The sequence below is a fragment of the Aquarana catesbeiana genome, linkage group LG02 (genome assembly GCF_042186555.1).
Source record: "Aquarana catesbeiana isolate 2022-GZ linkage group LG02, ASM4218655v1, whole genome shotgun sequence".
NCBI lineage: Eukaryota > Metazoa > Chordata > Amphibia > Anura > Ranidae > Aquarana > Aquarana catesbeiana.
The window spans coordinates 418,765,002-418,837,090 of NC_133325.1; the positions used below are offsets into that span (position 1 = coordinate 418,765,002).

The window sequence follows — 72,089 nt, forward strand, 5'->3', positions numbered from 1 at the left end:
GTAAAAAGTAAAAAAAACTGAAAGAAATATCTGATAAAGTCAAGGGCTTTACTATGAAAGACTTCAGGGCTCTGAGAGATCTAATGATTTTATATGATGAGGGAAAGATAGAACTTGACCCCTCCACTTGAGGCAACAGATGACACTACTAATACTAATATGCACAAGGCTAGAAAATTTAAGCCTAAATCACGTCACTTTCCTGAACTACCACTATGTCCAAATGTTTGGATGTTCCATTAGGGATCTCAAGCATGCACAATGGCCATCCTGCTCTTCTTCTTCTTCTAATCTCTGGGACCAACAATTACTGGCATTACAACAACTTAAAACACAAACTTAATTGGTTATCAAACCATCAGACAAAGGTGGGAACATCATTCTGATGTCCCACCTTCAGTACCAGCGTATGTGCTATGACATACTCAACAACAGGCAATGGTATTGCCCTATTGATTCGTATGTAGTGGCTTCTTTTGAGAATAAGTTTTGGGGCTTGTGCACTCAGGCCCACATTAAAGGTTTGATTGATAAAGACACCTTGGAATTACCTCATCAATCCTTTTCCCCGTACCCCTACGTTCTATGCCTTGCCCAAGATTCATAAAAACCTAAAATGTCCGCCAGGAAGTCCTAGTCAGTCCCACCCCCCCCCCCCCCCCCACAGTTAGAACACACCTGGGTTACCCCTTGACTGCCCCTAGTGTTAACCTCTTCCCTGCCAATGACATTTATACAGTAATCAGTGGCTATTTTTAGCTCTGATCGCTGTATAAATGTCACTGGTCCCAAAAAAGTGTAAAAAGTGTCCGATCTGTCCGCCGCAATGTCACAATAAAAATTGCTGATCACCGCCATTACTGGTGAAAAAAAATAATAATAAAAATGCCATAAATCTATCCCCTATTTTGTAGACGCTATAACTTTTGCGCAAACCAATCAATACATATGCTTATTGGGGTTTTTTTACCAAAAATATGTAAAAGAATACATATCGGCCTAAACTGATGAAGAAATTTGTTTTTGTTTTTTTTTAAATTGGGCTATTTATTATAGCAAAAAAAAAGTACAAAATATTGTGTTTTTTTAAAAAATTTTTGCTCTTTTTTGTTTATAGCGCAAAAAGTAAAAACCGCAGAGGTGATCAAATACCACCAAAAAAAACTCTATTTGTGGGGAAAAAAGGACATAAATTTTGTTTGGATACAACGTTGCACGACCGCGCAATTGTCAGTTAAAGCGACGCAGTGCCGTATCGCAAAAAATGGCTTGGTCAGGAAGGGGCAAATCCTTCTGGGCCTGAAATGGTTAAAGAACGTGTCTCCCAGTTGATGGAGGAATTATGGATAGAGAACCAATGAATGCCCAGGATGATACGGAACTTGTGATCAGCTAAGTGTACTGATGGTCAGTCTCAGTTAGGAGTTTAAGCGGGACCGTCTCGTGGGTAACAGGTCCTGAAGACAAAAGTGAGCCATCCACAGTTTCCATATCAATAGGGGCAAGTTTATTTCTTATTTGAATGTTATTATTTTGGGCAAATTCAATGTCCATGAAGTTTCCCCCGACCCGAGCAGCCTCACTGTGTCCGCCATTGCAGCCTCACTGTGCCCATGAATGCAGCCTCACTGTGCCCACCATTGCAGCCTCACTGTGCCTGTGAATGCACTCTCACTGTGCCCACAATTGCACCCTCACTGTGCCCATGAATGTAGCATCACTGTGCCAATTAATACAGACTCATCATCACCTTTTAACACACAGCGGGCATCTCCTCCTGTCTTTTAGGGAGTTGGCTGGGTCTGTGTTCGGCGGCCGCGCTGTAACAAGGTCCCGCCCCCTAGACCGGCTTGTGTGATAGGCAGAACACTGACTCAATCTACTATTACACAAGCCGGTCTAGGGGGGCGGGACCTTGTTACAGCGGGGCCGCCGAACACAGACCCAGCCAGCTCCGTGATACACAGGAGGAGGAGAGAGGAAAAGAGTGGAGCACTGCAGCCGCAACTCAAAGCGGCCCCAGGGCAGGCGGCCTACCGGGAAATTTCCTAGTATCCCGGTAGGCCAGTCCTGCCCTGGCTGGGGTCGCTGGGCAGGTGGGGCCCCCCAGGCAAGTGTGCCCATGCGAAAAGACGGCCCTGTATCTGCTCTGCTGCTATAGCTACTGGCCTCTGAGCCTGACTCCAGACTGTGACAGAATATTCTGGCCCAAAACATGGAGGCCGTTGTAGCAGCTGCAGACGTTTGGTGTTAACTACCAGGAAAAATTTTCTGAATTGGCATTGAAGTGAAAGGGCTACAAAAGGACATCATTGATCTGCATAAGCATTTGCGGGACTTTCGTGCCCAAGATACTGCTTGCGTAGAAACTAATGCACAAATGCCCCTACCACTCAAATTTAACAGAAACCGCCGCCATTATAGAGGATTCCTTAATCAATGTTGTATATACTTTCAGATGCAACCTGCTGCATTTACTTCTGACAGGAAAAAAGTGTTGTTTATTATCAACCTCCTGACTGAGGAAGCCTTAGCCTGGGCCTCCCCTTATGTGGAGAAAGATGATGTCATCCTGGATGATTTCAATTATTTTGTGAATGCGCTGAACCAAGTTTTCGATGATCCTAACCGCTGCGGTAGTGCTGAGGCAAAATTGCACAATTTACGGCAGGGTAGACGCTCTGTTGCAGAGTACACAACTGAATTCCGACGTTGGATCTTAGATACCAATTGGAATCCAGCAGCACAAAAGCGTGCCATGCGAAAAGACGGCCCTGAATGACACCACACGTGGTGGTGCTTGGATATCATGCACCCTGTGGGAATTTCACATTTTTCAATATATCTATGAAGAAGGGATGTGCAGTCAGGGGAGGCAGGTGAGGCAGAGCCATGAACATAAAAAAAAAATGATCGAGCTTCAAGGGTCGTATCTTGGCGACGCCACCAATGGTCAAAATTTGGGGCTACTAGCACTTATGGTTCTGGAGATACGGGGCTCCTTGTGCTGCCTGTCAGAAGCTACATACAGCACAGACAGTTTAAATAAAAGCTGGCACACGCTATTTGCAGCAGACTGAAAGGATGAGCTCACAGTGCCTCTTCTCACTTCTTGTCAGAGGCACTGAGCTCAATGGACAGCTTGGAGCCCTGGATCAATGGTAAAGCACCATTGGAACAAGCTGTTCAATAGAAATGCTGCAGTGGAGGCTGTCCTCTCACTGCAGTGTCATAGAAGGGGCATGTGTCTAAAAGGCAATTGCTCCCTTCCAGCCCAGCCCTCTTAACTACAAGGAAAAAACAAGGGTTTATGGATATAAGGTTTACCCATAGTCCCATGTTATTTTCACACAGTTAAGAGGGAGAATCTTCTGCTGCTGAAAAGGTACTTTTTTTTTTACTCAAGCTAAATAATATATTATTATGCTATGTTATAACATAATAATTTAATGTTTATCTATTTACTGTGAAATTACTGGTTTGAAGTTATAACTTCAAACTTCAGTAATCTGTTCGTTAAACCACCTGCTTGAGTACAGTTTTGAAAATATAGTACATTACCTTAAAAACAATATATAATAATTATTTGAATATTACTTACTTATGGTAATTAACCACTTGCCACCTAGGCCAATTCTGACACTTCTCTCTTACATGTAAAAATCATACATTTTTTGGTTAGAAAATTACTCAGAACCCCCAAACATTGCATATTAAAGGGACAGCGTTTGTAAATATTTTTGTTAAATGAGTATAACTAGTAGAACTGCAATCGCCGACATAATGAGAGTCGAATATGTAACCTGTGTGTATCTGGCTCTGATACTAGCCAGTGCCTCACCAGCCACTGACCTCACTGCACATCCCTGCTATGAAGCATGCAGACATGTAGAGTCAGGTAGGTAGTCCTTGAAAAATGGCATATAGTAACCAAAACATTGGGGGTCTCGTTACATTTTTTAGTTGGTCTGATATGGGATTTAAGGAATATTGGTGAAAAAAAACATTTTACTGTACCATTTGTTCCATGTGAAAAGTTTATGCTGTTTTTTTTTGCACAGCATATTGGCAATGTACATATATGAACTTTCTAACTTTCTTTGTTTCTGAAATATTAGTTTGCTACTATATTGTGTGCCTTTGTTTACAAAAAATCCTTTGTTTTCATGTTAATTGCATAGATTTTTGGTGCTGGGATTTATGTATGTAAGTTCTTTTTTAAGAATATACAACGTGTATCACTAGAATTAAAATACACTATGTTACCAAAAGTATTGGGACACCTGCCTTTACACAACCATGAACTTTGAAGGCATCCCAGTCATATGCCCTGTACACACGGTCGGACATTGATCGGACATTCCGACAACAAAATCCATGGATTTTTTCTGACGGATGTTGGCTCAAACTTGTTTTGCATACACACGGTCATACAAAGTTGTCGGAAAATCCGATCGTTCTGAACGCGGCGACGTAAAACACGTACGTCAGGACTATAAACGGGGCAGTAGCCAATAGCTTTCGTCTCTTAATTTATTCTGAGCATGCGTGGCACTTTGTGCGTCGGATTTGTGTACACACGATCGGAAATTCCGGCAACAGATTTTGTTGTCGGAAAATTTTATAGCCTGCTCTCAAACTTTGTGTGTCGGAAAATCAGTTGGAAAATGTGTGATGGAGCCTACACATGGTCGGAATTTCCGACAACAAGGTCCTATCACACATTTTCCCTCAGAAAATCCTATCGTGTGTACAGGGCATTAGTCTGCAGGGTTAAATATTGAGTTGGCCCGCCCTTTGCAACTATAACAGCTTCAACTCTTCTGGGAATGCTGTCCACAATGTTTAGGAGTGTTTGGGAATGTTTCACCATTCTTTCAGAAGCGCATTTTTGAGGTCAGGCACTGATGTTGGACGAGAAGGCCTGGCTCACAGTCTGCACTTTATTTCATCCCAAGGGTGTTGCAGCGGGTTGAGGTCAGGACTCTGTGCAGGCCAGTCAAGTTCCTCCATCCCAGACTTGCTTATCTATGTCTTTATGGACCATGGTTTGCCTAGCGAATCACAGAACAGAGCCCTGTGTTTACTAACAACACAGGGCTCTGTACACAGAGCAGCAAATAGTAAAAGCAGCACACATTACACATTGTTAGGCACACAGTTAACCCTTTGATTGCCCCTAGATGTTAACCCCTTTCCAGCCAGTGTCATTAGTACAGTGAAAGTGTATAATATTAGCACTGATCACTGTATTGGTGTCGCTGGTGATGTAAGTGTCGGTTGCTCAATTCCCACCCAGTGTCAGTTAGTGTCAGATTTCCTGCCGCACTATTACAGTCTCACTATAAGTCACTGATCACCGCCATTAGTAGTATTTTAAAATAATTTCAGTATGTATATACTGTAGTTGTAGACGCTATAAGACATATACACACAAACCAATCAATATACACTTATTGGGATTTTTTTAACCAAAGACATGTAACAGAATACATGTGGGCATATATTTATAAAGAAATGTTATTGTTTTTATTTTTTATTGGCTATGTTTTATAGCAGAAAGAGAAAATATTGTTTTTTTTTTCAAAATGTTCTCTTTTTTCTATTATATAATTAAAAATTAAAATCTCGGTGGTGAACAAATACCACTCAAAGAACGCTCTATTTGTGTGAAAAAATTATATAAATTTTAGTTGGGTACAGTATTGCATGACTGCACAATTGCCAGTTAAAATAGCACAGGGGAGAATAGCAAAAAATGCCCTGGTCATGAAGGGGGTAAAACCTTCCGAAGCTTAAAGTTGTTGTATACCTTATTTTTAAATTTTTGCCTACAATAAGGCCTGTACGGTTTAGGAGATATTTACCTTGTATGCAGACACTGAAGGACTGGCTGAAGGTCCGGCAGATGCTGCCAGACCTTTCCAGAAAGAAGACTCCCGCGTGCATGCCACTCACAGCGCCGGACCCGCGAACCCGGAAGACACGACGAGGGGAAAATGTCAGCTCCCTCGACGGTGCCAGTGCCGACAAGTATTTCATACTCGCTCATTATGCCTTTGCCTTACAGGTTTTTATTTTTATTTTATTTTGTGCGGGTATACAACCGCTTTAAAGAAGATTTCCAGCTTTTCCTCTCCAAAACAACAGATGCATCGTGTATGTAAATAAATCACAACCCCACTGTCAGTTTATGTGTAACTTACCTCCTTTAGCTCTATACAGCAGGTTTCTGTGTCTGTGATGTCACTCCTCCTCCTGGCTGAATTTCAGAGTTTTCTAAATTCCTGTTTCCTTACTTTTCCATTCCTGATACTATATCTCCCCTGATCTTTTGAACCTCTGCAGCTTTAGGAGTCACTTGTACTAGTTCAGGGATGTGGATGGGTCGTAGGGTTACTGTGGGTGTTTCTGGGCCTTCATGTGGGTGGTGAAAGGTGTAAATGTGTCATACCTCCTCCTGTGTCATCCCTGTCTTGCAGCATGCCAAAGAATAAACTAAGAATAAAGATTGCAAGACTACAGAGGAAGGGCTATGGGAGGTTATTATGAAAGTGTTTCCTTCATATGTAAAGGAATCACTTCACACTAGTCGGCATTTTTAACTGGACAGGACCTGCATTACAGGCCTCCTCTGACCACTGGCAGCGGCATCCAGACACTGTTGATTACAAGCCATCCCTCAGACCACCATCCAGCACTGTGCAGCATTTATTTACAGGCCTACTCATCCAGAGAGCACTGTGCATACAGGCTTCCTCCTCACCATCCATCTATGTCCAAAGTATACTGGAAATGTCGGCTTCTGTGACTGTCACTGGTAGAAAGAGAAGAGATCTATGGATGTATTTTACATTTGATGTTAAGGATAAGACCCTTTGCAAACCATGTGGAGTCACACTCTCTGGAAAAAATACAACAAACTTGAAGCATCATTTGTGGACAACTCTTCCTGAAATTCATACAAGGGTAAGCACATCAGCATTTAACTCCACTTTTGTTGGGAACAGTCTTGTGTACGTTGTAGGGTTTTTTTTAACAAACTTTCTTGCAGTTAGATTTCGTACCTTTTGTTATTCTGAAGTAATAGCTGTTTGTTTGTCTGTCTATGTTGTGCACTTTAGTCACTGAATCTTAATGGGAGCGAGTGATTTGATTTCATAATAATAATCAGCTGCTGCTTTCCCCAAATTGAAGTATCTCACCAAAATATATGTAGAATGATGGGGTCAGTTGTTAATGGGAGGGGCTGGGGCACTGTCAATTTTGGCACAGCACAGGCACCTAAAGGCCTAAGGCCGGCCCTGGGAAGGGCTATACATGTAGTATATTATAGAGAGACAACTTGAAGCTGACTGTGTGGGGTGCGAGAGAATGTAAAATCAGAACAACTTTAATTTTTCCCTCTAATTCAACCCCACAGATACAGAAAACCTCAAATGATGGTTCAAGTCAAGCCAGTGCACAACCACAGCACCACAGCAAACTATTGGCAAGGCTCTTTTAGGTGCTTCAAAATACAAAAATGACTCTAAGGAACAACATGCCAGGGAGGAGGTCATAGCAAGATGGATTGAGTGCACCGGATTACCAGTCAGAACGACTGAAGATGAGGACTTTGTTAGCATGATGGAGACAGTTGATAGGAAGGTGACTGTTCCAAAGAAAATCAAAATAAGCAATTTGATTGACAAACAGTATGAAGATGAAAAAGAAAAATTCAAAAAGAAACTGGATGCTGCTTGGAGAATATCAATTTGCACTGGTTTGTGGACCAAAAAGGACTCTCAGCTTCATTCCTTGCCATAAGTGCATGTTACTTTTGTGTTGAACAACATAAACTTGAACACCTATTGTTGGCCCTTGAACAAGTAGCCCGCCCACACACTGCACAGTCAATCAAATCATGTGTGGACAAATGCTTGCAAGAGTGGGACATACCAAAGAGTAAGATCCTTACAGTGATAACAGACAACGGGAGCAATATGGCGGCAGCATTTAAACAAACAATGGCAGCAGCAGAAGAACCACCCAGCTCTAGTGAGGAAGACGCCCCCATGACGGAAAGTTACTCTGCAGCTGAGACCAAAATTGATGATCTGCGGTGAGCCATTTTTATTACTCTTTTACATGATGACATGGTTGACACCAGTCAATTATCACATAGATATGAGATGATTGATATGGGGCGCTATCTGCTCTACTCTACGGGTGCTCATTTGTTATTTTTCCACTTTATTTATAGTCTTGTGTAAAAGTATTCCCATAAGATGTTAAGTGTTAAAATAATAGAATGGAACAGAAACCTTTTCTATAGTTTATGCTTATTTGGTTGTGTGTTCCACTTGTTAGGTACCAACAGATCGACATGGACCAGACATCATGTGTGGTGCATACCTTGCAACTTGTGGTCCACATGGTGCAGAAGGAGGCAAGTGTGAAGAGAATACTGGATAAAGCAAGATCAATAGTAAACTTCTTCTGCAAGTCTTCAGTTGCAACATAGAAGCTATTGGAGCTTTGTGGCCTTATTCTTTTAAATCACTGCCTCACACGCTGGTCAAGTACATTCAACATGATCGCAAGTTTTCTCAAACTGAAAGAGTCGGTCTGCCAAACCACAAACAACATTGAATGGGACAGCTTGCTCCCTAGTGAATGGCAAAAGCTCACATCATTACATGACCTACTCCTGCCTTTTGCAGAACATACTAAAACCCTCCAGTGTGACACCATGTCCATGTCTCTGGCTGTCCCTACCCTCTTCGATCTGCTCAGCCATCTTGAAGACTTTAAACAGAACACTAGCTACCAAGACCTTGCCACAATTGCACAGATAATGAAAGGGAGTGTGAACCAGCATTTTGCTTCATTCTTAGATCCTCTCCACTTGCAGTAGCTGCTTGTTTTGTCAATGCTACCATCTGTGAAACCGTTGTTGATGAGGTGGATGAGAATATTCAGGAACTGCTTAAAAAGGTAGAAGAGTATGCCGCAAGAAAATCCACATTGGAACACACAACATGAGGAATTTTCTGAAGAAGATGATGTGGTGGAAGTGGAAGAAGCACCGCCACCGACATCCACATCTAAGCAGCCAGTCTTTTGGTTTCTTTCTAAATGCCCCAGTAGTCTTTTAGTGTGATATTTACCTTTATTATTGTCATTGCAAATGTTGAGAGAGAGAGAGAAGTTGATAAAAAGTGGTGACTGTTATAATCCACACACTAATGTCATTATTGTAGACTGTGCACTTTTTCATTGAATGTATCTGAGAATTAGAACTGTTGAAATAATAAACTGACAGTAAACTTATTCTTATTGTAGAAATGAGCATTAACCTCAAGTATTGGTTTATTATGCTGTGCCTGTGCCAGACTGGCAGTAACGGTGCCTGTGCAGTGTGCTGCTGTCTGTGTGTGCTGTACTTAGCCATGTACAGTACATGTACAGCTATGGCCAAAATGACACCAATATTAATTTTGCCAAAGTCTGCTGCTTCAGTGTTTTTAGATCTTTTTGTGTCAGATGTATCTGGTATGCATGATCTGACATTTGTGTCAGATCATTGTATCTGGTAAGTATAATTACAAGTATGTGATTCCATAAGTGTCAAATTCTTTTATTGACAATTTAATTAACTTTATGCAAAGAGTCAATATTTGCAGTGTTGAGTTGAGCCTTCTTTTTCAAGACCTCTGCTGCAATTTGCCTTGGCATGGCATGTTGTCATTGTCAATCAACTTCTGCGCCACATCCTGATTCCTGACTGATGGCACTGACAGTGGCACTGCCCATTCTTGCATAATCAGAATTCTTGTCAGAATTTGTGGGGGTTTTTTTGTCTACTCACCAGCCTCTTGAGGATTGACCACAAGTTTTCAATGGGATTAAGGTCTGGGGAGTTTCCTGGCCATGAAGCCAAAATTTCCATGTTTTGTTCCCCAAGCCACTTAGTTATCACTTTTGCCTTATGGTAAGGAGCTCCATCATGCTGGAAAAGGCATTGTTGTTCATTATCAAACTGTTCTTGGATGGTTAGGAAAAGTTGTTCTCGAAGCCTGAGGATGTTTTTGTACCATTTATTCATGGCTGTATTCTTAGGCAAAATTGTAAGTGAGCCCACCACTCCCTTGGCTGAGAAGAAACTGCACACATGAATGGTCTCAGGATGCTTTACTGTCGGGACACAGGACTGATAGTGTAATGCTCACGCGCACCTTTTCTTTTCTGGACAAGGCTTTTTCCGGATGCCCCAAACAATCAGAAAGGGGATTCATCAGAGAAAAGTCCTCAGCAGTTCAATCCCTGTACCTTTTGCAGAACATCAGTCTGTCCCAAAAATGTGTCAAGAGTGTCCGATCTGTCTGCCGCAATATCGCAGTATTGCTAAAAATCGCTGATCACCGCCATTACTAGTAAAAATAATAATAATAAAAATTGCAAAAATCTATCCCATACTTTGTAGACGCTATAACTTTTGTGCAAACCAATCAATATACGCTTATTGCGATTATTTTTACCAAAAATATGTAGAATACATATTGGCCAAAACTGATGAAGAAGTTCGATTTTTAAAAACATTTTTGGGGATATTTATTTCAGTAAAAATTGTCGCTCTTTTTTGTTTATAGCGCAAAAAAAAAAAAACGCAGAGGTGATCAAATACCACCAAAAGAAAGCTTGATTTGTGGGAAAAAATGGACGTCAATTTTTTTTTGGGTACAGTGTCGCACGACCGCGCAATTGTCAGTTAAAGCGACGCAGTGCCGTATCGCAAAAAATGGCCTGGTCATTAAGCAGGCAAATCTTCCAGTCTATAAGTGGTTAAAAACAACATTTATTAACCCATAGAAAAAGATATTTTACAAATATGTATACAGTGCTGCCAGTTTTGTCATACAGTCAACAGAACTGATGGTGGGATTGACGCATTTCACCCAAATTGGACTTCTTCAGGATCCGCTTAAGGTTCACGTAATATATTAACCCAGCAATGCAGATATAGCAAAAATGAATACAAAGGCTGGTTTGTCATTGTTAGGAGCATCTAGCGCTCCTGCTCCTCATTCCAGCATCCTGGTTTTGGCTTTGACATTCTCCTTGTCTGTCTGTTCACCTGCAAGGTGATTAATGTGGCCAGTCTCTGGGTGGAAACCAAACCTGTTATAAGCCAGCCAAACACTCACTTGCATGCTTGTGATAGAGGGTAATACGTGTGTAATTCCTGATCAAGCACCCTGTCTGTCTGCCCTGCTCTGCTAGTTTGGATTTCCCTGTGTATGACCTTGGACTGGATATTGGATTATTCCCTGAACTCAGCCTGCCTTTTACGTGGACTGTCAAAGAACCACTCTGCCAGTCTGCCAACCGCAAGTACCTGTTTGCTTTGCTCAGTTTTGTTTGCTTTGCTCACGCCTGCCCTGGCATGGTGGCCAGGCACCATAGCATTGTGTATAAGACCTGAGGGCAACCGAATATCGGTAGGCCTGCTTGCCTTATGGGAAAGGGGCTGCTATAGGCGAAGAACACAGTAGCCAGCTATAGTGTCTGACCACCTGCATTTGGGTAGGCGTGACAGTCAAAATAAGAAATTATATCAAGAGAGTGTTATTTTGATGATAAGTATGAATGGCTATAAAGAGGGCCCACATCAAGGGCTAGTAGACCAGAACAGAGTGGTAAAAAAGGAAACATGGTCAAAATCTTAGATGTAGTACCATAGGTCAGCCAATGTGGGTCAGTGACTGTGTTGACTATTTTGTATGGCCATAACAAAGACAGGGAAAGCTGCATGGACAGCCCAGACCGCTATGATGGCCTCTGACTTGCTTATTTTGGAGAAAAGAGGGTGGAACTGGTTTCAGTACCATACAGCATTCTTTTCACTCAGTTTGATGTTCATCAGAGCTCATTTTCATCACATCACTCATCTTAACTCATGGCAACCAAACTGTTTTAACGTTTTATGCATTTAGGGTTGTCAGAAAACATGAAAGATTAGTTTGGGTTACAACACTTTTTTGCTTTATTAAATAAAGGCCAATAATATGGATTGTAATCTATTCTATTTCAAACAGTTTTGTTATTACTTCACATTATCTCTTAAAATGTATATAAACCATTTTAAACAGTGTTGTATATATTAACCTAATATCTAAACATTGATAAGGCACCTTGGAGTGGGAAATGGAATGGGGATGGGAAATGACTTGCTATCTGCATGAAAGCATTCCTTTATGGAGCACAGTTTTACAGACAATGAGTTAAATTACGTCCTGCCCTATTCTCCCTGCTCCTCCTCTCAGCATCCTGCTCCCGAAAATCTTCTGCCTTTACTAAACCTGACTACCGTTAAGGACCATGTAATTTTGGAGAACTTTACAATTTACTACCTGTCCTTTCTCAATACAAGGAAAACTTTTGATGAGGTAAGTCTGTTCTAAACCTTACACTCTACTATTTTCTTACTAATGAACAATTTGTGGACAGTAGTGACATTCACTAAATAGTAGACAGAGAGAGCAACCCTAATTCAGGAAGTTAGTACCCATATAGCTGGTAAATATAACGTGTTCACATGCATGTATATAGAGGTCAGCGCTGCTACTAAAACATATACATGTTGCAACAGTTTTTAGATGTATAAAAACATAGCTATGCCTATGGATATCACATGTACTTCTCTAAAATATTGAAATATATATTGCACATATATACAGTATGTTATTGTAGAATTTGGGAAATTACTAAATGAGCAGGGCCCCTATATTCCTTCTTTATTGAACTGTATTGTAATCACACTGTCTCCCTTTAAATCCTGTATAATAATAATATTAATCATTTCTTTGTTAAAAAAAAAAACAGAACATGGGTTTACCATATAAATAGATATAAAATGTTTGCCATACACTGTCAATGCCTTTTAGATATTTCAGCACAGTATTGGATTTAAAATACTGTGCTGTTCAAAAACCTGTTGCATTATACGCCTTTCCTAAGCATGAACTCAATAAAAGTCTATAATATTGAAGTGATTTCAAGTGATATTAAATCTTCGCATTTTTAAAATTAAAATAACAAACAGGTCTACACATACCTGCTCTGGGCAATGCTTTTACAGCCCCAATCCTCTTCTTCTGGGGTCCCCCGCTGGCTCTCCAGGACCCCTCTTTGGCGGGTGTCCCCCACGAAGAGCCACTTTCCATTGGGGCACCCGTGCATGCTCACTCCTGAGCCTAGCTGCTGCGTCCATTGACACAAACAGCGAGACTTGGCCCCATCCCCCACTCCCGTGTCACAGCATTTGATTGACAGTAGCAGGATGGCTCCCGCTGCTATCAATCTGCTCAATTAGGAGGGAGACAGCAGCGGGAACTGCTGCTCTCATGAACATCGCTGGATGGTATCAGGTAAGGCTCAGGTAAGAAGGTTTTTCACCTTAAAGCGGAGCTCCTCCCAAAAGGGGAAGCTCCGCTTGTTCACCCCCCCCTGCCACATTTGGCACTTTTTGGGGGTGAGTGGGGAGTGTGTACCTGGTTTTGACAGGTATCCACTTCCACTTCCGGGTAAGATCTCTCCCCCCCCCCCGCTGCCTTCTGGGACCTGTGTGTGTCCCAGAAGACAGCAGGACCATTCAGAAAGCTCAGCACAACTCATGCATGCGCAGTAGGAAACCGGCAGTGAAGCCTGAAGGCTTCACTGCCAGTTTCCCTTACTTGCAATGTCGGCGACTGCATCCGAAGCCAATGGGACAGATCGGCTTGGGGTGCCGGCATCGTGGGCTCCCTGAACAGGTAAATGTCCTTATATTAAAAGACAGCAGCTACAGTATTTGTAGCTGCCGCCTTTAAGTTTTTTTCCTCAGACAGAACCTTAACCACTTTAATTTCATTATGCTGCTTAATATTATTATCAACAAATGTTCTCTGATTACTCTGTTTGATGCCTAGTTTTGCAGTTCATCTGTTGAAACGCCACTGTTTTCAATGGAAAACAGTGGTGAGTAAGACTAATGTGTTTAAATGATCGCAATCACATAATGATATTATCAGACAATATGTTGTGGTTTGTCCTTATGATCTAGCTGACTACTGACCAAAGTATGTACCTAAACCACAGTTTTCCTTTGTATATGAGCACCTTAAAGTAGTATTAAACCAAAATATATATATACTTTTTAAGCAGTTAGAGCAACAGTTTTTTTCTTTTCGGCTGAAGGTTTTACATAAGTAATAAAAACAAACTATTTAAGCACCCCTGAAAGTGTTAAATGGTTTTTCTAAAAACTATAACTGCCACTTTTGCTGAACAGCTTGGTCTGTTAAAGGAAATTGAAAAATAATAGACTTGCTGGCAGAATCACCAGGTGAAAATAAAGGGGAAAAAGCCAAGAAAACCTAATGCAGCCACCACATCCAAGAATTTGTAAGCTGCTAGATACCCTGTTTCCCCAAAAATAAGACCTAGCGTGATGGTCGGTGATGGCTGCAATATAAGCCCTACCTCCCCAAAGAAGCCCTAGTTAAAGTCCTTGTAGGTCTTATTTTCAGGGTAGGGCTTATTTTCGGGGAAACAGGGTAGGGCTTATTTGGGGGGTAGGGCTTATATTGCAGCCATCACCGACAATCACGCTAGGTCTTATTTTCAGGGAAACAGGGTAGTACTTTTTGTTTTAGGGTTTAATCTGCTTTAAGGTGTATCTAAACTTAGGAGCAAAAATAGAATATATTGCACCTTATCAGTCTCTACATAGCTAAGGTTTTTTTCCCTTTATTTTCACCTTGTGATTCTACTAATAATGCCCTTCTGGTCTTAGGATGACAATGCTTACTTACTGTACTGCATCTACATAGGGGCCAGGTTGTCACACAAGACTGCTCTCCAAGTTTGGACTACAAACAACTCCTCCTCATTACATAGAGGGGTAGTGCTCTGCAGTTCACATAATGTAGCTGAGTAAGTTGATAACAATGATTGATGAAAATTGACTAATACCGCGTACACACAATCGGAATTTCCGTCAGAAAACTTGGATGGTTTTTCCGACGGAATTTCGCTCAAGCTTGCCTTGCATACACACAGTCACACAAAAGTTCTCTGAACTTTCGACCGTCAAGAACGCGGTGGCGTACAACACTACGACGAGCCGAGAAAATGAAGTTCAATGCTTACGAGCATGCGTTGAATTGTTTCCGAGCATGCGTGATTTTTTGCGCGTCCGAATTGCATACAGATGAACGCCTTTTCGGATAGGAACTTTTCCCGACTAAAAATAGGGAACATGCTCTCAATCTTTTGCTGGCTGGAATTCCGCCAGCAAAAGACCGATGGAGCATACACACGATGAAGCAGAATAACCGAGGAAAGCTGGAAGCTGCACAACAGTGTAATGATGAATGCTTTTATTTGTAAAAAGCTAAATCGTAAAGGAACACAAAACACTACAGCAGAAGTGTACAGGAAACAGCTGACGCGTTTCGCACTCACAACGAGTGCTTACTCATAGCTTTCATCTCCACTGGTTTGTGCCTACCTGAGCGGTGGGACCCTTCTCTGCTTAGAGCATACACAGGGTCGCATTTTCCGACAAAAAGCTCTCATCGGAGTTTTGCTGGCGGCATTTCCGATCGTGTGTACGTGGCATTAGTCTTGATAAAAAAGATAACTAATGCATTTACTGCATCCAAGGACTGGTAAACCAATATATTACATGTTTGTAATAGCATATCCCTCTATGGTGTGTACTTGTCTCAGTTAAGAGCACTAAATGTTATTTCTGTCTGCTGTTCATTCCTCTGCTATCTGCATGAGTCACTTCTGACAAGTTTTCCTGACACCAAGATGACAGCCTCAGCTCTGTTGCTGTGTGCTGTGTTAAGGGGGTGTGTCTCCCTTTGACTTCCCTCCAATCAGCTCTCAGAGCTCCCCTCACTGAGCTCTGCAGAGTGTGATTTGAGCTCTCCACCCCCTTTTTCCTCACAGCTCAGACAAGCTTGTAAATTCTGGACTTTGTAGGGATGTAGAGAAGAATGCAGATAAACAGGTACAATTTGTGTAGGATAATTTGTTTTATCTCTATTTGTATCATCTGAGGCTAGTAACTTCAGTGGGTATATGTAAGGATTTACAACCACTTTAAGTTTAGATGTACTTTAACTGTCAGCTAAAATATAGAAGTGACAGATGCTACTTTAATTCATTGAGTCTAATTTAAAAAGAGCAGTATCCTGGTAATTATGGGTATAGTTTGTGTCTGAAAAACAGAACTAATAAAGATCACAAAGGGCTTGTCATGCTTAATTTAGTTTAGCAAGTGTTATGGTAGGGTACTTGCAGTAGTGTCAAGATAACAATGTAATAGCTGTTAATTTATTAAGATCCCTTATCAGCTGCATCGGTAATCATTAAAAAGCCTTTTGCGTGATCTAACACTAACAGTATTCCTTGTGGCACTATTTACTCAGTCAGTTTAGGTTATTATGCTTGAAGGCTTGGCTGCCTTGTTGCATTGTTCCAGGACATCTCTGGATAATGTCTCCTCCACAGAAGCAGGGAAACTGCTGCCAAGCACAAAGCCTGATAGAGACATATAGGGTACCTAGTCACCCATTTTCCATTTGTTTGTTCACCAAAGTAACTGCGAAGAATGAAGAGACAATATTAGTTACAGGAGTAGAAAATGTGCAGAAAAAAATCACAAGATAAGACAAAATTAATTTTTAAACAACAACTGAACGTGACATTAAAAGTTGAATCCTGTGTAGGATTATTAAAGGTTTCCCAGACACCAGCAGTGTAATATCACTGTCACCATCCTTCATTATGCCAAACATCCTTTTTACAGATCTGAACAGTAGTGGTGAGAAACGTCAGTAGGTCATTCATATCTGTCTGTGAATTGCTTGCTTTGAAGACATTAGAAATAATGTTAAAATGTGCCCCCTGCAGGTTCATGCCCATAATATGCTAGTATACACCGCAAATTAACACAGTGGGAGCTCTTTAGTAAAACTGGAGAGTGAAAAAATCTGGTGCAGCTCTACATAGAAACCAATTAGCTTCCATGTTTTATTGCCAAAGCTTAATTGAACAAGCTGAAGTTAGAAGCTGATTGGCTACCATGCACAGCTGCACCAGATTATGAGTGTTCCTTTTTCAGTAAATCTCCCTATTATGACAGACTACCTGTCAAATTGACCTCTGTGCTGTCTTTGTTAGTTCCAGCGCTTCTATGTTAACCCAGTCTTCCTTCCGAGTTCTGTCTCTTTGCTTGGCCACTTGACAACTTCACTCCTGCGCCATGATCACGGGAGTCACATCAATATGGCACAGAGCGGATGCCATAAACATGGTCCGAGCTGCACATATGCAGCTTAGATCACATTACTGGTGACAGACAGGGGAGACATTTATGATACAAGAGACCACGACCACTAAGGTCTGCCTGTCATCAGTTTTTTTTAATTGTCTTAAATACCAGTTTAGTATTATCCAACTTATTATCCATTACTTCCAAGTATTGGTATTACCCAACTTATTATCCATTACTTCCAAAGTATTAGCATTATCTAACTTATTATCCAATACTTCCAAAGTATTAGTATTATCCAACTTAATATCCAATACTTCCAAAGTATTAGTATTATCCAACTTAATATCCAATACTTTCAAAGTATTAGTATATCCAACTTATTATCCAATACTTTCAAAGTATTAGTATATCCAACTTATTATCCAATAATTTCAAAGTATTAGTATATCCAACTTATTATCCAATACTTTCAAAGTATTAGTATATCTAACTTATTATCCAGTACTTTCAAAGTATTCGTATTATCCAACTTATTATCCAATACTTCCAAAGTATTAGTATATCTAACTTATTATCCAATACTTCCAAAGTATTAGTATATCCAACTTATTATCCAATACTTCCAAAGTATTAGTATATCCAACTTATTATCCAGTACTTTCAAAGTATTAGTATATCTAACTTATTATCCAATACTTCCAAAGTATTAGTATATCCAACTTATTATCCAATATTTCCAAAGTATTAGTATATCCAACTTATTATCCAGTACTTTCAAAGTATTCGTATTATCCAACTTATTATCCAATACTTCCAAAGTATTCGTATTATCTAACTTATTATCCAATACTTCCAAAGTATTTGTATTATCTAACTTATTATCCAATACTTCCAAAGTATTCGTATTATCTAACTTATTATCCAATACTTCCAAAGTATTAGTATTTTCCAAGCTATTATTCATTACTTCCAAAGTATTAGTATTATCAAACTTATTATCCAATACATCCAAAGTATTAGTATTATCAAACGTATTATCCAATACATCCAAAGTATTGGTATTATCAAACGTATTATCCAATACATCCAAAGTATTAGTATTATCCATCGTATTATCCAATACTGCCAAGTATTATCCAAAGAGTATTAAAACTATTTAGTCAGCATAACATCTAATCAACATCTTTAGAAGGAGGTGAGAAATAACACCCCATATATTTTTTGCATGGCAGATTTTAGTTCAAGGCTACATTCACCGGTGATTTAGGCCGGTGCGAATTGTAGGGGCAAAACCTGTCATAGTGAACAGGGTCAGCGGCAGGGACAGCAGCAGGATTTAGAAGGCTTCTGCCGCTACAATTGACAACCGCCTAAAACACCAGTGTGAATGCAACCTTAAAGCTTCTGCACATGCACAGACGATGATTTGCAAAGCAATTACAGCCAAATAAAATTCTATATGGAATATCTTTTGGCTGTGTTTGGTCTAGCCTAATGAAAAGAAAACTTATCCTAACAGCATGTAACAAAACTTGTTGCTGAACAGAACACGATAAGAACTGAGATTTGTCTTTCCTTTCCATGCTCACAAAGTTCTCGTTCAGGAAGGATATGATGTATTTATACAGGTTTTAGAGCTGACTCGCTAAAAACAAAAGCGCAATAAATAATCAAGAGGAACTGAAACTTAGCAATACCACAAAGGTGCTTATTCTTTGCCTTTCCCAAAACAATATCCCATGGCTTCTTAAAGGAAACAACAGAATCAGCAAGACAATATTTAATATACATAGATAATAGAGTGATTTTAAATAGATACATTCTTAAGCTAGTTCTTCAATTTTATTATTGGAAAGACTGTAATGAACTTTATATCCATGGAAATAGTGCAGCTCTAAAAGTGAAATATATATATTATATATATATATATATACACAGTAGCTCACAAAAGTGAGTACACCCCTCACTTTTTTGTAAATATTTTATTCTGTCTTTTTATATAACACTGAAGAAATGACGCTTTGGGGTTGATTTACTAAAGGAAAATAGACTGTGCACTTTGCAAAGTGCAGTTGCACTCTGCATGAGGAGTTGCTCCACAGCTTAGTAAATGACAGGTCAGCCTGTCAGTGCTCAGACCATACGCTGCACACTGCATCAAATTGGTCTGCATGGCTGTGGTCCCAGAAGGAAGCCTCTTCTAAAGATGATGCACAAGAAAGCCTGCAAACAGTTTGCTGAAGACAAACAGACTAAGGACATGGATTACTGGAACCATGTCATGTGGTCTGATGAGACCAAGATAAACTTATTTGGTTCAGATGGTGTCAAGCTTGTGTGGCAGCAACCAGGTGAGGAGTACAAAAACAAGTGTGTCTTGCCTACAGTCAAGCATGGTGGTGGGATTGTCATGCTCTGGGGCTGCATGAGTGCTGCCAGCACTGGGGTGCTACAGTTCATTGAAGGAACCATGAATGCCAACATGTACTGCGACATACTGAATCAGAGCATGACCCCCTCCCTTCGGAAACTGGGCCGCAGGGCAGTATTCCAACATGATAACGACCCTAAACACACCTCCAAAATGGCCACTGCCTTGCTAAAGAAGCTGAGGGTAAAGGTGATAGACTGGCCAAGTATGTCTCCAGACCTAAACCCTATTGAGCATCTGTGGGACATCCTCAAACAGAAGGTGGAGGAGTGCAAGGTCTCTAACATCCACCAGCTCTGTGATGTCATCATGGAGGAGTGAAGGACGACTCCAGTGGCAACCTGTGAAGCTCTGGAGATCTTCATGCCCAAGAGGGTTAAGGCAGTGCTGGAAAATAATGGTGACAACACAAAATTTTGACACTTTGGGCCCAATTTGGACATTTTCACTTAGGGTTGTACTCATTTCTGTTGCCAGCGGTTTAGACATTAATGGCTGTGTGTTAAGTTATTTTGAGGGGACAACAAATTTACACTGTTATACAAGCTGTACACTCACTACTTTACATTGTAGCAAAGTGTGATTTCTTCAGTGTTGTCACATGAAAAGATAGAATTAAATATTTACAAACATGTGAGGGGTGTATATACTGTATGATCATTTTCAATTGCCATAGCTGCCACTATTGCTACATCCTAATCACAATCTAGATCGACAGTGCTGCTGAGCCTCATACAGAAGGAGAAAAAGTCATCAAGAGTCCCCAGTGCAGAAATAATATTTGGCTCCAATTGTTACTATCGCAGTTGAAAGTAGCATGTACATTATAGCTCATTGACTAATGATGAGGAATTGCTCATATGCAAAAATTCCACAAAAATGTATTTCTATTTGGGAATTGAATGTTTTTAAGAGAAAATTATTGTAAGATAAAATGAAAAATGGAGTCCTTCTTAGTGTCCTTCCACATCTCAATTCAAAGCACGCATTTTTGCCCATTGAGGAGCATTGCGGCACACTGCTGTAGGCAGCCTATTCAACATGAATAAGCTGCAATACATGAAAAAAATAGATCTTGCTGTCTTCTTTTTTTTTTGTAGCACAGAGCAACGCAATGCACCAATACACATACAGTGGTGTGAACAGGCTCTTGGTAAATTTACCCTATAATAGTCTGTCACATAACTATATCACACTGCACTGCAATACACATTATAATAGAGCATGCTATTACAGCAAATTATGTACATTTTCCCCATAATAGCAAAGTCCATCAATCAGCAACTGCACCTTTTATCATCCAGCAATAATATAGACTACCATACCATACCACATTATTTCACTCTGCGAGAGCACAGGCTTTAATATTACATTACAGTGCCTTGCAAAAGTATTCACCCCCTTGGCTTTTTAGCTGTTTTGTTACATTACAGCCTTTAGTTCAATGTTTTTTAAATCTAAATTATATGTGATGGATCAGAACAGAATAGTCTAAGTTGGTGAAGTAAAGTTAGAGAAATATATATATAAAACTATTTTTCAGAAATAAAAAAATGATAATTGGCATGTGCATATGTATTCACCCCCTTTGTTATTAAGACCATAAAATGCTCTGGTGCAACCAATTACCTTCAGAGGTCACATAAATAGTGAAATGTGGGAGACTCCTAAAATGCATGGAGGAAGGTGCTCTGGTCTGATGAAACTTTTTGGCCATCAAAGAAAACTCTGGCGCAAACCCAACAAATCGCATCACCCAAAGAACATCATCCCCACAGTGGAACATGGTGGTGGCAGCATCATGCTGTGGGGATGTTTCTCAGCAGTCAGGACTGGGAAACTGGTCAGAGTTGAGCGAAAGATGGATGGTGCTAAATACAGTGATACAGGCAAAACCTGTACCACTCTGTGTATGATTTGAGGCCAGGATGGAGGTTCACCTTCCAGCAGGACAATGACCCCAAACACACTGCTAAAGCAACACTTGAGTGGTTTAAGGGGAAACGTGTAAATGTGTTGGAATGGCCTAGTCAAAGCCCAGACCTCAATCCAATAGAAAATCTGTGGCCAGACTTAAAGATTGCTGTTCACAAGCGCAAACAATCCAACTTGAAGGAGCTGGAGCAGTTTTGCAAGGAGGAATGGGCAAAAATCTCAGTGGTAAAATGTGGCAAGCTCATATAGACTTATTCAAAGCGACTTGGAGCTGTGATAGCCGCAAAAGGTGGCTCTACAAAGTCAATACTTTAGGGGGGTGAATAGTTATGCACATTGACTTCTTCTGTTATTTTGTCCTATTTTTTGTTTGCTTCACAATAAAAAAAAACATCTTCAAAGTTGTGGGCATGTACTGTAAATTAAATGATGCAAATCCTCAAACAATCCATGTTAATTCTAAGTTGTGAGGCAACAAAATACGAAAAATGCCAAGGGGGATGAATACTTTTGCAAGGCACCGTATATCATCCAGCAAAACTATATTATGCTGCAAAAGTAATTTGTGGTAATCAACAACATTTAGCCACCATTATCCCCTTTATGCTGAGGCTATTTCATATTCAGCCACTGCAATTTCAGGCTCCCTCATATTCAGTCACCATCAGACTCCTTTTCCCCATGGGAAGCTCTCATCAAGTTTATCTAGAAAATGTAGGCCCCTTAGCACAATAAAGGCTTCCGACACACTAGTGTTCAGCATAGAATACCCAGTAACAGGGGTATTTATGCAGACCGCCAATCTAAAAGAGTGTTTACATTAACCACCAATGTAACAGGGACATTTACAGTACAGGTGGTCAGAGTAAACCCCCCCTTTACTTTGGTGGTCAGTGTAAATTCCCTTGTTATATTGGTAGTCAGTAAAAGTTCACCAGTTACAGTTGAGGTCAATATTAATTGGTTAGCATAAATTACTTTGTTACTTTTATTTTTAGGGGTAGAAGGTATGTTGAGTGAAATGCCCACAATCGGTGTTTAGTGGGAAAAAGTGGCCCCTACTCATTGGTAGTCAGGAGTTCAGTAGTCCTAAAACAGGGGCCTCTATGGTCATGTGGCTTCCTTCTCCCTTTTCACCAGAACTATGAGATACCATCAAGTGCCATGCACAGACCTGGAACCCAGCCAGGACACTTTTCTACAGGTGTCACAGATCATCTGTAAAGCTGAACTGCTACTTGTGGTCCCATTGACTGATAGTCAGTTCTCACCTTAATCTTGCACAGGTCTGGCAGCTTTAGGCATTGCCTTATTCCACCTGCTGCCTAATAAAGAACCAGTCTACACCCCGTCTGGCAATCAGTGACACTATTTAAGCTGTGCTAAGATCAGCCATCCTTGCCCGAACAATGTTTGTTCACATTTTGGCAAGCTCTCTATTTTGTGATTCCTTGTCTCTGGATGTTCCACTTTGCACTCTGCTCACCTGTCCCTAGTAATCCTACATGTTATGCAGTACCCTGTCCCAGAAAGATCTACTTTACACTCTGCTCACCTGTTCCTAGAAATATTTCTTGCTGAGCGGTACCTTGGCCCAGGGGCAGATCCAGAGTCTAGTCTCGGGAGGGGCACTGCCAGAAAATAATTTTTTTTGCGGGCAATTTATCGGGGCAATGGCTGGTGTTAGTGCTTTCATCATCACTGCACCATGGTTGTTATGGTGTCAGGATGATTAAAGCGCATTATTTCTATTATTACATTGTAATATAAAATGAAATGGTTCAACTTACCATAATGCAGAATCAGTGGGTGCCCTGAGTGTGTCACTTTCCACGTCGACCTGCCTTCAGATGCGGATTGTCACTTGCCACATCCCTGCAGACTGCCACTTACCTGCCACCAGATGCAGATTGTCACTTGCCACACGTGGCGGATTGTCACTTACCACGTCACCTGCCCCATGTTGTGGATTGTCACTTGCCACGTCACCTGCCACATGTTGCTGATTGTCACTTGCTACGTCACCTGCGACACGTTGCTGATTGTCACTTACCACGTCATCTGCCACACGTTGCGGATTGTCACTTGCCACGTCACCTGCCACACGTTGCGGATTGTCACTTGCCACATCACCTGCCACACATTGCTGATTGTCATTGGCCTGCTAAGGTGCAGATTGTCACTTGCCAGAGTAAAGACAGGCAGCAGAGAGATGATGTAATCTCTCTGCTGCCCGCGGCTGCACAGTGAGAGCGGAACTGCAGTGATGCAGGGCGGGCAGTGAGAGATGATGTCATCTCTCTGCTCCCTGCCCACCGGCAAGCTGACTGGCCAGCACCTCTGCTCACCTGCCGACCAGCCAGCCCACTCACTCACCCGATGACTGCCCTGCCCGCCCGCACACTCACCTGCTGACCCCCGCTGACTGGCCCGTCCGCTCATTAACCCGCTTGAATGGTCGCCCGCCTGCTCACTCATCCTCTGACTGGCCGGCCCATCGCTAATTTCTAGGGGGGGCAATTGTCCCGTTGCCCCCCTCTGGATCCACCCCTGCCCTGGCCTAAGAAGGTCTGCTGTGTACTCTGTTCACCTGTCTCTAGAAATCCTGCATACTGAGCAGTACCCTGTCCTTGGAAGTTCTACTATGCACTCTGCTTACCTGTCTCTGGAAATCTTGTACGTTGAGCCATAACCTGTTCCTGGAAATCCTGCATGCCATACAGTCTGCAGTCCTCTGGGACCTCTGTATGGTGCACTGTACTCAGTTCTTCATAGCTTGTTTGCGGTACTGATCCATCACTCATCATTCCAGTGGCCGGCACCCTGCCAGAGCCTCTGGCTTAGCTTGCTTTGACTGGTAGTGACCTGGGAGTGGGAAGCAGCCAACCCATCTCCACCATCAGAAGCTCTGGAGAAGACCACCCATTCCTTAGGATTCTGCTCATCGACAAACCCAGCCACAGTCAGCATAGGCTCTTCAGCTGAGGTTGGCATGTCCATGACATACTGTAGTGCCTTGGCCATCATCTGGCCACTGAGATTCTATAGCTGCCCATACATTGATGGGAATTTGGCCAGTTCAGTAGGGACCAGCCAGACTTCAATCAGCATGTGGCCACCTCTGGTCATCAGAGGTCAATCATTTGATCGACTTCTGCCAAAGGGACATTCTGGAAAATGGTTGTAAATCATCAGCTGCAGGCAATTGGTGACCAACTGTCAGAATACAATGTCCTGGCGGGGGGATTTTTCCATCCACCTGGTTTGTTTGGAAGTTTTTTGTTATTTTTTTTTTTTGTTTTTTTTTTTAATCAGCCCACTGGCTGAGCAAAAGAATCTAACCAGCCTAAAGTGGTTACATAGTTACATAGTAGGTGAGGTTTAACAAAGTCACAAGTCCATCAAGTCCAACCCATGTGTGTGATTATATGTCAGTATTGCATTCTATAGCCCTGTATTTTGCAGTTGTTCAGGTGCTTATCTAATAGTTGCTTGAAACTATCGATGCCCCCCCCCCCCGCTGAGACGACTGCCTGTGGAAGGGAATTCCACATCCTTGCCGCTCTTACAGTAAAGAACTCTTTACGTAGTTTAAGGTTAAACTTCTTTTCTTCTAATTTTAACCGCTTCAGCCCCGAAAGATTTTACCCCCTTCCTGACCAGAGCACTTTTTGCGATTCGGCACTGCATTGCTTTAACTGACAATTGAGCAGTCGTGCAACCTTGCACCCAAACAAACCTCTGTGGTTTTTATTTTTTGCGCTATAAACAAAAAAAGAGCGACAATTTTAAAAAAAACGCATTATTTTTTACTTTTTGCTATAATATCCCACAAAAATATATTAAAAAAAAAATTTTCCTCAGTTTAGGCTGATATGTATTCTTCTACATATTTTTGTAAAAAATATCGCAATAAGTGTATATTGATTGGTTTGCGCAAAAGTTATAGTGTCTATAAAATAGGGGATAGTTTTATGGAATTTTATTTTTCACCTTTTTTTATTAGTAATGGCGGCGATTTTTACCGGGACTGCAACATTATGGCGGACACGTCGGACACTTTTCACACTATTTTGGGACCATTGTGATTTATACAGCGATCAGTGCTATAAAAATGCACTGATTACTGTGTAAATGACACTGGCAGTGAAGGGGTTAAGCACTGGGGGGCGATGAAGGGGTTAAGTGTGTCCTAGGGAGTGATTCTAACTGTGGGGGGATGGGCTACTAGTCACATGACAGCGATCACTGCTCCCGATGACAGGGATCGGTGATCTCTGTCAGGACACAAGCCAGAACGGGGAAATGCCTTGTTTACATAGGCACTTCCCCGTTCCGAGGCTCCGTGACACGATCGCCGGGAGACCGGCAGACATTAAATCCGCCGGTTCCGTGGGCACGGTCACGCTGTATGCGCGCACCTGGTATCCCCGGCTCTTAAAGGGGATGTGCAGGTACGCCCATTTGCCCACCGCTGCCATTGTCCCGACATATATCAGCGTGCATCGGTGGGCAAGTGGTTAATGAGTGGCCATGTGTCTTGTTAAACTTCCTTCCGCGAAAAAGTTTTATCCCTATTGTGGGGTCACCAGTATGGTTGTAAAGGCTAAAGGTTTTTTACCTTAATGCATTCTTTGCATTAAGGTAAAAAACCTTTTAGGTGAAGCTCCCTCCCCACACAGCCCCCCAGGATACTTACCAGAGCCCGATCTCAGTCCAGCACTGTGTAGGAGATCTCTTTCTCCCTTCTCACTGGACTGCTCCCGCTGCTGTCAATCAAATCCTGTGATGAGGGAGCAGGGGGCAGGGCCAAGTTGCACTATGTGTCAAGCCTGCACAAGTACCACAAGTGGCTTGCTGGAGGGGGAACTCGAAGGGGGGAGGAGCCAGGAGTGCCAGCAGGGACCCCAGAAGAGGAGGATCAGGGCTGCTTTGTGCAAAATAATTGCACAGAGCAGGTAAGTTTAACGTGTTTATTATTTTAGAGAAATAAAAACTGAACCTTTAATATCACTTTAAAGAGAAGCTTCAGTCTCCCTAAAAAAAATTCTCCAGGGACCCAGCAAAGTCCTCACCTGAGCCAATTCTTCAATTGACTTTGGGTCCAGGTGTCTGCATCTTAACGAAGGGAAACCAGCAGTGAAGCCTTCACAACCGTCTTTCTGTTGCTCATGCGCACCCTTTTGGGTGAAACTCCGCATTAGTGCCTGTTGCTAGTGCATGCACAGGCTGCACAGCTAATATGTCTACCACTGGCCCTATAGCAGTTTTATTCTTCACTATAATTACACCATTCCGTGTGACCTGCTGTAAGTATGAGTCAATTTCAGGCCTGATAGGAGTCAGACCCTGCTGGCAATGACGAACACAGAGTCAGCTAGTCAGGTGGTAGAACAAAAAGGTCGCTAAGTTTAATGCTGGAAGAGAATGCTGTTTCTTAAGAGCAGGAAATGCTTTTGACTTTATCATGCAAACTTAAAGGGGTGACCTTGCAAAAATCAAGAGTATAAAATGTTGAAGTAGGCGTCTATACAAACTAATGCACCAAGATTTATATTTACTAAAATGATATCTAATTTGCATTGATAAAACAAGAGATTGAGTCAAGGCCCAGATAATTTGGCTTGACAATCTTTTCACATAAGCTTCTACCACTGGAAACAGTAGGCATCAACAATATTCCAGATTTAAATCTAATGAGCCATGTCACCCTTTTGAGAAAGTGATTATTTTACACTAAGGCAGGGGTAGGCAACCTCGGCCACCCAGCTGTGGTGAAACTACAAGTCCCATAAGACATTGCAAGACCCTGACAAGCACAGGGATGACTCCTAGAGGCAGAGGCGTGATGTGATCTGTTGTAGTTTCACCACAGCTGGAGTGCCCAGGTTGCCTACCCCTGCACTAAGGTAATTGAAATCAATGGGATACATTCATTAGAAAAAACAAAGTAACAATCATTACATTTTCATAGTAACAATCCAAACATTGTTTTTTTTTAATAAAAGCTTTTATTGAGAAGTATTTTAAGTTTTTTAGTCCACAAAAAAACAAATACATAAAGAGACTCAGGAGAAAACAATTGCATTACACAGGTTACAGCATTATAGCATAGAAAACATAAAAGGCAACAATGTGCACACCTACAAGGTAGTACAAAGTAACACAATGTAGTACAGTAACAGTACATCCAAAGTACAAAGGTAGTTAAAACCAATAGAATAGGTATAAAATATCACTCATAAATCTCAGGCAGTACGTTTAGTGCATACAACCAGTTCAAAGCAAATTTGGAGTAAGTAAAGGGTGAAATGTATTTAACCACATATCTTAGACAAAGTGATACCGTTTTAGTTGAGCTCCATGGGATTAAAAAATTAATAATATTGATCCGGATGTATTTAGTCAGGGGATTAGGAGAGATTCCGTGTCTACAAATCTCATTACTTGTCTGCAAACAACATTTTATTGCTATTAAAGAGGAAGTAAACCCTGATGGGTTTTACTTCCTCTTTACACCCCTGAAAAGTAAAAGCATAATGGGCTAGTATGCATCGCACACTAGCCCATTATGTTCCACTTACCTGAAAACAAAGTACGCAATGTCCCTGCTGGTGGCTGCATCCATCTTCACTCTTCTTCCTTCCGGGGCTGTAGATTCCAGCTCTTTGACTGGCTGGAGTCGCATGACGTCACTCCCACACATGCGCACGGGAGCTGACGGTCACGGCACGGGCCGTATAGAAACGGCACAATCGTGCTCTATTTTTAGTTCGGATGCGCTGATGATGTCGGTGCAAGAGTATATGGTAAATATCTCCTAAACCGTGCAGGTTTAGGAGATATTTCCAGTACCTAAAGGTAAGCCTTATTATAGGCTTACCTGTAGGTAAAAGTGGTCTTTAAGGGTTTACAACCACTTTAATACTTTTAGAACTTTCTAACTCCATTTTTCTAGGCACTGGTGAGCTTACTGTGCAGTAGGCTTGGTGTAAAAAAGAGCAACGGAAGGAGCCCGTGTTTTTCTGGCTGCTGAAACTTTTGGTGGCTTGTCATGCTCCTTAAGGGTCCATTCTGTGGGACTGATGTGAGCTTGGAGAGTGGGTTTTTAGTAGCAGGAAAAATATAAGAATATGGACTTGAACTCAGCTGCACAAAAAGCTTACAAGACAGTTTTTCTCACATTTGTAGCAAATGAAACTAATTATGTTTACTATCATTAAGGGCTTGTTCACACATAATGTAGTGACTGGTGCTTTTCCGCACTTCTATGTGGCCCGTTCACACTTTAACGCAGCCCGGAGTTGCAGTGCAGTGAGCTACAGTAAAATCACCATAAATAGCTGGTGTGCATGGGCATAATGTGACTCATATTATATATATATATATATATATATATATATATATATATATATATATATATCCAAAAACAAAAATACCAAAGGGACTTTGTGAGAAATATTAAAGGTAAAAAGCGTTCGCAAAACATGTCAAGATCATTTATGATGAATCAGCTATGATTTTGGAAATTTCATGTAATCATCCTTATCTTATGTATATAACTGCTCAGTGTATGTCCATCAAGTTTTTATATTTTATATTTCGTGGAAGTTTTTAGTATGACTCCTGTGTAAGTCGGACTTTCGTCTCTTTTTTTTTTGCCTCTTACACCCAACATGTTTTTTTTTTTTTTTAACAACCATATCCCTATTTTTAGATATCCATATGTACCTCTCCTGAGGAAGCGAGTTCTTACCTCACAAAATGCGTAGAGAATCAGTACATAGCATTCATCTTATGGAAGTTAAGCTTTGATGTATTTAATGATGGTAGTCCTTGCACAGATACGTCTGAAAAATTATGTACCAAAGATGATTTTAAATGTAGGTCATTTTTGTATTTTCTATTTTATAAAACAATTTTTGTAAATTTTATCTGTGGGTTTGTGCCTGGTTAAGTCACGTGGGCAATATTTTCCATGTGAAAGTCCCTTGGGCATCTTTGTTTTTTGGAATAGCAACAGTAAAATGCAGGCATGTAGCATTTTACTAAACCGCACAGGTTCGCACAGCATGAAAATGTAATTTAGTGCACTTCAATGAAATCTCATGTAGTGCATTTCAAATAACGTTAAGAAAGAAGAAAAACTAGTAAGAAAAAGTAAAAAGGTGTGATGCACCCCCTCATAGCAGTTCACTTCAGCTGAAAACAAAAAGTTGCCTGCGTGCAAAAATGGAGCATTTAATGTGTAGGCAGTGTGACTGGGCCGAGGCCGCGTTTAAAGTTGTGGTTGGCAAGTGGTTGATTCATGTTTTTACCACCCCTCAACTGCTCCTCCTTTAGTTGCAGAGGCAGGCGCTGTACACCAGCTACGGCCACAATGGGAATTACACCCTCTGTCATGTTCAGTGGGCACTGCCAGCCTCTGAACGTAACCCATTCAAGTGAATGGTGGTTAATCCTGGGGGTTCAAACAGGCGGAGGGGGATTATATATTGCCTGCTCACCACCTATGAAATACCTCTGAAAAGCAATCCAAGCATGCAGTCCTTGCCTCTAGTGTAAACTAGCCATTAAAAAAGTCACAAGCAGATACAGAATCATGCTAATGGTATACAAATACAACTGTATAACACTGTGCACTGCATTTGTAAATGAATATATGAGTATACTAATAACATTTTATTTTGTGTTTGCAGACACTGTAATTAACATGGGGGACTGGAGCTTTCTGGAGAAGTTATTAGACCAAGTGCAGGAGCATTCTACAACAGTTGGCAAAATCTGGCTTGTGGTGCTGTTTATATTTCGCCTTCTGATCTTAAGCCTTGCTGGGGAATCAGTTTGGGGAGATGAGCAATCAGACTTCATTTGCAATACTAAACAACCTGGTTGTCCAAATGTTTGTTACGATCAAGCTTTTCCCATTTCCCATATTCGTTATTGGGTGCTACAGTTCCTTTTTGTGAGCACACCCACTCTGTTCTATTTGGGTCATATTGCCTACCTGTCTAGGAAACAGGAAAATCTAAGACAGAAAGAAAGCCAATACAGGATTGTGGAGGACAAAATTCAACAGGAGGATGCTGCCTTATCACTCATTGAAAAGAAACACAGGAAATTATACATTCAAGAGGATGGAAGAGTCAAGATCAGGGGAACACTGATGTGTACATACATAACAAGCATTATCTTTAAGAGTCTTTTTGAAACTGGATTCATTTTTGGCCAGTGGTATCTGTATGGTTTTGTGATGCCTGCAAACTATGTATGTGAAAGATCTCCATGCCCTCATAAGGTGGACTGCTTTGTGTCAAGACCCATGGAGAAAACTATATTCATCCTTTTTATGCTTGCCGTCTCCCTCATCTCTTTATGCCTCAATTTAGTAGAGTTGGTTCTTCTGACTGCTGACAGCATATGTCGGAAAATGAAAAAGTATGCAAGAGTCACGTATAAAAGTGATGCCTGTATGTTCCAGGACAAGACTTATAACTTACCTAGTGCACCAGAGCCTGACAAATCATGTCCGTATTTTCCAATAAATAGGGATAAATGCCCTTCCTACAAAATGACTGATCAGGAAAATTGGGTCAACTATAATACAGAGAAGGAGATGGCCCTGAATGTTGGAATTCATTCAAGTCTGGACAATAATGTTTACAGCCATGACTCTAACCAACTTCCTAACCGCTCTGGTAGTTCCATTTCAAAAATGCAGTATGTCTAAATGATATATTTAAAATAGACACATAGGGATTGATTTATTAAAACTGAAGGGTGCAAAATCTGGTGTAGCCAATCAGCTTTTAACTTCAGCTTGTTCAATGAAGCTTTGACAAAAAACCTGGAAGCTGATTGGTTTCCATGCAGTGCTGCACCACTCTCCAGTCTTAGTAAAACAACTCCTTAAGGACGTAAAACGTTTTTGTATATATATATATATATATATATATATATATATATATATATATACATATATATATGTATATGTATATATATATATATATATATATATATATATATATATATATATATATATATTGTTTTTTGTTTTTGTTTTTTGTTTTTTTTTTTTATTAAAAAAGACAATTTGCACTGTATAGAGAAAGAAAACAAAAAAAACCATATCATCAAACCTGGATTTTGACAATTCAGCAACCTAATTTTTTCCACTATAGGTATGTACAACCACGAAATTGTAAACATTGTTTAAAATTGTTTAATCTTCTAATATCCATGTATTTTCTCAAGAAATATGTGTTAAAATCATTTTGCTTGATTGAAATGGTTTTGCAAGGTCCACTTTCTCACCTCCCTCATGTAAAAATTACACATTACATGGTTAAACATAAACACACCTAAAGAGAAAATTAATAATTAATAAATAATATATACTTACCCTAATTAATACATAATTAATATACAGTATACTTACTTTACATATACCCAGCTTCTGCCCACGGCACCTAGGCAGGAGTGACAGAGGAATACTTCAGATGACATTCGTGCATATGCTGAAGATCCCAAATCTTGAAAGAAGACTCGACTGCATGGAGTGCTTTCTTGCAAGATTTGGGATCCTCTTATTCCCAAAATATTGTCAGAATGCCTTCAGCCTGACCTTAACCTAGGCACCATGGACAGAAACAGGGATGTAAGGTAAGTATTTATTTTTTATCTTACGGGTGACAGGTAGGGCTAGAGATGGGAAGACCTGGAAAAAATTCTGGAAATATTAGGAAACAAGAAGGGTTTTTTCCATTGTTTTCCAAAGCCTTTTTTTGTTTGTTTTTTTGTCCCGAAAAATTGAAAAAAAAGGACTGTGGAATATGTACTTTTACAATGATAAATAATATATCTGTGACATGGTATTCAAACTATATAACATGAAGACCTTAATGAAAGATTTCTGGGACTTCATGTAAAATCTTAAATGATTAAAAGTTCTCTCAGCTGAAGACAAGCAAATCCTGGAATACTGTTTAAGTAACAGTGTTCAATATGCATTTCTGCCACTAGTGGGCACTACAGAGGAAAGGCTCCAGTTTAGTTTGCTTGTGGGCTCCATCTTGTACATCCTACAGTTGGGTGATTTTTGGGATACAATAGATGATAGTTTCTGTCCTCTCAGGCCTTAAATGACAGGTAAGAGGGTTTATTTTTATAACCGAACCCTTTCGCTGCCAGAGCCATTTTTGCATTTTTTGCACACATGTTTACAAAATCATTTTAGACCTGAAGATTACATAAAACCCTCAAAACATTATATATTTTCTGAAAGCAAACACCCTAGAGAATAAATTAGTGGTAGTTCCAATTTTCTATGTCACTTTATATTACAGCAAAGGTCTGGGAAACCCAACATTTCAGTAAAAAACACACTAAAGTGAATTCTAGGGCAAACAAATGCAATACACTACCCACATTTTTGGTAAAATATAAAAGATAAGGTTGCAATGAGTAAATAAATATCCAAGATGTCAAACCTTAAATTTGTGTGTGCCTGTGAAATGGCAAAAAACTTTAGTACCCTATAATTTCTATAGGTGAGGCTTCAAAAGCCCCCTATAGGTCATCTGTGTTACAGAGGTCTTGTGCTAGAGTTATTGCTCTCACTCTGACGTGCATGACGGTATGTAACGTGAATTGCAATCAACGTTTTCATGAGCCCGACGAGTGCGTTTACGTTCGTACGTGTGTATATGTGGGGTGGGGGGCTTCAAAATGTTTTGGTTTTTTTGGGGGGGGGGATTTTATGTGCTTGGGTGTAACTTTATATTTTTTTATAAAAAAAAAGTTTTTTATTTGCTTAACATTATTTTCATTACATAGGGGACAAAAAGTGATTTTTTTAGGTGGCAGGTCCTCCTTAATGAGAAATGCAGGGTCTAATAGTCTCTGTATGTCTCCTCTGGGCTCGATTCCTTCCCGGCTATACTAGCTGGGGACACCGAGAAGCTGACCCAGAGGTGGCGTCATACACGTTGCTTTCCGGGTCACAGCAAGAAGGGGAGGAGAGTTGATTTGCAATTTTCAGATCGTACAAAACAAATGCCTTTTAAGATATGTTTGGCATAACTACATCAGTATCACCAGCAAAGCAGCTTCATTATTATTCCAATTAAGAAGAAGAGAATGTGCGCTGCATTTCGACATTTCGTCAATTGCCACGTCACGATGTTAATTCTAGATTACGAATGGTAGTTTACAAGACTGAACTCTTCCCAGTCGTTCTTTGGACTTTTGTGTGACGATTTCTGTACTGACCATCCGAAAATCAGATGTTGAGTTCACATCTGACAAAAATTTTATAGCCTGCACATCCAGCTTTTGTCTGATGAAAAAGTCAAATCATCTGTCGAAAAGCACCGTACTAACGATCCGAAAATCCGCAGACAGCTCGTCTTATGACTTTTCCCTTCTGATTTTCGTACTGTGTGTACGAGGCCTTACAGTTCATTTTCAAATTGAATAGCCTGCCCCCTGCCTGTATGTTGTAGAGAGTCTATCTGCAGGAGTCTGACACACCTTTTGTTTTAATGCATCTAAAGTGTGTTTAGCTGATTTAAACTGAAAGTTCAGATGAGCTTTATCCCTTTTGCTGTCAGAGTCATTTTTTGTTAAAAAAATTAATTTTTAGGCCTGAAGATTACTTAAAAAGCTCAGATATTATACATTTTCTGAAAGCAGAGAACCTGGAGAATAAGGCAGGCCATAGATGATATGATTTTCTTTCCTGTAACCATGGGTTGCAGAAAAGAAAATCGCTCAATTCCCCCATCAACACAGTCAGTGTTGATGGGTGAATTCCTCCCACGGAGCTATTGTATTCTCCCAGTGGGGGGCGCGGAGAGCTGACCCTGGTGGGAGAACACAGAAATCATTGCTAGTGGCTATAGCCACTAGCAATAATCACATCCTAAAAATCTGACATGCTGGTTGTACCCAAGTCGATCGATGGAATGACTTGGGTACAATCAGCATGCCCATACATGGTTCGAACCTCAGCCGGCCCCTGCTGAACCGGCCGAGATTCAAACCTTCCATGACAAGCTTAAAAGAGTGGATGTTCCATTTATTTTTTATGTCACATGTCGCACAAGTGTATCAAGTACAAACTTTCAAAAAAAATACTCTAAAGTTTATTTTAGGGCATGCAAACACAATATATTATTAAATGTTTTAGTAAATTATATATAAATATAAAAGATGAGGTTTCGCAGAGTAAACAGATACCCTACATGTCAAGCTTTAAAATTGCATGTGCCTGTTAAATGACGACAAACTTCAGTACCAATTATTTTCCATAGGCGACTCTTTAAAAGCCTTTACAGTTCATCACTTAAGGGCCCTTCCACGTGGTCTCCATTTTGCTCAGCAGGGTATCGATCCATTGATCCCATTGAGCAGGCAGATGACAGGTCCGGGTCCACTCACTGTGCAGAGACGGACCTGTCAGAGCCCAGCTCTCCTCTATGGTGAGATCGGATGAAAAGGACCGCCTTTCCATTTTCATCCGATCCCATCCGATCCGATCCTCCAGACAGATGGAAAATAGGGTTTCTATCCATCTGGATTTCACGGACAGGATCGGATAGGATACCGGCGGATGTCAGCGCTGACATAGAGGTACATGGAGTGTCCGGTCAGGCGGACCTGATCGGAGCGTCCGTGTGAAAGGGGCCTTAGGGTTTAAATTTAACTAAAGGCAAAACTTTTTTTTAGGCATGGATAGAGTAGAAATAAATGAGAAGACCTGTCAGTTTTTATTGCTGTCTGTGCCCCCGTTAGGGAGATTGACACTGTGTATTCGTCCTGTTTACCATTATCATTGAAAGTGAAAGTAAAAGAAAATCCCCAAATTTTGGGTTGTCCCCCAAAAAGTAATAGAGGGGAAATGTTCCAATGGGGACACTAGTTCTGGTGACCTGGGGGTCCCCAAAGAATTCCCTTAATTTGCACAGATTTCCTCTCACTTCCTGTTTGGCTTTGGGACAGGAAGTGAAGGGGAATCTCCACAATGGGACAGAGATGGCGAAAAAAATCTGACAAGGGTTTTTGACCCTCCCTTGCTCTATCCAAAATGGAAAAAAATGTGCCTATAGTTCTACTTTAACTGTGAATAATGGCCCTAGACAATATATAATGCATAGTGCAAGCAACATTTTTGTATGTAGGCACCCCCCAATGGGTGTATTTACATTTGTATGTGTGTTCAGCACAGCGGCCAAGGAAAGTGACACCTGAATATGGAAGTGTCATTCTGTTGCAGCTAGGGAAGTCCAGCATGAAAGTCAACAGTCAGCTTGTGAAACATACACACACTCCCTGCTGCTGTGGGTAAAAATTCAGAGGAATGCTCCCATCCCATCCTTGCTGAGCTCTTCTCTCCTCTGTGGTTGTCTGATTCAGCTGCCAACTATGAGCACCAGTTTTTTAAAAAGTCCTGAATATGGGATTATTATGCCCAAAGTCCACTAAACATGGGAGCATTATGTCTGATGTTTATCGGAGCTGAACGCAAGGTATGGAGCTTGGATCAATATAAGTAGGCATGCGCCATACCTGTGTGACCGCTGTTTAAGCAGAGAATCACTGTCCCTGCTTATACAGTGATCCCTGCTGTCTTCTGCATTCTGTGCTGAGTGGCTGCCCTGCTGCATAGTAGCCACAAGAAGTTAATAACTCTGCACGGGTGCCATGCCAGGATGCCTACATTTTTCTCAGTGAATGCAAGGAATTTTCCGATTGGACGAGGTAGAGGTTATCACACCGCTGCCATGCCGCTTCACTTCATTTAATCATAAAATGCCTTGCATTCATTAAGAAAAATGAAAGGTGTTCTGTAAACGGCGTTCATGCCAAGCAAGCGACTTTCATGCTGCTTAGTAACCACAGGGGGATTGCTTGCTTGGCCCAATTGCAATTCACAGAATGCCTTAGATTTTTCTCAATGGATGCAAGGCAGAGGACCCAGAAGACAGTGGCAATCAGTGTGGTAGTGGTGACTGCTTCAGTGATTCTCCACTTCCACAGCAATCATTCAGGTATGGAATATGAAATCCAAGCTGGACCATTGTGGCTATGCAATATAATTCATACCTTAGATTGTAAGCTCTTTGAGGGCAGGGACTGATGTGAATAAATAGTATGTAAAAGTGCTGCGTAAATTGCCAGTGCTATATAAATACCAATAATAATAATAATATACCTACCTGAAGTTCAGATTTAACTATATTAAAAGTAACTACTTTCTTCTCCAGGCTACACCTAGCATTCTTGTGTCCACTAACTTGCTTAGTGAACACAAGAATAATACATTTTTTTAGTAAAAAATCTTTGTCAGTCATTTCTCTATTTTTGAATTGAGAGAACAATTGTAACAATTAGGTTTATTCTTTGTTTTTATGAATAATAACTGATTTTATAATGAGCCTGCTTACAGTAGTTTCCTAACTGTAAATCATTATTTTTTTTATTAAAACAAGAAGCAACAATTCATAAAAATGTCTGGAAGTTAAAAAAAATAAGAAAAAATGTAAATGATATGGTGTAGGAGATTAATAGATGCCATTCTAGCAACTAACATGTTAAACTATTCTTCCAACCCACTAAAAAAATGAGAGTACAACCCTAATATCCTGCACCTCCTCTGGTCCATCCCATGGTTTCCTCTCCCCTCTGGGATTTTTTGACGAGAGGGCATCGTCTGTTTGCTCTCTTATCACACAGTCCCTCTTACTGCAAACCTCATATGGCTCTAGCTAGAAAGACTGGCCTTGTTGCTGGCTTTGCCAACATCCCTGGCATGCAGGTGGTAAACTTCTTTAAGTCCTACAGGTAGAAGTTCCTCTCTGAACATTTAAGGTACGTTTATCTGTTACAGTTTGAATCATCTCTAAATCTCTCCTATGTTTTTTAGAATGCGGATTATTAAATTGTAAAAATGAAATAAAAAAAAAAAATCAAAGATGTAGTAAAGGTTGCTCTGATGTCGTTATTTTTACATTGTATTTTCTATGATAAAAATTGTCTTATTGTTACTGTTACTTAAAATTTAGAACATAGTAATACATCACTGAGTAGTTTCAAATCTTGGATAAAGTTGATAGTAGTTGCCTATGAAATAAAAAACAATCGTAATAGATTAAAATTGTAAAACTGCACAAACTTTATCGACTTTCCATCAAATAAACATGCAAAACTAAAAAATGCAGACTTTTGATTGTCTGATGTCTTATGAATTTTGTTGTTTCATAATCTATAATGCCAACCTACATCTATAAGGCCATAATGTTTGCTTAATACTATATTTTTATATTAACATGTTGCCTAAAGTAGCCACATTATTTTAGTGTAACAGACATAGAGAAAACTAAATAGCCCAGGTAGAGTGATATTAATTATATTGGTTATTAAAAAGGAAAATAGACGTGGATATTTTGGGTCCTTTGTGTCACCTAATTAGGCCAGTTTGGAATAATACATACAGCGCTCTTTTTGGACCACATACTTATAAAGGCTGCCTTTACCAACTTGTCCTTCTGAAGGATCTAGTTGCCAGGCTGTCATGCTGATCAAATGTCTTCAGTACATGACCAGGAACAAATAGGCAGATCAGAAGTTCTGACTCACTATGACTGTGGTTGTTGTATAATTGATTCAAATCAGTGTCTCAAACGACTGAAGCCAGAGGCTGTCAGGCTATTAGTATCTTTAGAAAGAGCTCAGTAATAGCATAGATGTACTAGTAGCATTTCAATGAAGTTGACTACTGAATTACTGTGAGATGTCCAGATATCAGACTAGTTCAGTTCATGTATGTTTGCTGCTCCTCAAGTGAAATGGTATTTACAAATGTCAAGACATATATATTTATATCCCTATAATATTAATATTTTGAGAGGCAAACGTGCAATTAAATTGGATTGCAGGCATCACAAAGTCAAAATGTTTTTTTTGTTTGTTTTTTTTAACTGGATTAGTGAGTCATAAATATAGCAGTAAGTCATAAAAGTCAACATTTTCTAATAAACCTCAAAAGATAGAGTATAGTATATATTCAGCAATCACATATTTATGCTATTTTTGCAGTGTTTTTATTTATGTATTCAATTTTATTTTTGACATGTTTAAATCTTTATGCTTCCACATTTGTCATTTTTTTTGCACATAAGGAGGGAGATGTATATTAACCAATGGAGGGAGCTCTGTATTTGACTTAGCTTATAACTTTCCTGCTAAACAATTGTTATGATAATATAATTAGGCATTGTGGATAGGAACAGGAAGACACCTGACTAGCACCATCATCCCTTGTTAGTTAAAGTACTGGTAGAATAATTTACAGATGGGATTTTATAGGTGCAAAACTGTTAATACACATGTTACTGTTAAAATACACGTTTTTATTTACAAAAATCGTTAAGAACAATTGTACATTTGTTTGGCAGTGTGATACATGTAAAACAAACAAGAATAGGATTCCTTTAGAAGTAATCTTCTACATTTTTCGCCATCCTGGCTTCATCGGAATGTACATGTAAGGGATGCTACAAATTGTTATGATAATGAATCATCGACACAGGTGGGGCATTGCTTTTAATGAGTCAGTTGCCTTGCAAAACTGCATGGTGACAGGGAGCAGTAAAGCACAACCCCTGTGTAACATTGCAATGCAGGAGCCAGAGCTTGAGTATGCAATGAACAAACATGACTGCCCTATATACATGTGTAATCACAAAGCAGAAATAGGAACTTAACATACACTGGGGAAATTCAATATTACTGTTGCACCACTTTTCTGACATTAATCCCTCTTGTTAACGTATTGCGCCTAATTCATAAAGTATTTTGAACATTTTTGATTCTGAGAGTGACTCATGCAAATTCAGTTCTAATATGCACCACTTTTATAATGTGTCGTATTGATTGCGCTAAATGTAAAAGTGGAGCTAATTAAGACCAACTGTCTTTTGGCATACAGAGAGAAAAGATTGAGATTCAAGATTGTTTTGAAACTATATTTGGGTAACTAGCAAATAAAAATGTGAATTTCTGAATCAGGAAAGTTTGTAAAAATTTCTGTTAATCAAGTCACTTTTTACTTTCGCTGTATAGGTATATAAAAAACTAAATTCATGTATTGCGATACTAGCTAAATATATCAGTCATATTGCTAGGCTAAAGATAGTGTGGGACCCAGGCTTTCCATCTACTTGTCATTAAGGGGTTGATTTACTAAAACTGGAGAGTGCAAAATCTGGTGCAGCTTCCAGGTTTTTTTTTTTCAAAAGTTTATTTGAACAAGCTGAAGTTAGAAGCTGATTGGTTTTTAAACACTGCTGCACCAGATTTTGCATGCTCCATTTTTAGTAAATTAACCACTAAGTGTACTGTTGTCCATTTGTGATTGATAGACTTTAAAAATTGGACTTTATGTTGTCAAAAATTTAAATATTTAAAGCGGAAGTAAACCCATGCATAAAACAGTTACCTTTCGCACGTACCGGAAATGTAACACTCCCATTGCTTGTGCTCTTAACCAAACTGTCAAACCATCCAATGGCTGGTATCATAACTGATTATGTGTGCAACATCATGGCAGTTGAAGATTAAGCAGAGGCCAAGATGGCAGCTTCCTTGGCTGAAAACTATAGGAGGGTTTACTTCCACTTTAATGCTACATATTAGGCAGAAGGGATGGAACAGGAGACTGAATCAAAACATTGTAAGTTTAGGGGTTTTCCACGGTCATTGGAAGAATAAAACTCCTTTAAATAGGCAATAATGCCCAGTGGCAGGTTTCCCCAAAGCTTCATCAAACATAACATTGTAAAGTGTTTTCCTTGGCTGAATGGTTACCAGGTGTGGAAATTATGAGTTATTTAATTAAAAATGTCCATAGGCTGCAAGTGTCAACTATTGATTGGTAGGGACCATCACCACTGGATATTGCCAGTTTTCTGAGCTCTACTTTAAGTGAAAATCCTTTAAATTTGCATCGTATACAAAATATATACTATTATAAGAACTGAAAATAACTGCCATCGAAAGCCATCCATAAAATTTGCGTTGTATTTTTCAGGGAAAGAGCCTTGCACTATGGGAGACTGGGAGTTTCTAGAGAAGTTGTTGGATCAGGTACAGGAACACTCCACAAGCATTGGGAAAGTCTGGCTAATGGTGCTTTTTGTGTTTCGCATCCTAATTCTTGGACTAGCAGGAGAATCAGTTTGGGGCGATGAACAATCAGATTTTGTCTGCAATACAGACCAGCCTGGATGTCCAAATGTCTGTTATGACAAAGCCTTTCCCATCTCCCACGTGCGCTTCTGGGTACTTCAGTTTCTCTTTGTTAGCACACCCACCTTATTTTACTTGGCACATGTCATTTATCTGTCCAGAAAAGAAGAAAAGCTGAAGCAAAAAGAGGAAGAGCTAAGGGCTATAGATGAGAAGAACCAGCAAGTGGACTATGCCATAGCTGTCATTGAGAGAAAACGTCTAAAAATCTGCATTCAAGAGGATGGTAGGGTCAAAATCCGAGGAGCGCTGATGTTGACATATGCAATCAGTGTAATTTTCAAGAGTATTTTTGAAGCTGGCTTTCTGCTTGGCCAGTGGTACTTGTATGGCTTTGTAATGCCTGCACTATATGTGTGTGAGAGATCCCCATGTCCTCATAAAGTGGACTGCTTTGTTTCCAGACCCATGGAGAAAACCATCTTCATTCTTTTTATGCTAGTAGTGTCATTGATCTCTCTACTACTGAACCTCTTAGAACTGATTCATCTAGTATGTAAGACCATGATCCATGCCTTAAAGAAATACTCCCCATATGTGCCTAGCACAAAATACACAAAAGAAGAGGATATTTACCCAGGGAAATGCCCTGAGACAGCCAGTGCTCCTTTTCAGGACAAGTCTTACCTGTACCTCCCCATGACTGAGAACATTTCCTACCCAGCATATAAAGTACAAAATGAGGACAACTGGACAAACTTTAATACTGAGAAACAGCTATGCCTCACTGGAGGCAATCAGACACTAGAGCATTACAGCAACAGCCAATTTAAACCTGTTTCTCCCAACTCCCATGCTGTTGTCGAGAAGCAACCAAGCAGAGCCAGCAGTTCATCCTCTAAGAAACAGTATGTCTGAGAAAAGTGCCTTCATGATTTTTTTATTCATTCATGCTTTGAGTATTTGATCTGATTGCCAGTACTGTTGTAGTTCTATACCACCTACTACCAATAATGTGTACTGAAAGACTAAGTTAACTTGAAATGTCTGCAGGATGAACTGCAAAATTTAGCAGGACAGTTCAGCCGATGCCTTAATCTAGATCTTCTTTGTGTTTTCTTACTTTAACTGTGAATGCCAGCTTCTGTGAATCATATAAAAGCTGGTGAGAGACAACATCCATTCACATTTTCATGCTTGATCTGTGTGATTCTATGAATTACTTAGTCAAAGGCTCAAAGGACTTATGGATGTTCTCTCATCTCTATGTACATTCCCATCTGGCTATTGTACAGTTAGGTCATAATTGCATCTATTTACAGATCAGATTTTATTTCATGTACAAATGTGTTCTAGTTGCAATATAGAATGCTGGTGTTTATATTACAGTTTTCCATTTTAAAATGCAGAGAATAAGGATCCATTGGAATCTATTATTACACAAGACAACAATATTACAACATTACAATGCAAGGAGTTCATGCATGACCTGATCAAGCATCAGCAGTGAAGACTGGGTGAGAATTAGACCATGTAGGGGTTTCCTAATCAGGAAGAACAAGCACTTTAAAAAGTTGGGCACACTTCTTACCACCCACGGGAGTTGATTTACTAAAACTGGAGAGTGCAAAATCTGGTGCATCTGTGCATGGTAGCAGCTATCTAACTTTGGCTTGTTCAATTAAGCTTTGACAATAAAACTTGGAAGCCAATTGGTTTCTAAGCAGAGCTGCACCAGATTTTGCACTCTCCGGTTTTAGTAAATCAATCCCATAGGGTTTTAAAAACTTCTGTGCATCGTTTAACAATTGTTCTCCTTTCTATTGAAAAAATGATGCTTGCACCAAATTTGCTCATTAGAAAATTTAAAGACTGTGACTGTGACAGTTTTAAAGACAAGCAGATGACTCACCTCCAATCATTCTTGGTAACCCATGTGCATGTCTTTGGGCAGCCTTAGTTTATTTTGATAAGTGTATATGATATGCTGGCAAGACACAGTAGAGAACATTTATGAAAACTTTCCACAGGTAACTTAGATAATTTAGTATACAGTGCAACTATTTGAACACATATTTAACACAAATGTTATTGTTTTGCTGTATTGCGTCTGATTTATCAAGCTGTGATAGCACTTAAAGTTTAATTCCAGTCCACTAATGAGATTCCCCTTTTGGTAGCTCCTCTCATATATAGTAAGGCTCTAATGCTCAGTCTCAGGAGATACCTACCTTATTCCTCACTCCCCAGGAAGTTGGCGCCTCCCCTGCATCTGCCCTATCCCTGAAATGTGGACAGGCCCACATACAATGAAGGACTGCTGCTGTAAGTTATGAAGTGGTTATGCGACTGGCAAGGAGGAGCTTTTTTGGTGAGCGGTGTTCCATTGGGGGGGGGAAGCCTGCAGGAGTTAGCAAAAAGGTCATTAAAGGGTTATTTCACCTTTTCGGAAAAAATGAAGTGTGAACTTACCTCCATGGTTGATGAGCTATCAGTGCCCATGCAAACAGTGTATCAGGGATTTGTAATCCCCGCACTTCTTCCCCTTCTTTCTGTAGGGCTTTAGGGACAAATCAGAATCATTCTAATTGGTCAGATCCGACATTGTGACTGCTTTGATCAATTGTAATCGTTCTGATCCATCTTGGAAGCTCTACAGAAAGTAGGGGAAAAAGAGCAAGGATTTCTAATCCTCTGACTGATACACCGGCTACATGGGCACTAACAGCTCATCACCCACAAGTACTGAGGGAACCAGGGGGGAGAAGTGTAGGGTGTTAGTTCACCTTTTGTTTTTTTCTGAAAAGGTGAACTTACCCCTGAAGTATTCAAACCTTCTAGAATATACAAGCATTAAAAAGGGTGGGGAGCTACCAAAGGGGCTTTTTAACTTACTGGAGTTCAGCTTTAAAGTATATGTAAACCCTAATAATGAACTTCTCTTATTAGCTCCCATTTGGTCTTTTAAATATATTGTTGAAAGCATTTTCCTATATCAGTCTGAAAAGTGCATAAGAAATCTATTGATCCTGCCAAAAAAAACAGTGCTTTCCTGTGTCCCATGCACTATGAACACCTGCTACCTATGATCTGGGGATGGGGGGGGAGAGTTGTTCTGAAGTTCTAAAACACTAAGGGGTTGATTTACTAAAACTGGAGAGTGCAATAACTGGTACAGCTGTGCATGTAGCCGATCAGCTTCTAACTTCAGCTTGTTCAATTAAAGTTTGACCAAAAAAGACTGGAAGCCGATTGGTTTCTATGCACAGCTACACCAGATTTTGCACTCTCCAGGTTCAGTAAATCAAACCCTTAGGCTCCGTTCACATCTTGGCATTCCTTCTGACCACGATTTGAAATAGCGGCAAATCACAGGACGCCCGTGCGATCCCCGTCACTTCCAATGGCATCCCGATCATGGTGTGATTTTGATTTAGATTTCACCGTAAAATCATGCAAACAGAATCGCGGGACGCCTGTCGTCCAAAAGAAGTACAAGAATTTCTTTTGGGCAACAAGCATCCCGCGATTCTGCTTGTGTGATTGTAGCCCAATGAATCGTGGCAAAATCGCGCCGCAATGGGGGGGCCATTGGAAGTGATGGGGATCGCACGGGCGTCCTGTGATTTGCCGCTATTTTGAACACCAAGATGTGAACGGAGCCTAACTGTCCAAGGGTGACAACACTGCTTCTATATGGATAGTGTGCGTGAACCTTATCACACCAGGAAGTTTGTTACTGGCAGGATCACTATATGAAAAAGGATAAAAGCCAGAAAGAAGAAAACAAATTCAGCCACCACATCTAAGATTTGGTAACCTGTAACACGCTGCATTTTCATTCTTAAGTTTAGCTACATTTTAAGGTAGGCTTTATTATTCTGTGTTCTATGCATATGTTCTATTGATGATGTTGACTCTGGGCCATTGCATCTAATCAGAAACTTATATACTTATATTTGATTGTGCCAGTTAATTTCATTACTTAAATGCATCTTGAAGGGAAAAAGACTTATAAATTATAAATATAAATAATGAAGGGGCAGGCTTCAGCTGCAGTCACTGTAAGGTAGTACTCAATGTATTCTGACAGCCACCAGCACTGGCTGTCAGAATACAATAGCCTCAGTGGGAGATTCATCAGTCTGTGCTGTATAGGCTGAATGAAACAATTGTATAACCGCATTGGCACGTGAACGGGCCACCCCAATTTAACTGACGTGTGGAGGAGTGGCTCCGAGCACACACTGTCTACATTCAGGTCTAATTGCCTGTACCTGTGCGCCTGTCAAATTAGGATGAGCGGCTGAGTCTGTACAGTTGCTGTGTCCCAATGAGCTTACATGTGCTGCCTGCATGAAGAAACCTGGCGGCTCAAGCCACATAAACAAATGGTCGTCAATGGTGTACGGGCCTTAGTACCCATGTGAATCTAATTTCCACAGTGAGAGCAAATGTGACATTTTATGACACAAATGAAAAACTTGTGCAAGATTGAGAAGGTCCACAAAACATCATCTGTTGGTGGTTCTTGATCATCCATAATCTATGCAGTTCTTCATAAAATAACAGACTTCTAAACCCAAAAGGTTAAATTATTTATTCCACTTAAGAAATATTTTATTTGCACATTCATATAAAATGCACATTGCCCATACAGAAAAACATAGTTTTTCTCCAATAAATATGCACAGAACACTTTTTGCCCCTGCACTTTTTGCACTTTCAGAATGATACCATTAAGCATGCCAACAAATGGAAACATAAAGAAATGGAAGAATTACTGCTCCACTATCTGTAAAATGTAGTTGCTAGCGCTACAATCTGAAGCTGAACTATATTGTAAGTGTGAAACAAACAAATTAATCAATAGTGCATATATACAACAGGAAAAATAAATGTGCAAAACAGATGCATATTGATGGTGTAAACTGATTGGTATTATTGGCATGTACCAATAATAAAGTGCAAAGTGCAAATTAAAGCATAAAGCATAAATGAATATTCAACCTGACAAGAAAAAAAAGTGCAAATAGCCACTGTATGTTCAAAGTGTTCAAATGATGGAAGCAGGCTGAAGGTGTAGGTCTGTTGAATCAAAGGCTCGACTAGCCAATGTCCCCCTAGTACATAGCACAATGCACTAGGGGGACATTGGCTGGTCGAAACCATGATTTGTTTTGGTGAACAAGATGTTGGGATACATTGTGCAGTCGATCTCCAGTGACGGCCCTCCAAAGCTTCAACTTGCTGTTCCATCTTTATGTTTGTTTGACTCTTTGCCGCTGGCAATAGAGTCCACAGTTTCTGGTAAGACTATTTACTCTCCCCTCTGGGTGGCGGATGCACAATCCTGGGCGACTTGTTTAGTAGATGATTGTCTACTTCTACCCTCACTGAATAGACTTCAATCTTCAGTCTTCTGTTTATTTGAACTGTTTCATGTGGACAGTGGCTAATTTTCACTTACATTCAACAGACCTACACCTTCAGCCTACTTCCATCATTTGAACAGTTTGAACATACAGTGACTGTTTGCACCTTATTTTCTCTTCAGGTTGAATATTCACTTATGCTTTATGGTTAATTTGCACATTGCACTTTATTATTGGTACATGCCAATAATACCAGTCACTCAGTTTACACCATCTATATGCATCTGTTTTGCACATTTATTTTTGCTATTGTATATATGCACTATTGATTAATTTGTCTGTTTCACACTTATAATATAGTTCAACTTCAGCGCTGCACTTTTTAACCTTAACCAATGGAAACAGACTTTGTGATGCAGTATTTGTTGCTATAGGTCAGAGCATGACAGAAAAAAGCTGACTTAGCATTGGGTAACACCCACTATTCTTTGTTTACCTGTGGACTGATTTACATAACTTCCCCACATTTTCTTCTTCTTTTCCTTTAAATGATTTTAGCAAATGGGGAATCAAATCTGGCAGTTAAAACAATGGATATTTGACCTTGCTATGTACTTTTATGATATGTACTGTTATTTATTGAGGAGCATGTTACTTGAAATCTATACATAAATAGGATCAAGACCAGACTTACAAGAACTTTGGTGGTAAAAACAGGAAGGCTTTGTATATACTTTTTGTACATGATTAAGAAATAAAAGTGTTTTTTTAGTTGATAACTGTCAGTGTGATCTTTTCTTTTAAGAAATGGCAGACCACTCAGTAATTAGATTCATGCCAGAGAAGTAGAAGTACAAGCTGCACTAAAATCCCGCACCTAAAGCCCAGGCACAACAAACAATACCCTTGCAGTGGTCCCCACAGTGTAAGGGTTAATGCTCATTTTGTCTTGGGATGCCAGACTAAGGAGAAATACTTGACTAATGCCGTGTACACATGAACTGACTTTTCGACAGCAAAGGTCCGACGGAAGGAATCCGCCGGACAATTCGATCATGTGTGGGCTTCATCGGACCTTTGCTGTCGAAAATTCAGACGGACTTTAGATTTAGAACATGTTTCAAATCTTTGAGACGGACTTGAGTCCAGTCGAAAAATCAGTTCGTCTGTATGCTAGTCCGATGGACAAAAAATGATGCAAAGGGCAGCTATTGGCTACTAGCTATGAACTTCCTTATTCTAGTCCCTTCGTACGTCATCACGTTCAAAACAACGGACTTTCCAACGGACTTTAGTCCATTCGTGTGTGGGCAAGTCCGGTCGTTCAAAAGTTTGTAGTAACTCCGTCGAAAGTCCGTCGGAAAGACCGTCGGACCTTTGATGCTGAAAAGTCCACTCGTGTGTATGCGGCATAATTCTACTATCCAACAGAGTCCCGTGAGCGGTGCATCTAGTCCTCCACAGCCTCCACTCTAAGCCACTTCTGGCCACAGTTACTCTCCTGCCTCCTCTACGTGCAGAGCAGGGTTAATAGCCCTTTAAGTCTTATGGGGGAAAGGATGGGGCCTTATGGTCAGGTTCTCCCCCTCCCGTGGGGCATCTTTTCAGGGAAGCCCCACCTAGTGCTGGAGTGGACCTCTTGCTCGATGTGGTGGCTGCATTCATTTTCAGTAAGCAAAGGAAATACTTGTTGATCTTGCCAGAAATGCTGTGTCCTTGTTACTTTCTATGAGCTGAACTTAAAGCATGGAGAACTTTATTTTTGTTCTGTGAATTAGCCCTATTGCAATGAAAATAAATAAAGGCAGATATGTTTGAAGTCTAGCCTGGGTGGCAACACTGGCTTCCTCTATAGATACAGTAAAAAAGTAAATATAGCCATGAAGGTATAGGAAATGTGTTATTCACAGGATTACCACGTGAAAAGAAAAACAAAAAAAGCCTCAAATATGAATGCATCCACCTATTCTAGGTTCTGGTGAACTGCAACATATAACATTTTTGTTTTTGGATTTAGACATACTTTAATCAAGAATAGCGGGAGTGTGTGCATGTGGAAAAGAGTGCATTTGCTTACATAGAGGCTGGATTTAAATGCATGAGTATGCGTTGCAGTGTGTTTTTGAGGTGCATTTTTGACACACTTCATACATTGCCATTACTATCCATTAGACCCTATCATGCGCATTTAGGGGGGAAAATAAAATGACATTTTTCTGGCCAATATGATGTATATATGTAAACTAGGACCATTAAAAACAATTGCAAAACTCTGCTTTAAAAAGGACATGTCTAAACTTATAGGCGTTGAGTGGGAAGGTTGGATGTGGAAGTGCTGGGAGTTGTCCATACAAGATGCATAGAAATTGCAAGACAAATAGGAGACCTGGAACGCAATGACGAGAAGTTTGTGGTTAAAAATGTAAAAAGGACTTACATTACATAATTACTGATGTGGTTCATATGGTTACAATTGCAACAATCCAGTGTTGGGTCTAACACAGCTCAATACAGTTATAACATACATTATATTGCCGAAAGTTTTGGGACGCCTGCCTTTACACGCACACAAACTTGGCATCCCAGTCTTAGTCCGTAGGGTTCAATATTGAGTTGGCCCACCCTTTGCAGCTATAACAGCTTCAACTCTTCTGGGAAGGCTGTCCACAAGGTTTAGGAGTGTGTCTATGGGAATGTTTGACCATTCTTCCAGAAGCACATTTGTGAGGTCAGGCACTGATGTTGGATGAGAAGGCCTGGCTCGCAGTCTTCACTTTATTTCACCCCAAAGGCGTTCTATCGGGTTGGGAATCTGTGCCAGCCAGTCAAGTTACTCTACCCCAAACTTGCTCATCCACACTATATTGCCAAAAGTATTGGGCCACCCCTCTAAATCATTTGGTGGAGGGGGGATTATGGTGTGGGGTTGTTCTTCAGGGGTTGGGCTTGGCCCATTAGTTCCAGTGAAGGAAATTCTTAAAGTATCAGCATACCACGGGCGGCACAGTGGTGTAGTGGTAGCACTCTCGCCTAGCAGTAAGAAGGGTCGCTGGTTTGAATCCCAACCACGACACTACCTGCTTGGAGTTTGCATGTTCTCCCTGTACCTGCGTGGGTTTCCTCCGGGTACTCCGGTTTCCTCCCACACTCCAAAGACAGAAGTGCTTGTAGGTTAATTAGATCCTGTCTAAATTGTCCCTAGTATGTATGAATGTGAGTTAGGGACCTTAGATTGTAAGCTCCTTGAGGGTAGGGACTGATGTGAATGTAAAATGTATATGTAAAGCGCTGCGTAAATTGACGGCGCTATATAAGCACCTGAAATAAATAAAATAAATACCAAGACATTTTGGACAATTTCATGCTCCCAACATTGTGGGAACAGTTTGGGGGATGGCCCCTTCCTGTTCCAACATGACTGCGCACCAGTGCACAAAGCAAGGTCCATAAAGATATGGATAAGCGAGTTTGGAGTGGAAGAACTTGACTGGCCTGCACAGAGTCCTGACCTCAACCCGATAGAACACCTTTAGGATAAATTAGAGCAGAGACTGCGAGCCAGGCTTTCGCATCCAACATCAGTGCCTGACCTCACAAATGCGCTTCTGGAAGAATGGTCAAACATTCCCACAGACACACTCCTAAACCTTGTGGACAGCCTTCCTATAAGAGTTGAAGCTGCTATAGCTGCAAAGGGTGGGCCAACTCAATATTGAACCCTATGGACTAAGACTGGGATGCCAATAAAGTTCATGTGCATGTAAAGGCAGGCGTTCCAATACTTTTGGCAATATAGTGTATATCTGTCTTTTGATTCACACACCATTGTCACATCGTACAGCAAAGATAATGCCACCACTATTTAGACTACATGCACACAGACATATTGAGGAATAAACAACCATCGTTTTTCTGCATCCAATCGGCTATTTGTTATTATAGGTACTTATATAGCACCATCAATTTACACAGCTATATATATATATATATATATATATATATATATATAGTACGTTCACATCAGTCCCTGCCCTCAAGGAGCTTACAATCTAAGGTCCCTGACTAACATTTATACATAAATATACTAGGGCCAATATAAACAGGGTCCAATTAACCTACCGGCATGTCTTTGAAGTGTGGATGGAAACCAGAGTACCCGGAGGAAACCCACAAAGGCAGAACATGCAAACTCCAGGCAGGTAGTGTAATGGTTGGGATATCAAACCTGTGACCCTAGTGCTGGCAGGCAGATGTGCTAACCACTTAGCCACTGCGCTGTTATAAAAATGAATGGCTGTATGGGCCATATTCAGGTAAACACCAATGCTTTAGACAAGGGATATGCAATTAGCGGACCTCCAGCTGTCGCAGAACTACAAGTCCTATGAGGCATAGCAAGACTTTGACAGCCATAAGCATGACACCCAGAGGCAGAGGCATGATGGGACTTGTAGTTTTGCAACAGCTGGAGGTCCGCTAATTGCATATCCCTGCAACATAAACATATGCATGCTTGTATGACATTCTCCTAATTGCAGAAATTCTGGTAACACAGGTCACCAGCATGGCTATACTGTATAGCCGTGCAGGCCTGTGTAAACCTCTGAACTGGATGGACAGAATTACAATTCCTTTGGCAGGCAACACAGCTCCCATATATGTACAGCATTTCTACTGTTTGTTGTTTGCCTAGAGTTCAGCTTTAACTACGCTGCAGAAATCCTAGTATTCTCCTTACAACTGGAATGTTTATAATAGTGTTCATTATTGTGCAGTTACTAATAGAGATTGAGCCAGGTACAATGTTATCCAGAGAATAAACAATCAAAAAACATCAACCATTTGGCTAATGAACTAAAGCCATTACCTGACCCTTTACCTAGAATGGAAAAGTTTTCCCTTCCCATGTATGGGAGCTAACTCTACAGACGACAAAACTTGTTTTTCCACCTGATCAAATATTATTTAACTTGGCTGGTGTCTACTAACTTTCACTAATATCTATTTCCTTCTGCTTCCTGACACTCAGTACCTTCATTAGACTGGCAGACACATCTCCATCCAATACCTTATATGTGGCAAAATATTTGCAAATTAATCTCTAATTTTTCTCATGAGACCAATCATAGTAACTTTCCTATATTGTTAATGCTTTTATTTTTTCCAAAAGTCAAATAAGACCTTAACACAATAACATACCAAAAGTAGTAAACAAGTGAAGTTTTATAGAAGCTCAGACCTAACTGACAATCGATGTCACGAGTCCCACAGCACTGCCATGCCTCCTGCATACACAGTGGGTAGTCGGCTGCGAGACATCAGGGAGCCACAGCCGGTTCCCGCATCCAAGATGGCGATGCTGAAGAGCGGAAGCTCGGTGAAGAGATGACTGCAAAGATGACGGCACTGGACTCCATGGGCTGGTAAGTGTTTGTTTCCTAAAAGTCAACAGCTACAGTATTTGTAGCTGCTGACTTTAAGTTTTTAAGCAAGGGTGAAGTTCCTCTTTAAATACTCAATGGGGTTGATTTACCAAAACTGGAGAGTGCAAACTCTGGTGCAGCTCAGCATAGAAACCAATCAGCTTCCAGTTTTTTTTTTTGTCAAAGCTTAATTGAACAAGCTGAAGTTAGAAGCTATTGGCTACAGCTGCACCAGATGTTGCACTCTCCAGTTTTAATAAATCAACCCCAAAGTATAAACACCAACAGATGTATTCTCAGTTTATGTTCTTATGTGTAATAACCCACAATGACCAATTATGTACTGGTCTAACATCTGCTGAGTGAATTCTGAATGGCTGCAAATATGAAATAGCTTTTAAGGCAGAACTCCAGATAAATAAAAACATGTAACAAAAATAACACATATAGATAAATTAGGTTCTGCTTCAATAATCACCTTCACTCTGGATCTGTCCCCTGCAGTAATTCCTTTCCACTAAAAATTGTTACCAGTCTTCTAGATTTAATGGTGAAAATGCCTTTTCAACCTACTTCCTCTGAGTCCAGGTTGTCATGGACACACCCCCTGAGCGTGTTATCATGCCCACCTGGGCTCGGAGTACTACTGCACTAAACATTATTTACACCATTTCATGAGTTCCTTTTAATGCAGAAGAAAAGTCCTTCCACTACAACTGACAGAGGAGAAGATAACTTCAGGGTTGGAGATCGCACTGGACTGACTCAATCGGTCACTGGTGTTTGATTGGTGGCACCGTGAGCAGGTAGGAAGAATTTCCTTCCAATTGTTTATGCTCAATGTGAAGGAGGATGGTGGTGCGCCCTTTATTGGGTCAGGGCAGCTGCCTCTAGAAACGGCCTTAGGGTTGTTTCTGCATGTGAACTTGGAAAGGTAGGTAGAAAGGAGAGTCCAGTATCCAGTAAATGCAAGTTTGAAGGTGAGTTTAAATAAGTTTGAGAGTAGCAACAAATACATCAAGCCAGCACATTTCGGGGGAACAGAGACTCCCCCCTTCTTCAGGGCTATGGAACAAACACAAGAGTGCACAAAAATATACATATAGAGAAATATAAATATGTAAAAAGGAAAAATGGCAACTGAAAGTATTCATTAAATAATTATATGCAAAATGATATGCATATAAAAGTTTACATAAAAACTAGAAAAAAATTCTACATACGTATATACATAGATAAACTAAAATTAGATGGTAAACAGAAGCGTGATGCGAAAGAAACTAAAAAATGAAAAATAAAAAATAAAAGATAAAAAATGAAAATGGGAAAGTAAACCTATTGTGAGAAGAAGCACGTGGGTGATTATAGAGATGAGCTCCAATGATGAGTCTGAGTGATGCAGAGTGCGAGGGGCGGCAGAGAGTCAGAGCATTGTGTGACTAGGGCAGCAGTGTGATCCAGGGAGAGAGGGGCAGAGAGCCAGAGCATTGTGTGTATAAGGAATGTAAAATTCACGTTAGTGGCCATTTAATTCAAAATTGTGAGTTTAGTGGTCTGTGAGGTCTGAAAGGTAGGCGACCACTGATCTAAGGCACTATGGGGTTGATTTGCTAAAACTGGAGCGTGCAAAATCTGGTGCAGCTGTGCATGGTAGCCAATCAGCTTCTAACATCAGCTTGTTCAATTAAGCTTTGACAAAAAAAAAAAAAAGGAAGCTGATTGTTTCCTATGTACAGCTACACCAGATTTTGCACTCTCCCCAGTTTTAGTAAATCAACCCCTGTGTCTCATGTGACTGCTAGTTTCACAAGATTTGGAGAGAAAATTGGTGATATTTGCTACTCACTGTTCTCCTTGCTGGAGAGGAAGCTTTAACTGAGAACCTGCAATGCAAGGATCTCCTTGCATCTGCTTTATTCATTCTTTGGATCGGTTGGATCTGTTTTCTTTCTCTTTGGCAGCATTTTCTAAGGACCTGTATCCTGAGTATGGGGTGTATACGCACTATCAAAGGAGCATTCTGCATCTTGACTGCACTAATGTTATGTATTTTAATGCATGTATTTGAAATGCGTTTTCAACACAAACATTTTAATGCACATTTGTGTGTTTTCCAATGCAATTCTGTGTTTGATACAGCATTTTTGTTGTAATAGGATTCAGAACAAAAAACACAACCAAATTTAAATATTTTATTTTTATCATTTAATCATCTAAATTACATTACTTTACGTTTCTTCATCAAAAAAAAAAAAAGAAAAGAAATTGCACTGATTATTGATGTTGTTATATTAATTATATGTATGTAAGCGAAATGTAAAATAAACACTTGTTACCTTGTTCTTTGTGTTAGAATGGAAATATCTTATTGTATTGTATTGACATTCTTCTTTGAATAAAGAGTTACAATTAAACAAAAATAAAAAAGGCCAATCTCTCCTTATGAAAATGCTAGTTGCTTGCTGTCATTCTTACTGTCATTCTAATATTTTGAGAGAATGAGTAAAAAAAACTGAACGAGGCATGATATGTTTTGTTTTGACATTCTTGTTGCAGGTTCTGTGACTCAAAAGTACACAAGTTTGGCATAGCCAGTTATGTAGCATTTTCAGAAGAAAGCTTTCAATGGCAGCCCCTATGCCGCTTTCATGACAGAATAACTTTAAGAATAAAGTACCCTAAAATATAATATTATTGATTTTACAGGATTCATTCACAGACCCCTTACAACCTATATCAGAATACTCTAATTGTCCCTTCTCTCAATCATAGGAGAGGTTTAAAGTGGCAGTTGAGATTCTAGATAAATTCCTCCCCGATTGCTGAACTGATAAGAATAACTGCAAATGATTTTGAATGGTGATACAGCCTATCCTCATGTCACAATGAGATAGTGATAGATTCATGATACAATAGTTTAAATTAAATATCTATACCAACAGTAGACAGTGACATTTTTTTTTCAAATATATCCTCCCTCCATTCATAAGTTATAAGGATAAAACCTGTGGCACAAGGGCTAACATTGAAGTCTATGGCCCTTAAGTTGCATGAAAGTCGGATCTAAGTAGTGCCTGAACTACTTTGAAGTCGCTGCGACTTTAAGTCATACATATATTAACCACTTGCCAACCAACCGCCGTCAATATACTGCGGCAGGTCGGCACGATCCCGCGAACCTTGGTAGCTGTACGTTGGCTCCTTTAAGCAGGATAGCTGGGGCGCGCGTGCCGATGCACGTGACCGCGTGCGATCGTGGGCACAAGAGGCAGAACAGGGACATGTGTGTGTGTGTAGACACACAAATGCCTGTTCTGTTCTGTGAGGAGAGGCAGATTGTGAGTTCCTAATAGTTAGGAACCACGATCTGTCATCTCCTATAGTCAGTCCCCTCCCCCCACAGTTAGAACACACAGTCAGGGAACAGTTAACCCCTTGATCGCCGCCTAGTGTTAACACCTTCCTGCCAGTGACATTTACACAGTAAAAAGTGCATTTTTATAGAAGTATCGAATGTGTCCGCCATAATGTCACAGTCCCGATAAAAATCGCAGATCGTCACCATTACTAGTAAAAAAAAAATAATAATAAAAATGCCATAAATCTGTTTCCTACTTTGTAGACGCTATAACTTTTGCGCAAACCAATCAATATATGCGATTTTTATTACGCAACATATGTAGAATACATATCGGCCTAAACTGAGTAAAAAATTAGCTTTTTTTAAAAAAAATTGGGGATATTTATTATAGCAAAAAGTACAAAATATTAGCAGTGTTTTTTTCAAAAGTGTCGCTCTTTTTTGTTTATATCGCAAAAAAACAAAACGCAGAGATGATCAGATACCACCAAAAGAAAGCTCTATTTGTGGGAAAAAAAGGACTTCAATTTTGTTTGGATAGAGCATGCACGACTGCGCAATTATAAGTTAAAGGGACGCAGTGCCGAATCGCAAAAAATGGCCTGGTCATTGAGCAGCCAAATCTTCTGGGGCTGAAGTGGTTAATGGTTATCATTTGAAAATATGGGTAACAATTTGTCATGCGACTTTGAGGTCCACAGTCCCATGACAAGTTGCACAAGTGTGAATAGAGCCTACATCAGCCTCTTTATCTCATGGGAAGATTGCTGCTGAAACAATTAGTCTGGTCACAGTTTTTTTTTTTTTTAGATATACACATATGATAGATATATAGCATACAGCAACAGTTGCCACGGGGCCATTAGCACTTATTAAGCTGGCTATAGATGGATCACAATTTGGCCGGTTCAGCAGGGAGGGGTCTAATTTACTTCATCTATGGCCCTTCCCGTTTGAGAGCACTCGGTCTAAAGCTGGGTACACATTACAGGTTTTTTTTTTTCGTGCACTCCAGCCAGTTGCACAAAAAACACTCACAGCTCCAGTGGAAGCCGCTGTGCTAACCATGAAAGGTTAGTTCAGCGATCTCCCCCTGTGAGTTGTTGTGTTCTGACAGGGGGAAGCCCCCCTTCCAGAACACTCCAATCAGCATTTTCTGCCATTGACTGAGAGCGCTGATCGGGAGTCGGTCAGTTGCTGCTTTTCCAGCATGTTTGTCCGACAGAAGCCGGCTTCAGTCAGACAGACCGACATACACACGGTCGATTGTCAGACTTTTTTTTTTTAACCGCCCCTTGTCTCCCGACATTCAGCCTGTGTGTATGAGGCTTAAGGACTGACTGCTATTGAATAAGCTTGTTGGAAAATGTTACTTCGATTGGATGCAGCCTTGATCAGTGTATTCTGATGGCGGAGGAGTCCTGCTTTCAGAATACAATGACACAGCAGACAGGATTCCACCATCCACTTCAATAGAATGGATGGAGAATCTGTTCAGTTTTTTTTCAATAAACCCGCTGGATGACCACAAAAAAAAAACTGATACGTGTATGGCCAGCTTAAGAGGCCTAATGTGGTTCTAAAGGCTCAAGGTTTTTTACCTTCATGCATTCTTCATGAAGGTGAAAAACCTTCTGTGTGCAGCAGACCCCCCACCCCTTCCTACTACTTACCTGAGCCCCATCGCAAACCAGCGATGTGCACAAGAGCCTCAACTCTCCAGGGACTCTCCCTCCTCATTGGCTCAAGACAGCAGTGGGAGCCATCAATCACAGCCAGTGAGCCAATGAGAAAAAGGGGGCGAGGACGGGGCCGAGCCACGGCTCTGTGTCTCAATTGACATGCACAGCAGTGGCTCGGGAGCAAGTAGCTCAGTTGCCCCCACAGCAAACTGTTTGCTGTGTGGGCACTTGGCAGGAGGAAGGGGCCAGGAGCGCCAATGGGGAACCCAAGAAGAGGAGGATCGGGACTGCTCTGTGCAAAACCACTGCACAGAGCAGGTAAGTATTACATGTTTGGTTTTTTTGGGGTGGGGGTTTAAACTTAATATCACTTTAAGATACATCCGGAATTCAGCTGGTGTTAAAATGTTTTTCCAGAGATTACAGAGATAGGCATCATGCATTGGCTTGGTTAGCCCGTGAAATGAACCTTAAAGGCCTAGATTTTGGCCAATTTCTGCCATGTTGAAATCAAAGCCATGGGTGGCCCTGTCAGCACCACTTTGATCAACAAGTTTCCTTTCAAAATTGTTGGCCAAACAGTGACTGCATCCAATCAGATCCAGTCACTGCAAGAGTATTCAGAAAGTCAGGGGTGCCCCCTGTTTGAATACAATACCTGGCAAGGAAGTTTCTTCTGTAAATGCAGTTGAGTGTGGAAGGAGGGATCTATTTGAGTTCTCTCGTTCAGACTGAGAAATCTATGCGTCTAGCCTTAGTCCTCCTCAATGGCAATAATCTTTTTTGCTTATTATTTAAAGATGAATTCCAGGCATGGAATATGTTTACATAGTTACATGGAAATGGTAAAGTACTGAAAGATTTTTAGGATTTGTTCACAAACCCCTTACAACCTATATCAGAATATTCTAATTGTCCCTTCTCTCAATCATAGGAGAGGTTTAAAGTGGCAGTTGAGATTCTAGATAAATTCCTCCCCGGTTGCTGAACTGATAAGAATAACTGCAAATGATTTTGAATGGCGATACAGCCTATCCTTGTGTCACAAAGAGATATTGTAAGATCAATGATACAATAATGCAAATGAAATATTATACCAACAGTAGACAGTGACATTTTTCTCCTCCCTCCAATCACAGGCTATAAGGATAAAACTTGTAGCAAAAATAGCTTTTCATCCCAATTGCATAAGAAGGGGTATGCCTCAAAAAGAAGTGGATAAATGGGTCCATATAATAGAACTGTGACAGGGATTTCAAATATCATATAAGAAAGGCAAGTGCCAAACCCAGCAAGTCAGTATGCAAATATTCTTAAAGATAGGAAAGAATCTCCACAATAAAAGAACAGAAACCACTATTTATGGTGCAAAGGTGGATCTTGCCAGTTACGCGTCAAATCTAAATCAACAGAGTACTTTCACATAGAAAGGATTCCTCCAGTTAGCTTGCTAGAGCTAAGGCGGCATACAGGTTCATGCTAATGTTCATATGCATTCTGGTTAAAAAAAAAAATCCTATTGATAGTTTTGGAAACCCAGGCTATTCTGTTATCTTCTGAGATCACGGCTTTGGTTCAGATTTAGGCCGACCATAGACAGAACAAATTTCTTTCCTGCAACTGTAAGAACACAGTGATTATTACTAACAGCCGCTAGCAATAAATGCATGTAAAATCCAGCTGGTTGGTTGTACCCAAGTTGATCAATCGATCAATTTGGGTACATTCAGCCTGCCAATACATGGTTCGAATCTCAGCCAGTTCCTGCTGAACCATTCAAGATTCAAACCATCTATGGCCGACTTTAGATTTTGCAAATAGTTTTTGTTTTACTTTCATCAAACATATCACCACAGTGCTGACAGCTGGAAATTTGTGCTTAGTGGGTTAGCTTACATACGATATTTAAGACTAGGGATGAGCCGAACACCCCCCCGGTTCGGTTAGCACCAGAACCTGCGAACGGACCGAAAATTTGCACGAACGTTAGAACCCCATTGACGTCTATGGGACTTGAACGTTAGAAATCAAAAGTGCTAAATTTAAAGGCTGATTTGCATGGTATTGTCCTAAAAAGGGTTTGGGGACCCGGGTCCTGCCCCAGGGGACATGTATCAATGCAAAAAAAACTTTTAAAAATGGCCCTTTATTCAGGAGCAGTGATTTGAATGATGCTTAAAGTAAAAAAAAAAAAAAAGTGAAATATTCATTTAAATATCGTACCTGGGGGGTGTCTATAGTATGCCTGTGAAGTGGCGCGTGTTTCCCGTGCTTAGAACAGTCCCTGCACAAAATGTAATTTTTAAAGGAAAAAAGGTCATTTAAAACTTCTTGTGGCTTTAATGTAATGTCGGGTCCTGGCAATATGGATGAAAATCAGTGAGACAAACGACATGCGTACCCTCCAGTCCATTACCAGGCCCTTTGGGTCCTGTATGGATATTAAGGGGAACCCCGCACCTAAATTAAAAAAAGGAAAGGCGTGGGGCTCCCAGGCCCTATATACTCTGAACAGCAGTATACAGGCGGTGCAAACAAGACAGGGACTGTAGGTTTGTTGTTAAGTATAATCTGTTTGTAATTTTGAACTGGTACATTTTTAAAGTGTAGCTCCAGCCAAAAAATCAGTTTTTAAGCTTTTTGGAAAACATAGGGAAGTAGGGAAGGGTTATCACCCCTGTGACATTTGTTTTGCTGTCTGTGCTCCTCTTCAAAAGATTTCACCTCACTTTTTGTCCCAATGACAAATGTTTTTTGAAAATTTGGGGTTTTTAGTGAAACAAGGATTGGTGATAAAGCATCAGTGGAAAGGAGAAAAGTTTTTCCCATATTAACTCTTACAGGAGAGAATTTCCCTTCCTATGGGGTAGATTTAATCTGACTTCCTGTTGTCTCCTTCCGTTTGCAAGTAGGAGTCGTTTGTAAGTTGGATGTTTGAAAGTAGGGGCCTGCCCTATATACTCAGCAGAAATTTGGACCTTAGGTGTTGTTGTGGCCTCAGCATTGTAAGCCCTCACAGGGCCCTGCTGTGAAATATTAGATCAAGAATTGTAATTACATGCCCCTGTTGAACAGGGCCAGAAAAATTGGGCCTTCGGTGATGGTGGTGGTGGTGCTGGTGCCACAACACTGTAAGTCCTCACAGTTAATCTTGGTGGGCGCAGAAACGGGCCCTGCTGTGAAATATTCAATCAAGAATTCTAATTACATGTCCCTGTTGAACAGGGGCTGAAAAATTGGGCCTTAGGTACTGGTGCTGGTGCCACAACACTGCAATCCCTCACAGATACTCTAGTTGGAACGCAGGAACGAGACCTGCTGCAAAAGAATTGCATCAAAAATTGTAATTACAGACCCCTGTTAAACAGGGGCTGAAAAATTGGGCCTTAGGCACTGGTGCTGATGCCACAACACTACAACCCCTCACAGATACTCTAGTTGGAGCGCAGGAACTAGCCCTGCTGCAAAGAATTGCATCAAAAATTGTAATTACATGAGGAAGGAAGAGGATAATTACTCAGCATAACAGAATAGTCACTCAGCATCAGCATAGGCAGTCTTTGAAGGGATCTGACATTTCAAAAAAAATTATTCGGTTACATCAGCATCAGGTGCTTGGTAGCTGGTGGTGATCTAAGACTGATTCATTTTTATGATGGTCAGTCGATCGACCGAGTCGTTGGACAGACGCACCCTGTGATCGGTTACAAAGCCTCCAGCAGCACTGAATGTGCGATCCGAAAGAACGCTGGATGCAGGACAGGCCAGTAGCTCAATTGCATACTGTGCAAGCTCTGGCCAGTGATCCATCCTCAAGACCCAGTAACCCAGAGGATTTTCGGTGGGAAAGGTATCCAAGTCAGATCTTGCCCCTAGGTATTCCTGCACCATGTAAAACAGACGCTGGCGATAGTTGCTGGAACCGATCATACCTTGGGGCTGCGGACTAAAAAATTGTCTGAACGCATCGGTCAGACGGCCACCTTCTCCACTGCTCCTTCTTTGACTGACTGAAGCCTCAGCAACACGTTGTCCAGAAACAGGAGTTTGTAACCTCCCAGTCTCTGGGAACGCGTTGCACAGACCTTTTTGCAAGGCCTCCCGAAGAGGTTTCATCCTCTGCTCCCTCTGCAACGGCAAGATAAGGTCTGCAACCTTACCCTTGTAATGTGGATCAAGGAGGGTTGCCAGCCAGTATTCGTCCTTCTCCTTGATACCACGAATACGAGGATCCTTACGCAGGCTTTGCAGGATCAGGGAGGCCATGCAGCGTAGGTTTGCTGAGGCATTCGGTCCGGAGTCCTCTGGGTCACTAAGGACGACATGGTCCGCAGCCACCTCCTCCCAGCCACGTACAAGTCCATGTGTTTCTTGGGACTGATCCCTTAAAGACTGCTGCTAATGCTGAGTGCCAGGCTCCACCTCCATACTGACACAATCCTCCTCCTCTTCTTCCTCCTCCTCCTTCTCGTCCTCCTCCTGTGTGATCGGCAGCATGCAGGAACACTGTCTGGATAAAGGGGGCCTTGAGAGCTAAGGAAGTCCTCCTCTTCCTGCCTCTGTTCTGCCTCAAGTGCCCTGTCCATTATTCCATGCAGCGTGTGCTCCAACAGGTGGACAAGGGGGACAGTGTCACTGATGCATGCACTGTCACTGCTCACCATCCTCGTGGCCTCCTCAAATGGTGACAGGACAGTGCATGCATCCCTGATCATGGCCCACTGGCGTGGGGGAAAAAAAACGAGCTCCCCTGACCCTGTCCTGGTGCCATAGTCGCACAGGTACTCATTGATGGCCCTCTGCTGCGTGTGCGGCCGCTGCAGCATGGACAACGTTGAGTTCCACCTGGTGGGCATGTCACAGATTAGGAGGTTCTTGGGCAGGTTAAACTCCTTTTGGAGGTCTGCCAGCCGAGCACTGGCATTATGTGACTGGCGGAAATGCACACGGACTTTCCTGGCCTGCCTCAGGACATCCTGTAAGCCCGGGTACCTGCCCAAGAACCACTGCACCACCAAGTTAAGGATGTGAGCCAAACAGGGCACATGGGTCAGTTGTCCCTGTCGGAGGGCGGAGAGGAGGTTGGTGCCATTGTCGCAAACCACCATGCCTGCCTTAAGTTGGCGTGGCGTCAACCACCTCTGAACCTGCCCCTGCAGAGCTGACAGAACCTCTGCCCCAGGGTGGCTCCTGTCCCCCAAGCACACCAGCTCAAGCACCGCATGGCATCTTTTGGCCTGCGTACTTGCGTAGCCCCTTGAATGTCTACGGAGCACCGCTGGTTCCGAGGACAAAGCACAGGAAGAGGCCATGGAGGAAGAAGAAGAGGAGGGGGTGGAGGAGAGAAGTGTGTCACAATCATTAGTAGTGGCATTTCGGAGGCGTGGTGGCGGAACAACCTCCAACACTACTGCACCTTGTCCTGCATCCTTCCCAGCTGCCAGCAGAGTGACCCAATGCTCCGTGAAACTTAGGTAACGTCCCTGTCCATGCCTGCTGGACCATGAGTCAGCGGTAATATGCACCTTACCGCTGACCGCCCTGTCCAGCGAGGCCAAGACATTGCCTTCCACATGCCGGTAGAGAGCCGGAATCACCTTCCGTGAGAAAAAGTGGCGTTTGGGTACCTGCCACTGAGGAACCGCACATTCCACAAACTCACGGAAGGGGGCAGGGTCCACCAACTGAAAAGGTAGCAGTTGAAGTGCTAGCAATTTTGCCAAGCTAGCATTCAACCGCTGGGCATGTGGATGGCTTAGAGTGAACTTCTTTCACCGGTGCAGCAGCTGGGGCAGGGAAATTTGTATGGTACAATCTGACGTCGGTGTACCGAAAACAGATTGCCCACAAGTACTTGGCTGTGACACACCTAATTCTACACCTTCATTCCTCTCAGTGCAGGTCTCAGAGAGGACTGAAGGTATAGTGGGGTTGGAGATCTAAGCTGATGAGGAGCAAGGAGAGGTCATCTTTGTTCTTTGGTTTGGGCCTTTTAGATATGCTTGCCAAGGAACTGCATGGCAGGTCAACATATGTCTGGTGAAGCATGTGGTGCCCAAGCGGGAGATGTTTTGGCCACGCGAGATATGCTTGAGACATATGTTGCAAATAGCAGTGGTGCGATCTGATGCACTCGTCTCAAAAAAGGCCCACACCAAAGAACTTTTGGAATAACGCGCAGAGACAGCAGCGCCCTGCACATGTGGAGCTTTGCGGTGTGATGCAGTCAGTGTGCTGCCCTTAGGCTGGCCCCTGGAGTGCATCCTGCCTCACTGGTGATGTGCCTTCTCCTCCTCTCTCCTATCAGGCACCCACATTGAGTCAGTGACCTCATCATCCCCTCGCTCATCACTGGAGCAAACCTGGCAGTATGCTGCAGCAGGGGGAGCATGACTGCCACATTGCTGTCCTTCTTGGGCACCCCCTCTGTCCGTGCTCACGTTACTGCCTTCATCTAGCTCAGTATCATCATGAGAGCCTTCTAAACGCTGGGCATCCTCCTGGAGCATGTACCCAACACTGTGGTCAAACAGTTCGAGGGACTCCTCAGGAGGACATGGTGGGGCTAGGGAAGGAGTCACTGATGCCATTGAGCCGAGGGAAGAGGCCGCGTTGGCAGCTGCTTTGCCAGACAAAGTACCCTGAGCATGGGTGAGGGAGGATGAGGAGGATGAGGACGGCTTGGTCATCCACTCGACCAAGTCTTCCGCATGTTGCGGCTAAACGTGGCCAGCTGCCGAAAAAAAGGCCAAGCGTGTCCCACGGCCACGTGCTGATGAGGATGCACCGTCTCCACAACCAGCACCGTTGCCTCTAAACACAGAGCCTGCTTGCCCTCTTTTATTGGCTTGTGACTGTCTGCCTCTCCTTGTTGGCCTTCCAGACATACTAATGGCCTGTAGCTGTACTAAGCCGGGAGATATATATATATATATATATATATATATATATATATAGATAGATAGATAGATAGATAGATAGATAGATAGATAGATAGATAGATAGATAGATAGATAGATAGAGAGAGATACACTGATACTGCAGCAAGCAAAATCAACTGCCAGTATGAGAACACCACCAACGTTCTACAGGTAGCTTTAGCTGAACACTGCAGAGGTCGCACTACACTAACGTGTAAATACTTTAGCTGCCTGCGGTAGTGATAGGATCAGGAAAACACCACCAACCTTCTACCGGTAGCTTTAGCTGAACACTGTGCAAAGGTCACACTACACTAACTTGTAGCTTTAGCTGAACACTGTTCAGAGGACGCACTACACTAACTTGTAGCTTTAGCTGAACACTGTGCAGAGGTCGCACTACACTAACTTGTAGCTTTAGCTGAACACTGTTCAGAGGACGCACTACACTAACTTGTAGCTTTAGCTGAACACTGTGCAGAGGTCACACTACACTAACTTGTAGTTTTAGCTAAACACTGTGAGGAGGACGCACTACACTAACTTGTAACTTTAGCTGAACCCTGTGCAGAGGTCACACTAAACTAACCTGTAGCTTTAGCTGAACACTGTGAGGAGGAAGCACTACACTAACTTGTAGCTTTAGCTGAACACTGTTCAGAGCACGCACTACACTAACTTGTAGCTGTAGCTAAACACTGTGCAGAGGTTGCACTACACTAACTTGTATTTTTAGCTGAACACTGTGAGGAGGACGCACTACACTAATTTGTAGCTTTAGCTGAACACTGTGCAGATGTCACACTAAACTAACCTGTAGCTTTAGCTGAACACTGTGAGGAGGATGCACTACACTAACTTGTAGCTTTAGCTGAACACTGAGGAGGAAGCACTACACTAACTTTTAGCTTTAGCTGAACACTGTTCAGAGCATGCATTACACTAACTTGTAGCTTTAGCTAAACACTGTGCAGAGGTCACACTACACCAACTTGTAGCTTTAGCTGAACACTGTTCAGAGGACGCACTACACTAACTTGTAGCTTTAGCTGAACACTGTGCAGAGGTCGCACTACACTAACTTGTAGCTTTAGCTGAACACTGTGAGGAGGATGCACTACACTAACTTGTAGCTTTAGAGGAACACTGTTCAGAGGACGCACTACACTAACTTGTAGCTTTAGCTGAACACTGTGCAGAGGTCACACTAAAATAACTTGTAGCTTTAGCTGAACACTGTGCAGAGGTCGCACCACACTAACTTGTAGTTTTAGCTGAACACTGTGAGGAGGACGCACTACATTAACTTGTAGCTTTAGTTGAACACTGTGCTGAGGTCACGCTAAACTAACCTGTAGCTTTAGCTGAACACTGTGAGGAGGACGCACTACACTAACTTGTAGCTTTAGCTGAACACTGTGCAGAGGTCACACTAAACTAACTTGTAGCTTTAGCTGAACACTGTGAGGAGGACGCACTACACTAACTGTAAATAGTCTAGCTGCCTGACTGTGGTACTAATAGGATCAAAAGAACACCAGCAATTTTCTTCAGGTAGCTGTAAATACTGTAACAACACAAGCCTGCCTGTCAGTAGGAAGATAACAGGAACGGATCTAGCTAAACTGAATACAGTGTGTATGTGTATATATATATATATATATATATATATATATATATACACACATATACACACACAAAACAAGTGGGATGCATATATATACACACAATACACTGTAAGTGCAGCTAACTGACTGACTGTCCTGCCTAATCTATCTAACTCAAATGAAATGACACTGTCTCTCTCTCTCTCTCTCTATCTCTCAGCACGCCGGTGTTCTGACGAGAACTGTCCTCCTATCAGATAGTGTCCGCCCCTTACTGCGCAGGCGCAGCGCCTGCGTAGTATGGAGGAGAAGGAGATGCCGAAAGTGTCCGAAGTTGATCAGCTGACCATCAGCTGTACACGGCGCTTGGGCACTTATTAGTGATGGCTGTGTAAGAGGGCCCCTCGCGGGCTCGCTTCGCTCGCCACGCTTTGGGCACGGCCTCGCTGCGCTCGGCATCTATTTATTCTTACTCTATGCCCACTTGGATAGTAGGGAATGAACCTAGACACAGGGTAAGAATAAAAGCGCAGGCGCCGTGTACAGCTGACGATCAGCTGTTGAACTTCGGAGACTTTCGGCTCTCGTTTGTCCTCGCAGTACAGGGCGGACACTATCGGATGGGGGACAGTATTCGACAAGACACCGGAACACACTACACAGGGCCTTATATAGTGTGGGGCGTGTTCTAAACCCCCTGAGCCATAATTGGCCAAAGCCACCCTGGCTTTGGCCAATTACAGCTCTCTCTACTGACGGCGCTGCGATTGGCCAAGCATGCGGGTCATAGTGCATGCTTGGCCAATCATCAGCCAGCAATGCACTGCGATGCCGCAGTGAATTATGGGCCGTGATGCTCCACACGTATTTGGCGCGAATGGCCCATATCGTTCGTAATTCGACGAACGACCGAACAGGCAATGTTCGAGTCGAACATGCGTTCGATTCGAACACGAAGCTCATCCCTATTTAAGACAGCATAAACCCATAGTCATGTGCCATGAGGACTTAAAGGGGTTTATTTACTAAAGCTAGAGAGGGAAAATTAGTCAACAAATCAGCTTCTAACCTCAGCTTGTTTCATTAGGCTTTAGCAATAAAACCTGGAAGCTGAATTTTGACTAATTTTGCCCCCTCTAGCTTTAGTAATTACACCCCAAAAAGACTATGTTATCAACGCAATCACCTCTGTACCGCATTAATGTTGAAAAACAGTGGGCAGGTAGACATGTATTTCTGGAGTGCTGTTTATAAGTGACACTTACTCAGGTGGCATATGTCGCTGGACAGCTGAGATCATGGTCATGTACAGAACCAGTCAGAGTTTCTCTGTACTTTGTGATTGCTGTGACCAATCATAATCATCGCAAGTGTAAACACTAGTAGTCTTTACAGGCATGCAACCATTTTGAACGAAGGACACTCTTCTGGGAGTGTCTAATTACTGTTTGCATTGGTCTAGATCCTCTGCCCTTGTCTCATCTCCCTACATTACACTTTATTTATATCTGTCGTGGATCAACAAAGGGAATAATAAAGAGCATCACTTGGGTGACAACTCTGAGTTTGCTGAGGCTACTAACATCACATCCAAGATGACAGCAACTGGCATTAGTCTCAGGCCTTTTGCATGTCTACACAAGGGAAGCTTTTACAGGTATATAACACGCATAAAATAAGTTAAATATACTTATAGAGGATGATTTACTAAAATGTGAGGGCATTCACACGCAAAATATAGTGAAGATTCACTTCAGTTATCCATTCACGAGCAGATAAAATAAAATGAACTGTCATTTTACATGATTGGATCACTGAAGATAATTTTTTATGTGAATATTTTCAACTCCTCCAGTAAATCAGCCTTTTTATCTTATGGGAAGATTGCTGCTGAAATAATTAATCTGGAGACAGGATCTCATTTAGGCTAGGTTCACACTATTGTGAATTGGATGTGGGTTTCCCCGCATTCCAATTCGCATGTCAGAGATTGTGACCGGCTCTCTATGGAGCTGGTTCACACATCCCTGGAGCGGCTGCGAGCAATTTGCACAGGAGCCCTGTGCGTCTTCTGGTCCAGTTTCAGGTCCGAATTCAGCCAAAAATTCAGATCAAAATCGGACTTGAAATGGTGAACGGGGACACACCAGACCCCTGCTGTCAGCCACTCTGCACGGCAATGTTAACCCAGCCGTAAACATATGATAGATGTAGCATACAGCAAAAGATACCACAAGGCTAGTAGCACTAACTAAAGCTGGCTATAGATGGATCAAAATTCAGCTGGTTCAGCGGGGAGCTGCCTAATTTCAATTAATCTATGGCCATTCCCATCAATCTAAGGACCGATTGCTCTTAAACAGGCTTGTTGGAAAATTTGCTTCCATCAGCTGCAGTGCTGATCAGTGTATTCTGATGGCGGAGGAGTCTTGCTGTCAGAATACAATGACACAGCAGGGAGAATTCTCCTATCCACCTCAATTGTATAGATGGAGAATCCGATCAGTTTTTCAATCTGCCTGCTGGCTGATCAAAAAGAAGAACTGATACATGTATGGTCAGATTAAGGGTCCTTTCATACGAGCATTCAGTTTTTTAGTTGAGTTCAGTCACTTTTTTATTGGTAAAAAAAAGGATCAAAAACGGATACGGATGTCAATTTTTACATCCATTTTCATGTTTGCTGACGTCCATTTTTTACCAGATCGGATGTTAGCGGATGTCGTCCGCTAACATCCGTTTTTCATCCGTTCCGTTTTTTAAACGAAATAAAAATAAGCTTTTCTTCCATCTCAAAAAACAGAACTTAACGGAGGTGGATGTGAGCGGATCTCAGCGGATGATCATCTGCTAGCCCATAGACATACATGTATGTCTGCTTTTCATCCGCCAGTGGATGGAGGAAAAATGGACATACGGAACACCCGTGTGAATAGGGACCCTAAGAGGTTTACAAGACAACTGGAAACTTTCAGCTGGTATCAAAATGTTTTCCCAGGGATTACAGAGATAAGCATCATGCATAGGCTGATGAAGGAGTCTGACTAGCCCTTAAAATGCACCTCAGCATTTTGTTACCAGCTTATGTTTGTTGGCTGGCCATAAAAGGTTTGAATTTTGCCAATCTTTGCTGAATCAGCTGAAATTCAAGTCATAGGTGGCCTTGTTAGCACCACTTGGATCAACAAACTTATTTTTAAAATTGTGGGCCAAACAGTGACTGCATCCAATCAGATATAGTCACTGCAAGGGTATTCAGACAGTCGCGGGTTCCAGCTATCTGAATACAATACCTGATGGGGGGGTTTCTTCTGTAAATGCAGTTTAGATGAATGGAGAGATCTATTAGATTTCTTTCATACAAACTGAGAAATCTATGAGCCTAGGGATAGCCTTAATCTGGGTACACACGGGCTGAATGACGGCAAACAACAGCCGATTAAAAAAAAAAATGGCAGACATTCAGGCTGTGTGTATGTCGGTCTGTCCGACAGAAGCCAGCCATTTTGTGGCTTTTGTCGGACAAGCATGCTGGAAACCAGCGACCGACCGACTTCCGATTAGCGCTCTCAGCCAATAGCAGAGAGCGCTGATCGGAGTGTTCTGGCGGGGGGGGGGGCATCCCCCTGTCAGAACACAACACCTCACATGGTTACTACAGCGGCTCCGACCGGAGCTGACAGGTTTTTTTCGTTCAACCCAAGGGGTTGAACGAAAACATTTATAGTGTGTACCCGGCTTTAATCCTTCTCAATGGCAATAATCTTTTTTGCTTATTATTTAAAGATAAATTGTAGGCATGGTATATGTTCACATGGAAAGCATCAGGAAGAGGTAGAGAGTGTGATGTCACTGCCAGGGAGGGTAGTTAATTTACAGTCTCTACCTTGTCTTATCAAGGAATGTTTTCCATGTGAACATAGAACAGAAGGTGGTGACGGAGACTTTATGGAGGAAGACAATCCACCCACATCCCTATATTCATGTACAATCGAAAGATTTTCCTCTTAGATGGGATTTTAAGGGGTGGAAGTCTCAAATAATGTATCAAGAGTATAAAAAATATTTGTTTTTATTATATCAAAAAATTAGTTAAAAATATGACACATATTGTATGAAAAACAACAGTGGTAACAAAATGGATTCCGCAGTTTACAAATGGTAATGATACAGATATACAAAACAGATCAACAGAACTGCACTTAACCCATAAAACGCTGTTTCAGCAAACAGGAGCTAATTGACAGTGCAGGTCCGACGCGTTTCGAGGTTTTTGTATTGATTACGACCTCTTCTTCAGGGGCTGGAGGTGAGATGTATACCTATCTAGAGACCATGTCATAGAAAGGAACAGAGAAACATACAGTGAAACACATTATATATCAAGAGTGTTACTTTATACACAACTATTTACATCGTAGAAAAGACGTAGTGTAGTAGCAAAAAAGCATTCTAACCATAGAGAATAGTATCACATGGCATCCGATTGAGGAAGGGGAAAGAAAGAGCCTGTTAGCCACCGGGGTCCAGACCCGAGTATCAGCGCTGCCACCAATGAGACCAGGACCGTCAGCAGAGCGTGACCGGACACAAAGGGCGTCACGTCCGTCAGCTAAATAATAGGTGATCTAATAGACTAGGGACCAAAAAAATAGTGTGTATTATGACCCATTGTCCCAGAAGGGTACCCATTTACTATATTGCACAAGATACCTCTAAGTAAATTTATTTAGAGGGGGGGCTCTGGTGAGTATTTTTTGTATACATACCTATTGGGCGCATGAAGACTGAAAGTATCTCTATCCAGACCTCAAAGATGGTTATCCCTCAACAGACATCATATCGGGTATATATAGGATAAATGCAAGGTGTTACGGACTAAAAATAGAAGAGAAAAAAGGAGAGAGCAGCATAGTAAACAGCGGGGGGGTATTGCTCAAATAGGTCCTTTCATCTTCTAAGTACACACCTGCCGGGGGAAGGTAAACATACCTATTAGTGCAAAGTAGATGGTTAATCCCTATGCTGGCTCAGGAGGAGATGTTGTCAATGGCGGCTGTTAGCTGGCAGAGACCACAGTACAGGAGGATAGAGTGGTGGAGCGCCTATGTTCAGTGGCTGCAATAGCAGAAAGAACCTGGATTAATTGATTAATAAGGGCTCTTGGATGTATTCCAAATCACAAAGTGTAGTGATGTCCTGGACTGCAAACGCAGTCCTGGTGCTCAGTGTGTATATACACACTGCAGCTCCAAAAGACATTGTGGGCACACCTTAGAGGTAAGAAGAAAGGCTATGGTTTTTACCTTAGAGAATCCTGGCAGCTGCACACTCGGTCCGGTGTATCCACCAGTGTGTGAGCTGACAGCCTGCCTTGTTATTTAAATAGTGCTACTGATAAGGAGCACGTGATGAAACAGCTGACTCCACTGGGAGCAGCGTCATCCCTGACAGGAGGAGCCGCCCTCCGAGTCCCCGGCGCGCAGGCCAGCCCCCCCGCCCCACACACGCGTCCAATCCAGGAGCGGGAGGCGTCACATCCTGGAAAGGGGGAGGGACTCATGCTGGGAGGGGACTGGCGTCCGCGTCAGGCACCCACGGCGCGCTGATCATCATGGCAACGGGATATACATATCCCGGCCATAGGCGATCATGAAGAGGGAGGCCAAAGCATTGCCAAACTGGAGATGGCAGCCCTGGCCCCCGTGCGCCGAGTGTCAGATCCGACCGCCGCAGGACATGATCCCACCGGGCCGCACCGATCCCAGGCCCAGGACCCCCATGGTGCAAACAACTTCATCCCTGCAGCGCAACCAAAGTGCACAGTATTAACCCCTGGATAGCCATGTAGAAAGGACAGAAGGAAGGGGCAGAGGGGGAAGGGACAGGCAAAGACGGACGGCTGGAGACAGGGCTGTAAAAAACTAAAGCGGAAAGGAAAAAAGGATGAATGGAAATGGAAACAGGGCTTGACATAACAGTGACAACAGTATATATATGAATGCACTTGTGACATGTACAAAAAAAGGAATATTAAATCACTTATATTGTCACCACACCTATCCCACTGATGGCAATAAATAACTAGCCAAAATCATCCAAAAGCTGTTGATTCTACAGAAATAGAGGGGTGTTCATACCGGGGGGTTCCCACTCGGACCCCCCCGAAGTGAAGCCCTCTAGGAAGGGTCTGTAGGATGTGGTTTCATTGAGGCCTGGTGCCCTGGTGGCCTGGAGACGAAAAATCCACTTTTGTTCTTTTTGCAGCAGAATTTTGTTCCAGTCCCCCCCACGTAGCCCTGGGTGGACACGGTCCAGGATCAGAAAGGACAGCTTGGGAAATATACCAGAGTGAAATGTGGAGACGTGTCTGCCCAAGGGTAGACTGGGGTTACACGTTTTCATAGAGATTATATGGCGGTAAGCTCTCCGCCAGAATTCCTGGTTCGTCTTACCGAAGTAGTAGCATGCACAGTCGCACATGAGGAGATATACCACACCAAATGTTTTGCAGTTAGCAAAATGTTTTGGTGTGTGTTTGCAGCCATCAGGTAGTTTGATGTTTGGTTTGATATTCATAAACTGGCAGTACGGGCAACCGCCACAACGAAAGGTTCCGAAACGTCTACAGGGGTCGCGCTTACCAGCCCCACCCCCAACATATTCGCTGGACACCAAGTTGTCCTTAATGGACCTGGCACGTTTAAAAGTAAAAGACGGTTTGTCTTGTATATATGGACCAATAGTAGGATCTAATTTTAAGACGTGCCAGTAACGTTCAATGATGTTTTTG

At 41.6% G+C, this 72,089-nt stretch overlaps 2 protein-coding genes across 3 annotated transcripts; both read left to right on the forward strand.

The window, feature by feature from the left end:
* The first annotated feature begins 12,301 nt into the window (after positions 1-12,301).
* LOC141129945 (gap junction alpha-4 protein-like) lies at positions 12,302-31,612 on the forward strand. The gene is made up of 2 exons (XM_073617966.1): positions 12,302-12,431; positions 30,380-31,612. Exon 2 carries the CDS (start codon positions 30,394-30,396, stop codon positions 31,408-31,410), a length of 1,017 nt encoding a protein of 338 aa, XP_073474067.1. The 5' UTR covers positions 12,302-12,431; positions 30,380-30,393; the 3' UTR covers positions 31,411-31,612.
* A 121-nt stretch (positions 31,613-31,733) lies between these two features.
* LOC141128248 (gap junction alpha-4 protein-like) lies at positions 31,734-44,396 on the forward strand. Of its 2 annotated transcripts, none has more exons than XM_073615440.1 (2): positions 31,734-31,861; positions 40,771-44,396. In XM_073615440.1, exon 2 carries the CDS (start codon positions 40,788-40,790, stop codon positions 41,844-41,846), a length of 1,059 nt encoding a protein of 352 aa, XP_073471541.1. In that variant the 5' UTR covers positions 31,734-31,861; positions 40,771-40,787; the 3' UTR covers positions 41,847-44,396. The 2 variants fall into 2 exon arrangements, with proteins under 2 accessions (XP_073471541.1, XP_073471540.1); XM_073615439.1 differs by lacking the exon at positions 31,734-31,861 and adding an exon at positions 33,427-37,550.
* Positions 44,397-72,089: the final 27,693 nt, after the last annotated feature.

What these genes read in the sequence shown, in the direction of transcription:
- LOC141129945 (XM_073617966.1), top strand. Translation starts at nt 30,394, where the DNA reads ATGGGGGACTGGAGCTTTCTGGAGAAGTTATTAGACCAAGTGCAGGAG.
- LOC141128248 (XM_073615440.1), top strand. Translation starts at nt 40,788, where the DNA reads ATGGGAGACTGGGAGTTTCTAGAGAAGTTGTTGGATCAGGTACAGGAA.